Source organism: Lutjanus erythropterus, chromosome 14, assembly GCF_056507025.1.
Source record: "Lutjanus erythropterus isolate fLutEry1 chromosome 14, fLutEry1.hap2, whole genome shotgun sequence".
In the NCBI taxonomy this organism is placed as follows: domain Eukaryota; kingdom Metazoa; phylum Chordata; class Actinopteri; order Lutjaniformes; family Lutjanidae; genus Lutjanus; species Lutjanus erythropterus.
Window position 1 is genome coordinate 3062838 of NC_139330.1, and position 64354 is coordinate 3127191.

General features: G+C 39.4%; 1 protein-coding gene across 4 annotated transcripts; it reads left to right on the forward strand.

Moving 5' to 3' along the window:
• Positions 1 to 1546: 1546 nt before the first annotated feature.
• Positions 1547 to 31693, forward strand: pcgf5a (polycomb group ring finger 5a). Of its 4 annotated transcripts, none has more exons than XM_084735395.1 (10): positions 1547 to 2317; positions 7453 to 8269; positions 9807 to 9903; positions 10536 to 10591; positions 14889 to 14948; positions 15683 to 15858; positions 16565 to 16663; positions 19150 to 19239; positions 22527 to 22638; positions 30708 to 31693. In XM_084735395.1, the coding sequence occupies exons 2-10, from the start codon at positions 8155 to 8157 to the stop codon at positions 30893 to 30895; spliced, it is 993 nt and encodes a 330-aa protein (XP_084591521.1). In that variant the 5' UTR covers positions 1547 to 2317; positions 7453 to 8154; the 3' UTR covers positions 30896 to 31693. The 4 variants fall into 4 exon arrangements, with proteins under 4 accessions (XP_084591521.1, XP_084591519.1, XP_084591522.1 ...); XM_084735393.1 differs by having other exon boundaries at positions 1568 to 2317; positions 15680 to 15858; positions 30708 to 31691; XM_084735394.1 differs by lacking the exon at positions 1547 to 2317 and adding an exon at positions 2918 to 3025 and having other exon boundaries at positions 15680 to 15858; positions 30708 to 31691.
• The last annotated feature ends 32661 nt before the right edge of the window (positions 31694 to 64354 follow it).

Here is a 64354-nt window from a genome sequence, read left to right on the forward strand (position 1 = left end):
AAAAGATTTATTGGGAACAGCTCCGCATGTTCTGCCATTACGTTTTCATCAGGAATGTGGCACATGACTAACCAAATGTACGAATACTGCATCAATAAAATAGCTTCACTAGAGGATAACTGTGGTGACACAACGTCATGTCCTTATTAAATCCCTGTGGAGATACAGAATTTATGGTCTGAGACATAATGTCAAAACACTGTAGCTGTGGGCCGACTCAGTACATGTTTTTGGCATCAGAGATGGGCACAGATACATCAACTACTACCATATTATAAATTATAAATACCTGCATATCAAATATATCAAAATAGAATACAAAATATGGGTTTGAGACAATGCATTTGATTACAATAGAATGTTATATATAATTTTAAAATTCAAAATTACATTATATTCAAGCAAATGTTCAGTTTAAAGGGACGTCTGTCTCTCCAGATCTTTTTATTTTGTTTTCTGTTTTGTTCATATGTCGTGGTTTTGCCTGTTTGTGATCTACAACAGCTCAGGTTCGCCACCTTCAATGTGGAAAAATAAGGAACACCTTGCTAGTCCAGGCGTGGGGACACTGATCAAGCACGGGGTCTGGAGGTCCTCCCCCATGAGACGTGAGTGTCAGAAGTATTATTTCCTGCATTCTGGTGAATTTCAAAGCCCTCTGCTACTCCGAACATAAGAAACGTGTAAAGAACGTGTAAAGAAAATAAAGAGTTAGTAAGAATAAAGCACAGCTGCATCAGTTATATTAAGGATTTAAACTTGAGATCATTGACTTTGGGCAAAATGTTTGGTCTGCCAAAATAACTCCACTCTGGGTCTCGTGGTCCTTCACAGGAAACAGAAAATACTCTCTGACAAACTGCAATATTTGACTTGCACTCATTCATTTATAGGTGACACTTCAGCTAGAGGTATTTGTTAGCTAAACAACAAAAATAAAAAATGCATTTACATAACCAGAGCAACTTGCCTGTTATTCTGATTTAATACTTTTCCACTAAGGAAACTGTTTTGGTTTTATTATTTCTCATGTCAGTGGTGTTATGCATTAGTGCAGTGTGTCCATGTAAGTAAAGGAAAACTGCATCCTGCATTGATTCAATTAGTGACAGTGCATTTTATTTTTCAGTATGTAACAATCCTGTACTGTGCAGTTCATGTGGCAACCCTCACAGCAACATATCACTGCCACACAGAAAAAGAAAAACGGATCAATACCATGTTAACATGAAAAGAGTATCACAAGATACGTTATTATGACATACAAACATATCACATTTACGTTATAACTTATATTGTTATAACGTGACATTATTAAGATATAAATATAATACACTTAACAACAGTATATTGTTATAACAAGAAATATTTCTTCTTATTACATGAGTAAGTGCATAAGTACATTGTAATAACACAAAAATACATTTATAACATGAAAATATACTGTTTAAATGTGAGAAACATCTTGTTATATAACCCATAAACTTTTTATCTTATGATGTGACACTAATCTATTTTTGTTGGCACGGCTAAAATATGTTTCCATAATGATCTAACAAAAATGCAGACGAAAGGTTTGGATATTAATCCAAATTAAACTCTGTAACCAGTTCTGATTTCAAGAGTAACCAAGTAGATTTAATAATGCAGACTTAGGTACAAGTAACAGATTTGAAAAACTACCCAAAAGAATCCACTTAATTACAGTAATTTGAGTAGTTGTAATTAGTTACTTCTACTCCTGGTGATTATAAACAATTTATAAACATTTATATGGGTAGTCTTATTGTAAAGTGGTGCCCCATTCATAAAACCTGCAGAAACTGTTATGTCTGTTCATTATTATAATGTAAACTGTTGTTTAAGCCTATAATGTCTTAATGTTACTGGATGTAGTTGTATTTTATCTCAATTTTGTTTAATTTTATTTAATTTTTGTTTTTGTTGCCTTTGCTCCATCCCTGCTCATCAGCCGACACGGCGCTGTGTGTGTATGTATGTGTGTGTGTGTGCATGAGGGTGTGTGTGTGTGTTGTAGGCCAATAGTCACTCAGTTACACAACCGCTTTCAGTTTCCGAGCCCTGCCTGGCTGCCTGGTGGCTCCCCGCCCACCGCTGCTCTCTGCTGCCTGCCTGCCTGCTTGCCTGCCTGGCTGTTGGACGGACTGGGGCAGATCCGAGCCGACCAGTTCCGTGTTCTCCGCTCTCCCAGTACACGGACAGGACTGAACGGGAGGACCTGGCAGTGTCATGGTGGACATTCCTGTCCAGCCGCGGCACCCATAACTCCGCGCTCAGAGGCAAAGTGCGGACCGAGGTGAGGAATGTGTTTTTATTTCTCGTTATTTCTGCGCGGATGGATCCATCCGCCGACGTCGGTCGCGTTCGTTACGTTCAGCCAAACTTTGACGCTGCTGGCTGGACCTCCTCTCCCCCCTCCCTCCCTCCCCCACTCCCGCTCCCTCTCCTCAAACGCAAAGTGCGTACCGTGCACACTCGCATGCGGGATTACGGTATGTTCACGCACACGGCAAATAACCCCGCGTGCGGTGCGCTTCCCGTCCGTGTCGTTAAAAGGCCGTGACACGAGGCTCCGCAACTTTTACTGTCGATACGTGCTGCGTGCGTGTGTCTGCGTGCGTGCGTCTCTGTGCGTATATGTGTGTGTTTGTGCGTGTGCATGTGTAAATGGTATACAGTAACGAGCTGCGACACGCGCGTACGCTCGCGCGCGTTTGAACATGTTTCACTGTGTCACTGTAATGTGCGCGTGTCGTCCATTGATGTTGTTTTGACACAGGTGACGTAGCCCGTGACGCGCCTTAACGATGAGATAAGCGGATCTGAGCTCTCTCTCTCTCTCTCTCTCTCTCTCTCTGTGTGTGTGTGTGTGTGTGTGAATAAATGGCAGGCCTGTGTGTGTGCGTATGTGTGTGTGTGTCACTGACGGACACTGAGGGGGATTTTTCTGAACTGCGCACTTGAGATTTTTCTAGCAAAAAGCGCCCCACGCTGAGTGAAGCAGGTCTGGTCTCAAGTGTTTCCTCTGTGTGTAGTTTGTTTCTTGCTGCTCTGCATGTGTTCAACACTGTTTACACACCTGACCTGACGTCCACAACGTGCGCCTCATGTGACGTCATTCCAAAGAGCTGGACACTGCACAGGAGAATAGTGTCCCTCCTGAGTTTAAAGTAGTTCCAGCAGCGTCTTCTTATATTATATTTCTGTTGGGACCTGTTCAAGTTTGCAGATTAGCTACAGCAGGTGGATAAAACTCATAGCCAGAGGTGAAATGGTATGCACTGCAAAAACAGCTGTACAGGAAAGAAGCCAAATATGCTCAAATATAATCAAATTTTCTTGTTTTAAACAAAAAAATTCTGCCATTGGGGTAAGCAAATTTTATTTTGCCAGTTTTCTTAAAGTTAGCTAAGAAGTCTAGCCATTTAAAGACTGTAATGGTTGCTAAAACTTGAAAAAAAGCCATGTATATATATATATATATATATATGTGTATATATATATATATATATATATATATATATGTATTTATTTATTTAAGAAGTTTGGTCTCTTCATTGTGCTGACTTTTCTATCTTAATTTAAGATTTAGTTATCAAAAAAGCTTCAGACAGAGTTTCTTAAAACAGAAAATGTTGGTTTCTTGATCGAGCTGATTTGAAGAATTTACACCTTAAATTCAGATGAATAATTAGCAAAAAAAAAAAGCTTGTCCTTTTTTTTTAACTTAAAACAGGAAAAAAGCAGTTGCTTTAATTAAAAATATTGACAACATTGAGTCCAGTAACAGAGAGAACTAAACTCTGACTCAGACTGACACTTGGTGCCATAGTTTTCTGGAAGTAATAAGAGTCTTTCATATTCTAATATCTGATAATGATGATGCTGCAGGATCTGGTTGCATCACTTAACCGAATGCATCGCTGCACTGTGACTCATTAGTTTGTTAATTAGGCCTGAAAATGTTTCTCTTTTTTCTGATTAACAACCTGCTCTCAGTGCCGTCTGGAAGTCAGTCAGTCTGGAACATTGTCTGCTTTTGTTTTGCCAAATTTCGGACAGAACAATAAAGACTGAACTGAGCTGAGGTCTTGAAAGGGCACTTGGATCAGTTTTTTAATTACTTTGGTATTTTTGATAATATCGAATGTTATTATTTTTGCTTTTAAGCACGTGGTTTTAAATAAGTATTGATACTGAAATAGTTTCATTTTTATTTTCCTGCCTGAAATCTGGCTTGCAGCTCTGTGTGCATCATCACTGCAACATTTTCATAAAAAACATAAACAAAAACAATGTATAGACTCATAAATATAATCCCTTTCATTCATCACTTGTGATCCATGAGAAGTGTGCGGTGATGGATGTATGTTTGTCTTATTTCTTGTTCAGCTTTACCAAACCAGAACGTCAATATTTGACATCCTGCCAAAAACATGGCAACATTTGGCAGACAGTTTTATGAAGTGATGTACATATTAGCTGATCAGCACTCTCTTGTTAAAAGTTTTAAAAAGTAAAAAATAAATAAAATAACGTCATTAATATTTCATAAATATGACATTAAAGGGACAGTTCAGATTTTTGGTTGTATTAGGTACTCATCCATAGTTTGAAGAAGCAGCAGGAGTACTGGTGTAGGAAGCTAAACAATGACACATCTGGGGCACCTCAGTGGCTTCTAGCTTGCGGCCCTTTGCCTCAAGTCATCTTCTCTGTTTTCCTACTTTCCTGTCACATTATTTAGCTGTCTCTGTCATCAAGGGAAAATAAGATTTGTGTCATTTGCAAGAGAAAACTACTGTTGTATAAACCCCACTGCAGAAAACCTGAACTATCCTTCAATCAATTATATTGTCACTGCAGCCTAGTAGACATTAAATTTTGACGTGGGAGCTGTAGTGTCACAAACTTTGTTATTTACTTTTATTATATGAGTACATTATGGTCCTATATATTGATGTTGTGGCAGATAAACCCATCAAAACTCATGTGACTCATTTTGACCCTGACATGAATTGCATAACAGGTAACTTTATAGCAAACATCTCAGTAAGACGTGTCAAAGTCATGAGACGCTGGATGAGGTAAATAAACACAACCTGCTGCCAAGCAAACTGTTTATTCTGTAACTGTTATTATAGTCATTTGCATGATGATTAGTATTTGATGGTAGCCTGTTATCAAGTAATGGACAGACCGCTGTGTGTTTACAAAGAGAATGAATCAGACCTGAGAACAATGACTAAGCCCACATCCAGAAACATTCACTGGCTCACTCATTTCATTTACAGTAAGAGCAGCTCGGACACCAGCCCATGAAAATGACTGGTTTATAACAGGGCTCAGCAAAATCAATATGAAACTTCTGAGTGGGTTTTCCAGCCACTGCTGTGAAGCTTAATATTTAGCTCGGTATCTATATTTGAAGCAGGGAAACCAGAATTCATTCAGATCCGTCAAAGTGGGGATGGAATGGGGGCAAGTTGCATCGGAGAGTTTAGCTATCTATAGTAATGGTAATCTGGAGACGGATGCATGTAGGTCAGACCTGCAACGATCCTGCGGGCTTCACGTTCATGTGTCTGTTAGTTAATAATAATCATGGTAATTACAGAGCATGAGAATTTACTTCACAACAAAACAGGAAGGAGAGAGCAAAGCAAAAAAAAAAAAAATGTACAGACCTGAACCGGTATATGTCAACTTGATGACTGATGAATAACTATAGAAATTAATTTAATAATCGATTAATCTTTGCAGCTCTAAGAGTTTGTGTGCTTTCATCCTTAACTTGTCTAATTTGGTGGTCTTTTAGCCTGGTTAGCGCGGTTCGTTTGGGCTGGTGGGAAGCCTGTCAGTTGAACTGGTGCACACCAAACAACTAGACCGAGTCTGCTTGAAGAGGTGGGACTCTGGTGTGGTTCAATGTGGTGTGACAGCGGATGAATCAACAACAGGATTCAGTGACAGCAGGTATATGATTTTAGCATGATCATTAATAGGTAAAAATCTGCTAAAACTGCTGTGCTTGTATCTTACTGTGTGTACTTTGTCAGTTCATTAAGTCCATTAAAAAGTGTGACAGTGATTCCACAGTAATAAGCCCTGAATCATTAAGACGCCTCCGTTTTGTCTTTTTGTTTATTCATAGGATGTGGTCGATTTGCTAAATAATTGGTTATTTCTTTGTGAACTCTTTGTGACAGGAAAGAACATAAATATACGTAATATAAAATGCTAACAGTGTAGATTTTTTTCGTTTTGTCTGGACCAAATGAACTGAACTACAGGTGTGAAAGCACCTTTAGAGGATTTTCCCTTTTGTCTGGTTTCTTTTCAGAGAGACAAATGCATCATTACAAATGAAACTAAATACAGGAATAAGGTCCTGTTTATTTATTTGCTATGCAATTTAGCATGGAGCAACAGCAGAGCTGGTATTTGTTCATAACCGTGGTAATTATCTGGGCAATATACCAAGCAAAACTTTACCAGCAGAATGCAAAATGTACTTTGAGGAAAAGTCTTGAAAATACTAAACTGCTTCACACTTTGCAAACGAGACTTATTGTCGCAGACGAGGAGCTGTTTAGCTCAGACTTGCGGAGTACAACTGGTAGTTGGGTTGGATCGAGATCAGATCACATTCCCACCACAAATGAACCACTCCAGAGTTTGTTTGGGACCGAACCAAGACCACCTTCTCTCAAGGGTCTCAGTGCGGTTGTTTTGGTCTGCACTGGCTCTGTGTTCACATCTGATCAAATGAATCTATCAAAGGGGAAAAACAACCAATTCACAGGAGACCATTGAAAGTAGATCTGGTTTGAAACGAATTCTGGAGCGGTTTGTTTGTGGTGGGATCCTGATCTGATTTAACCAGACTAAAGGGTTAAGGTGTGAAACCCCCCTGAAATTTCGACAATTTCTGTCTTGAAAACTGTCAAGATAATCTTAAAACCCTGGAATCATAAAACATCTGTATGTGTTCAGCGGTCAGAATGATTAAAAACAAGAAATGACTCTCCGTTACAGTAAAAATGGCAACGCTGGTCAAAGACCTAAAATAAAAGTCTGACTGACTGACTTGTGGTTATGCAACAATGACTGTTGTCTCTCAGAGGCAAAGACAAAAGTAACAACTTAATGCCACAAAGCCAATTCAGGGTGGTAAAACATCCGGCTTTGACACTGAGATCACAGTTCACGTCACATCTTCTACAAGCAGTCAGAACTGTTTTTTCATGCCCTTCCAGCTTTTACAAAGAAGTTTTAGTTGAGTAAAAACATAACCAACCTTTAGTAAATTGGCGACAGATCAGAAAATGGTCTTGTATATCATTTTTCTCACAGTCTTATGTGTTTAAGAAGGAACTGTATTCTGCACATATCACAATCATGTTCAGTCCTGTGTTTTATTCCCTTCAGGAAACTTCAGTTTGAGGTCAGAAGGTCCTCAGACTGTCCCATGTCACCGTGTGCCCCCAGAGGAATGAGACGTCAACAGCAGCAGCACCGTAGAAATGAATGAACAGACTGGAATGAGGCTGACTACACAAAAGTATTTGGCCTCGCTGTCAGCAGCTGACATTTGACCCCTTGTGGATTAAAAATGGCAGTTTGGCTGAGGCAGGGAGGGAAGCGAAACATCTTACTCTCCAGGAATTCTGGGAATCCGACAAACGTGTTTGTTTGAAACGGGATTGCAGAAACTGGACAAGCCTGTTGTCTTCTTTTTCTTTTACTCCAATGGGACTAACATGGCACAGTGATCTGAGTGGGAGATGTTCCTGAAGAAAAACTGACTGCAAAATAGAATTTGAGTCAAGGATGGAGCAGGATTTTACACAGTAGGATCTTTTCTCTCTCATAAACTGTGGATAGCGAACACTAGCCTGGACTAACATGAGCCGATGCTGGTGAAGATTCCAACCCTTTACACCCAGTTCAACTTAAAGCAAAAACTAAACTCTAGCAGGCAGTACTAGCCTGTAACTGTGGTCTTTTCCATTCCTCATTTTTGTGAATGGACGTCTGACTCCTCTAAAGCTAGAAGGTGGCGTTTCCCTTCAGCTTCAAACTGTAACTTTGGGTCACTATCTTGCTGCAGCGTGACTAAAAACTCCAAACATGGCTGCTACGGGACGGAAGCACTTGGTGAGAGACTTTAACCATTTCATCACCTGTTACCTGTGTCGAGGGTACCTGATTAAACCGACCACGGTCACCGAGTGCCTGCACACCTGTGAGTGAAACATGCACGCAAACACACATGCAAATTTCAAGATAGTTTGACATCATTTAGTTTGGTTGGAGTGTTCCATAGTGCATTATGTGAATGCATCATTGTCCACTCTTGTCATTTAGGTTGGTGGGTAAGAAGCTAATGCTACGTTCATATAATACTGCTCAGAATGTTACTGTGAACGCTCTAGGGAGAACGTGTTAACAAAAGGCCTGCACGAAATAAGAAAAATCTGCAATGTATGATAACATTGCTCAGTATTGTAATGATGAAATGACTTGCAATAAACAAATGCTGAAATGTCAGGAAGTGTATTGCTAATATGCACACTTCAACGTTTATAGTTTTGTGGTTTGGCTTGTTTCGAGTTAGCTCTTTGTGGTTCTGTTTCAGATAATGATGGAAGTTGTTTGCATTTCCTCTTGAAGTTGCTACAACTGTGCCACAGATTTATTGCAGAATTTTTGCAGAAATGATCTTCTTTTTCAACAAAATGTCTTTGTCAGCCACATTTTCCTCGCTCTCTCTCCTGCCACAGCCATCATGCTAGCTAGAATTGCAGTTGGCATCCAATTGATACCAGTTTGTCTGAAGGTAGCTGACTGGTATGTGGTCTGGGCCCATGTATCTAGGGCTCCATCTGATAGGTCAAATTTAATGTGAACGCATGATGCATGTAAATATTTATATATTTTTTTGCTATGTGTTGATTGTGCATGTTCATATTGTGATAATGCTGAAAATAAGATTTTAGGATCTTCGAGTCAACAAACTGCTATGAATATGGAATACAAGTAGCTAATTCAGTTATTTTTCATGTAGACTCACTTAAAGGCTAAAATAGAAATAACCATTAGGAAAACAAAAACTCTTTCCTGTTTTGTAGACATTCCACAGATGCAGTGAGATGAATGACAGGTTGCTAACTAATTCCTAAAGTAATGTAGTGGACGCTATAGATATTAGGCTGGCTAGCTAACCCCCAAGCTAATTACCTAAGTGAGGAAATTGCAAATGGCAACCAACAGGGCTGAAAAACGAGGCTGGTCCCAAATGCAAGTCAATGTCCAGTTTCAGTCTCTATAGCTGACAACTGTACAGGGCTGAATTTTTCAGCCATTTAAATTATATTAAGGTTTAAAGTTCTGCATAATTAAGGGTGTGTCTGCTTTGAGTGCCAGGTAGTAAGCCGCTTGGTATTTGCTGCAATCATCTGCCACCACTCCATTTTTGGATTAGCTGGGAGTTAGGGGAAGTCAGACATTGCCACCAGCCAGAGCCACAACACTGCACCACTACTCCATGTTTTATACGGTCCATAACTAATTGTAACCTACCAGCATGTGAGTTAAGACGATTGTGAGTGAGCAAGTGAGCTAATCTGCTAACTAGCTTATGATTCTCAAGTGGGCAGGTCTCTTTCTTTTACTTCGGAGAACTTAAACAAGATGATGTTAAACTGTCTTGATACAGAGTTGCCATTGGAGATACTAGAATTTAACTGCAATAAAATCTGTTGATGTCGTTCCTCCTGCAGTCTGTAAGAGCTGTATCGTGCAGCACTTTGAGGAGAGTAATGACTGTCCTAAATGTGGCATTCAGGTCCATGAGACCAACCCACTGGAGATGCTCAGGTATGAAGACGTACTTTCTCTTTTCTGTCTCCGTCCTCTTTTCTTATCTCTTTTATTTGACTGAGCTTCTTTCTTCTTTTTCATTGGTATTTTGTCACCTTGAAGCTCTCCTCATATTTCTTTTTTATGGCTCTGTGTCTTTCTTTTCATCTTATAAAGAGTTTTAAAAATTACATTTTTCAAAGCTTTGACTACCACAACTTTAATTCTATTCACCTCTATTATAGTGCCGCCCTCAAACCACCTGTTATTTTTTTCATTTTTCTATTATTTGATCATCTCAACCCTGTTTTTTTAACATATCTGTCTCCTTATCCTTCTACTTCTCACTTATCTTATGTACCACATCCTATTCTTCATCATTTTTATCTTTGTCAACTGCTTCTTTTACCATTTTTTTGTACCTTGTATCCCACATTTTTTTCACAGTTTTTATTTCTGCCTGTGTTCTTTCTTTTTGCTTTTTCTTTTTTACCACCTGATCCCACTACTGCCCCCCTCTGAACTGCTGTCACCTACTTGTAAAACCTTCTTTCCCCTACCACATGGGTTTCCCAACTTCTTCTTCCCCTCCTCCTCATCCGTCTCTCCCTTCACCTCCTTCTCACACTCTCCTCTCTCCTCATTCTCAGGTTGGACAACACCCTGGAGGAGATCATTTTCAAGCTGGTGCCCGGACTCAGAGAAAGTGAGTTATCCAGATGGTTTCATCAATCTGTCTCCTCAGTTTGCCGTCCGCGTTTAATTATGTGACTATTCATGGGAGGTAGGAAAAATAATTTGGTAAAGGACAGCACTCCAATCACGTAATTTATTACAAGACAAGCAAGGAATTTATTACAACACACAAATGGCCTTCAGCATGCACACTTGCTATGTTGAAACCACACACAGGTTTATATATCCAGTTTAACTCTGCTTTGGTAAGACACACTTTCAGTGTTTTGCATACTTCTTATTCTTCTTCTTTCTGGGTGTTTTTGTCCAGTTCTCCTCCCACTGTGGAGGAGATGTGAGTTGTTGTCTCTGGCAGAAATCTGTTGTGTAATATTTATTTAAAAAACTGTAGCAACAACATAGCAGTCACCAAGAACATCTTAGTATCCAGTGACCAACACCATGACCATGAATCACTGAGCCATCATTTAGCAAGACCTAAGAAACCAACCAAGATATCCATTTAATATCGAAATTATCCCAGCTTCCATCTGAGCAATCTCTGAACCCACTGGCAACTGTCTGAAGACGATAACCTCGCGGGGCAACAGCCAGTGTTTCGGGGGTTCTGATGTAGCCAGCAGATTTACCAAGATAAGAAATATCCAGGCCCAGACTTCCTCATCTGAATGGCTGTCATTGTTTATAGTTTTATTATGAACTTGAGACTGGAGTTGGAAGATAATCTGCATATGAATGCTGATAAATTAGAAGAAGGAGAAGACGAATGTCCTTTATTGGTCCCCTACTGGGGAAATTCATTTTTTTTTTTATCTCCGTTGTCAATTATTCTACAGAAACAGGCTTGCACACACATGCAGTTTTGTGGGAGAATTGGTAGAGTGATGGATGCCACTCAGAAACAGGCACCACAAGCAATTAGGGGTTCAGTGCCTTGCACTCAAGGGCATCTTGACAGTGCCCAAAAGGTGAACTGGCACCTCTCCAGTTACCAGTCTACTTTTTAGTCCAAGCTGGACTTAAACCGGCTACCCTCTGGTCTCCAAGCCAAGTCCTTACAGACTGAGCTACTGAAGCTAATTCATCATCAGCTGGTTCTAAAATTGCATTTCGGCCAATGAGTCCTGCCTCTTTTTCTCACCATACGGACTGTTTACCTGTATGGAACCAAAGCCTGGTTAAACATGATTGGTTAATACTACTCAGACAGAACACTTTCAGTACCAAAATCACTTCCCTGAAAACCAACTAAAACCAGGGCTAGACAAGTGCCACTGTGAAACGGGGCTAAAAGAGTGGAGTAGTCACAGAACAGTATAAAATGTTCACATCAGTTGGTGCACCGACAGACATGTAAGTCAGGGCTAGTAGAAGTGCAGTGTGACTCGTATTGCCCTGTGCTTAGCGTAACCCTGTCTTAACAATATGTGTGTGAAAAGGGGCTAAATTATCCCGGGGTAACCTCTTAGCCCAGGGTTAAGGATAGTCTAGGGCTAAGAAAAGTCAGTGTGAAAAGCCCTCATGTGAGCTGTGTTGACTGAGAAAGCTGAGTCGTTCTGTTCATGGAGCCGTGTGGTTAGTGCCTACAAGTACCAGGATGCATTGCACATGAGCTTCTCAAGCCCACATTTTTTTTTTGTCGTAGTATTTTGTTAATTTGTCTGTTTTGACACTGTAAAATATTCATCCAGTTTTTTGAGTCCTTGCACCTTCCATAGGACCCACACTGGACCACACTACAGTCTACTGTACTTACATACTCTGCTAAACAACATTCAGACAGTAACACACATTCAGGCCAGCAGTTTTACAGTCAGTTTTACCATTTGCTATGTCTATAATGAGTACAATAATATAATGATCTGATTAATTACTAAAATTAGCAATTAATCAGATCCAGTGGCTTTCAAATGTCAGACCTGGGTTCAAATCCCCACCAGCTTTTGGGTGCTGTGCTGCAGCTCTGGTTCCCCTGTAAGACAGTGAAGTATTCATATGTCAGTGTCACATTATTTTTAGAGACTTGGAAGCTGAAGAGTTTTAAAACAAGATGAAGATGTACAACCTTCTGTCTGCAGCGGGGCCAACGAGAAGCCACGTCAACATGTCTAACTAAGGTTGTGATGGTACTATAATTTTACGACTCCATAACTTCACCTCCGCTGACAGAGCGCTCTGGCAGCCGAAAGATGGAACAAACATCATATATTTTAGTGCGGCTCGTGCCGCTCGGCCAAGTGGAGTAAAAATCAGGCTTGTATGAATTCTGTTTTATAGTATTTGAAAAGCAGACTGTTACTTTGTTTTTTTGTCGCATGACACGTCCTTGTAGAGGATTTCTTTGCCCTCTACATTAAAGTCAAGCTGTAGCTTCAACTTCAACTGTGGAATAAAACATTTTATTGCAAGCCAATGTGATGGACTGACAAAAAAAACAACAACAGTATGTGTCTTATCAAAAGGCTTTTTGGTATTTAGGCCTCCTGCAATGCAGAGTTGTTTTTTTTTTAAAGAAAGAAATAACAACAAAAGAAATGCTGAGCTAGGTTGCACTTAAAGCTCCAAACAGAGGCTGTTGGTTGGTGAGCAGATATTAAACATATGCTGCCAGGTACCTCTACAGTGTTTCATTTTTTGTAGACATGGTTAAATTCAGCCCGTTCTCACTCCCAAAGCATCAAATACAGCAGCTCGGTCAGTGCTCTGATGCTTTAAGTCCTGTAGGTACCCCTCTAGTGACATTTCTGGAGTCGTCCCTCTAACGTTATCACTGGGGTTTGGGTCCTGTGTGAAACCAAGAGTCAGCCATTACTTCTTTTGAAGACTACTAGATGTACTGATTTGAACCCAAATCATCCATCCATCTTCAACGGCTTATCCGGAGTCCAGTCACAGAGGTAGCAGGTCCAGCAGCAGACCCCAGGCTTACCTTTCCCCAGCAACTGTAACCAGCTTTGACTGGTGGATCCTGAGGTGTTCACATCCCGAGGGTGGAGATATAATCCCTCCACTCAGTCCTCAGTCTACGCCGTGACCTCCTTCCAGCTGGACACACCTGGAAAACCTCTTAAAAGGTTTTGCTCTCCTACCCAGAGGCTGCATATTTATTATTGCCAGGGATGGAAGTAACTAATTATAGCTACTCAGATTACTATAATTAATCTGTCATTTTTTGTGCACTTTTAAAATTATAATTAAGCATTGAGTATCCTACAATTTTAATCGACTTAAATTAAACTAAACTTTAAATTAAATCTTTCATCTGTGTATTTGTAGCCAATAATGCTAACTGATCACAAACGGGCCAATGAAAACCATGACCTATGGATCTGCAGGAGGCACAGGTTTGGCGAGGTGACCGTGACCACTGAGTGTAACAGGAGTTGAGAATAATTTAGGTTGATGATTTGGAAACAGAAACCTGCTGCTACTGACAATGCATTAAACATCAGAATTAAAACGTACCTTGAACCCCAAAAAAAACACTAAAATCTGGCTTTTGCCTTCACTGGCAAAGGATATAATTAGAACAATTTATTCCTGTGTCAAATGACTATAAGCAGAGGCAATGAAGGCTTGTTGCCTCCGTTGATAACTTCTGCAAGTCTTTTGCTCCAGTTTGCAGCTGCCTGAAGGTGTGCATTTAACTGATATGTGCTTGAGGCAAGCAGCTGTGTAATGGTGAATAAACATTTTATTTCCAAAAAAGTTCTTCATAATGAAAGTCACAGTTAAACTAAAAACTAAACTTAAAACCACAGAGATTCGGTTAGAAGGGTTACCACTGAGGGCTGAACACAGACTTTTAAAAATATCTTTCTCTGCTCTCCTGCATGAGTTGAGTCTCGGCTTTACAACTCAAATCAGAAAGAAGAAAAAGAAAAGCAAATTTGTTCTACTGGCAGTGGGAAAAGGGTCAGTCACCTATTTTTAATTGGTTTAGTCACATTTAAAATGTCAGTGTTACACAATACAGCCCCCAGCATATAATTCAGTTATGGAAAACCAGCCTGTTGCCAGGATAGCCCATTTGATTAGCTTTGGTCTAGTCTTCATAATGGTTGTCTTTCTTAAAACCTTATGCAGAGGAGCTTTTATGCATCAGTTCAGAATAAACTTGAATGAAAGAACTGAATTCTTCCATTACACCCCACAGGATTTTAATTGCTCTCTAAATTCACTTGTGTTTTTCAAGCACAAACAGGATTTCAATCAGTGGAACACAGAAATGATTTCTGTCTAAATGCGTCTTTGTGCTGCTTGTTAACACTTTCTTCCTCTTTTCATTTTTTGTTCATGTGAACCAGAGGAGGAACAGCAAGAGCTCGAATTCTGGAAGAAGAACCAGCCCAAAGCAAACGGCCAAGGTAAGCTGTTTGTCATTCAGACCGTGAACGTGACTGAGCACTTTTATCTGTAGTTTGAAATATGTATCTCGCTTTGTTAGCAGCCTATAAATACAGTTACTGTCCCTGGCTGTTACTACCAGGAGAAATCCTGTGATTTGTAGTAACTGTGGACATTGTGTGTGTAAATCAGCCATGTTTTAAACTTCTGTGCAATTCACACACACACACACACACACACACACACACACACACACACACACCCCATCTTTTGGGAGGAATAAATTTCCCCAGTTACAATACTCTTTGTAAATTTTAACTTTTAATTGCTGGTTTGTGGTTTTTATGCTTCTTATTCACACTTTCTCTCTTCCTCCTCTCTTATTGGTGGAGGCAGATGTAAAATAGATAAATAGATTAGGGGAGTTTTTGACAAAGTCCTTATTCATCATCATGTGAATAAATTGTCACATTTTAAGCTTGTTCATGTGAAACTGGGGCAGTGTCGCTTTCAGGGAATTTCCTGCTCGAACACCATACAAATGCATCATGCAAATTTCTTTACATAAAGTTCTCCTGCTGTAAAGAGGGCATGTACTGTTCTCTATAGCTGGCAGTAATTCAATATATTTAAATCACAACATGATGATGTCATTTTGATATATCAGCATGCAGTTTGTCTACATTCTGTGTCATGCTGACTGTAAAGCCACAGTGTCTCTTTGTGTGTGTGAATTTGTCTCAAACTACAGCAGAAAACTTGAAGTGTCAGAAGCTCGGGCAGCCTGATGGTGGAGGTGATGATGGTGACGGTGGTGGTGATGATGGTGAAGATGGCGGTGATGAAGACTACCACAGGAGTGACCCTCAGATAGCCATCTGTCTGGACTGCCTGCGCAACACGGGCCAGTCAGGGGAGAGCACTGTCACGGTGTGTGTGTGTGTGTGTTTTAATAATCATTTTTGTAAAAGTTTTCAACAGGAAGTGTCAAGTGCTCCCTTAAACAAAAGATTTTTTATTAAATGTTTCTCTATATGACCTATACTGGGAACATGAAAAAAAGGTCCTGTGTTCCCAAGATCTTATGCTCCTCAGGTCTTAAAGATTCTGGGAACAACAGACCATGAGAAAACAGGAGCCTGCAAACATAAGACCTTGGGAACATTGGACTGTGGGAACTTAACATCTAAGAACACAGGTCTTTGGGAACATAGGACTCTGGGAACATAGGACCTCTGGAAAATTCTGGATATATAGGACCATGGGAACATAGAATTGTGGGAACTTAAGACACTGGGAACATAGGACCCCGGGGACATTGTAGTCTGAACATAGGACTCTGGGAATATAGGCCACTGGGACTATATGACTGTTGGAACATAGGACCCTGGGAACGTAGGTCTCTGGGAATATAGAACCTTGGGAACATAGGACTCTAGGAATGTAAGACACTGGGAACATAGATAAGCTCCACTGCTGTGTTGGCAAATGTTTCCAAGCTTCTTATTTGATCAGTATCTGAAGGCCTGTAAAGATTTGAATGTTATGAGGTCTTTTCCTGGAAGAACCCGCATTCATCTTTTTGCTGCCTCTCATTAAATAAGGGTGTAATAGAATTTGTCTCCTGTCCAATTAGGATTTGATGAAGAGGTTCATCCGCTGCTCCAGTAGAGTCACCGTGGGAACAATTAAGAAGTTTCTCAGTCTTAAACTAAAGCTGCCGAGCTCTTATGAGGTAAGGAACAGATTCAATCCACCAGTTCACAAACTAATTACTTAAAGGAAAACATATATTTTGACTAAACTGTCAAAGCATTTTCTCACAACTTTCAGTGACACTTTACATTTTTTTTCATTCTCAGACAAATTCATGTGTCTGCACATTATTTATTAGTATGTTGATCAGTAAGAACAGAAATATATCAATTAGATCAAATACTAACTCTCCTCAAAAGCTTTGAAATAATACTCAAACCTCTACAAAGATGGATCCACCTGAATCTACCGTTTTTACCTTTTATCGTCACTTTTATCTAAATTTCTTATTGGTGTTTCTTTGTGTCTAGGAGCTTTTATTTATTTTTCACTAGGCTACATTTTAAATGAGCTCTCCACCTTGATGTATTTACAAGTTAAAATAAAGTTTGAATGAATGAATGTTGTTTTGCATGATGACTGCAGTCTACTGATAGAGCCACATGGCTAATGCAAATTTCTTCTCTTAAATATAGACTGTGACCATTAATGTTACTGAGCTGCAGCTTCTGTTTAGTGGTCTCATCATGCAGCGTATAATTACTTATTGTCATATAAGGTGATGCTGACTTGACTACCAGCAACATTATCCAAACACAGTATGTGCAAAATGCCAGTCAGTTTAATGCAAGATAAGGAATGTTTCCTAAAAACTCTTCTCAAATGTTTTGTTATTAGCTTCTGCATCAATCTGCCTCAGTGATCAACGAGACACGAAATCCAATCACAGTAAATGTGCCAAATAAAAATACGCAGAGGTGGCAAAAGTACAGATACTTGTGTAAAAAAAAGATTCTGGTAAATGTAGAAGTACTGATTCAACTTCCTTACTCAAATAAAAGTGAAAATGTACTTAAGTATAAAAGTAAAAAGTCGCCCTCTGAGGGACATTTCTAGAGGCTGTTTCTGTGCAAAGCTAACTGAAACGAGCAGGATTCATCCACAGGGAAAAGGTGAAGACATTGTCTTTAACCTAAAAACATGACAACAATTCAAATGCTTCACCTTTTCAGACCGAAAAGGATCACAGTGTTTGCGGGTAATGGTACGACCCCCAAGTTGGGCTAGAGGATGAGGGGTGTAACATTAAATAAATTTAACCAGGAGAAAAAGGAAGAATGGAGAACTGAGACAAAGGTGTAAACTAAGGTTCTTTTATTAACAAATTATGTCAAATTAAGTTAACAAATTAAATTAAACAAAAGGGTTAACTTAACCTACTAAATCAAACAACAGATACATACAAGACAACAAGTGTCATTGCAAACCAGGATGGCTGACAAAGACACATGGACAAAGACAACAAAATGCAGACTCCTATCTACCAAATGGCCCACTGGCTCCGACTGGCTGCACTCTCCAGGTTTTTAAGCACCAGGTCCTGATTGCAGAGCAGCTGCACCTGATGCCAATCAACCTGCAAGGGTGGGGGGGGGGCAGAACCTGGACACAGGAGAGCACAGCACCACACAGACACTGTGGCACGTAACAGTAAGCAACATTGTTCACCTGGAGCTGACGTTAGCAGCCAGCCCGCCACACTGTGTGGCTAACACTAACGTAACATTGTTAGCAGCAGCAGCTGCTCTGCTTGCGGGTTAATGTCCGCGTCAGTGCTCAGTGTGGTTACTGCTCCAGTTGAGTGGTTATATACCAGTTTATTCTGACACAGCTTACATACAACCTCATTTTTATATTCTATATCAAACACCACGCTGGATTTACGAGCTGTCATCATCTGGGGTTGGGTGGGCCATCCGGGCATAGGCAGTGGGTGAGACAGGCAAAAAAGTGGCAGGTGGCTGCATAACACCTTAGAGGCAACAGTTAAATGGCATTATGCATGAATAAAATACTGATGAATAGTTTAACCGACTAGTATTTATGGTGCTGACTAATGTCATTGTAGTCGACTAATCACACACATCCCTAATTGATAATGTACAGCTGATTTAACTGTCAAACAAACAGAACTTTAAATTTAAGACGGTGCACACGCTACAGCAAATGAGTAAAGGCCTCATGAGTAAAGACAAAGTCAACTCTGACTCTCAAAACAGTCTGTTTATGAAGATACTCATTAATATTCATCCCAATCATCATTATCGTCTGTTTATCAAATGATTAAAAAGTGTTAGCTTCTAATGACTGAGCTAAAACTGGTGTATCACTCTCACAGTCTTTCTCTCACACACACACACACACACACACACACACACACACAGTGTAGCCTCCCACTCATTACCACAGTGAACTTCCCCTTTCTCTCACTGTGTGCATCAGGACTGAGATCATTTTTATTTTCACTTGCGTTGTTGTCATCTCTATCTAGTCATCCTCTTACTGTGCTTTGCACCACAGTCACTTTCGAATTTACTAGCTTCTTTAATTGTTTTCGTTTATTTTGCCTTGCCTTTAAAATATTGAAGTAATGTTTGATCCTGAGTTTTTCTGCTGTGTCTCCAGCTGGACGTTCTGTGTAACGGGGAGATCATGGGCAGAGATCACACCCTGGAGTTCATCTACATGACCCGATGGAGGCTACATGGAGAGAATGTAAGGCTGTCGCCCTCACTTCCTGTTTGTGTGTGCGTGTTTGCATGCTCATGTGTAGATGCATTTATGCAGGACAGCATTTATTGGCTTGTGTGTGTGAGGGTGCGCCTCCCCAAAGAGGAACTAAAAGCTCCTCTCCATAAGGTTTTTATGGTGAAGACTTTGTATTAAGTCTGGAATTTAAAGGTTTGTGGTTAGTCAGGCAGAAGTTCCAGTATAATTTAGGTTTGGGTAAGAATGAAAGTAAATAAAAAGAACAGCAGCACAACTAATGTGTGTGTGTGTTTGTGTGTGAATGCATGCGTGAAAGCTATTCACACACACACACACACACACACACACACACACACTGGTTGAATGACTTCTCTATGTAGAGGTAAATAGTTTTTGCAAGAAGAAAGTTTTTAGAATCTCTCGTCATGACTCAGATCCTCTAAAAGGGAGAATTCTGATTTCAAGCTGGCTGAAAGGAAACTTTTCTCAACCTTTTTGTTGTTGTTGTTGTGAGTATAAAATGCTGCATTTTAAGAGCCACTCACATTATGGTGTCAAATCATGTTGCGTTGATTTGCATTTCCAGTTATTGCCAGTAATAATATACCGAGTTGTGCCGTGTCTGGTCAAACTGCACCTGACTCATCTCTAAGGGGGTTGCAGTGACGCCTTGTCCACCGCGGCCAATCCGTGACGACCCCCCTTCTCATGTGTTACGAGACTTAACTCGTGTCTCTGCAGGAGATCAGAGACCACAAGGTTTTTAAAAGTGTCTGTGTGTTCAGCTCTACGGTTTACTGTTTCATGTTCGCTTTCAGCTGATAGGAGTCCTGTTAAGTTACTGCTGATAAAAACAGAACATTTACTGATTTTGCTGCTTCATAATAAAAGCTTTTAATATAACAAAATATCAGACTTTTATTTTGAAGAATTTATAGGAATGTATCGGGCCAAAAAATCGGCCTGATATGGACCTTTCACAGATATATTGATATCAGCATATATATTTACCGATATACACCAATATTAAAGTTTTTTACAGATGATATCCTGTAGAAAATGATGAGAAGCTGTGTCTTATTTTTCAACCAGCACCTAAAAATATTCAACAATTGACTGACACTGAAAAGTACTGATGTTTAATTAGCTGTTTATTTCATTTTATTCATTCTTTACTCTCCTAGTGTTCCTCTCTGAAATTTCTTAAATGTTAAATAAATATATAATATTCTTTGATTAAGTTATTTTTTTAAGAAACCAGCATTCTGAGTGCCTTTGCATCGTCATATTGGTGCAAAAACACAGTCCACACTGAAAAGGTCTGTCATTAATCCAGCTCAAAAATTCATCATTATACGGGCCTCCATCGGCAAGTGGTGAATTTTTCACTTCTAAGGTAGGTATTGGTATCAGTATTGGTCTCAAAGATCCAATATCAGTCAGGCTCTAGTGTTTATCCACCGTTTTAAAGCTGCTTGAATCAAGACAAGCGCATCATCAGTTGAAGACACGTCTTTGAGAGGGTCATAGGGGAGATGCAAATCCCTGCCGTCCTGGCCTTACACACCGAGTCAAACCGAGTCAAGCTAAGCCGGCACGTGTGTAAAAGGAAAAAAGGGGGGAACAGACACACTCCCAACACAAAAACGTGACCCTCAACCTCTGCTTAACCAAATGAGGACTGGATAAAATGTCCTCATGTCCTGGTTTCATCTGAAACGTGACGGCACACAGCCGGACGCTGCTGGGTCATCAGTCCACTCTGTGGTTCAGTGGGCCAGTGTGTGTGTGTGTGTGTGTGTGTGTGTGTGTGTTCATGACCTTGATTCTGTGCGCCTGCTTGTAAGTAAGTACATTTATTCTTGTACATGAAGGCTTGTGTATCTGTTTATCTGCACGTGTGTGTGTGTGTGTGTGTGTGTGTGTGTGTGTGTGTATTGACATGAATGATTAGCTAATGAAAGATCCCGTCCACTTGTGGATGGCGACTGAGGAGCGCAGACAGCTGGCACCGCAGGAGGCGTCAGATACCAGGTCAAGAGGAGGAGAGGAGGATGATGGGAGGAGGTGAAGCAGGGGAAAGGAAGTCCGTATGAAATAAGAGACTGATACTGTCTGCAGTATCTCAGCACCGACTCCGCTCACGTGTCCACTTACAGAGATAATAAAAGTGAGACAGAGGCGTTTTCTTCCACATAATTTCTCACAAACAGGAATCTTTCATATATAGATTGGTAAACATCTTCTTTTCCTGAGCTGGGATCTGTTTCATCATGCAGTGAGAGGATGCAAAAGAAGAAAAATTAACTCTACATGTAGTTGTTATTCATTGTCATTATATACTCAAACTGAATAATAACCAGAAAACCACAGAACCCAAACCTGGTGCAAAATTCAACATTACTTTAAATTATTGCTTAATACAGTAGATTACTGATGTAAAACATTGCTTATAGGCATAAAAACACTGTTTTCCAACAACACAGACATTGTTTGACTTTATTAATCCAGCTTGAACTGACGTCCTTCTTATGTAATAATGAGACACAGATTGTGTGTTTAGTGTGCGCAGATTGTCAGAGTTGTAGGTCATGTCAGTCTCCATCTGGGCCTTCATGGAAAGCTGTGGACACACATTGTGTAAACATTATGTTACAGGATTTAGGACAATAAAACAAATCATCAACATAGGGGGCTGCAAGTAATCCCTGAAAGTAGCACACCGGTGACTTTTGTTAAATATAGCTACAGCATCCAACCCACAGATCAGAGCAAAGTTATATGATCTGTTCAGTCCTGTTCTGCACTTTGAACTGGAGAACTAAAGATTTTCCTTGTCAACTCTTAGTTCAGGCCAGTAATTGACTCATTGTTGCATGTTTGTGCCTGTAAACCTTGCTAAAATAGAGAGAAGCCACATGTTGCTGAGCCTGGCCACTAATGCACGCAGCAGAGTAGGACATTTTCAATGGGAAAAAACTGCAGTAATCAGCTGTTTGCTCACTCGTTCGCATCATTTCCAGTGAGGAAGCAGTGACAGAGGCTTCCACAGCCCTTGGATGGGGGTAGGCAATCTGAAGATTTTAGATATCTACATTAGGACGAGCAACATCTGATGATTTAGTACAAAATGGCATAACATGTTGTTGGTTTGTACTTCACTTCCCCAAAGCGCACGGCAAAGTCACATTCACTGCAGGTGAATGTTCTGAATCTCAATATGTTTGAAGATGACTCGTTCAAGGTAAAACAAGTTGAATTTCTTTTTTATTAACTCGCTCCATTATGAGCAGAATCTTCTCTGCAGTGTCTCCGTGTTTCGTCCACCTCCGCTCTGCCCACTGCTCTCATGTTCCCAAACAACAGACAGAAGTCGGACGGTCAGAATTATTTATGTCCTGCCTGGTGAGTCACAAGGATAAACACCAAGAAATTATTTTTGAATTCTGTTTGAACCCCGTCTGCTTAAGGACAAGGTAAGGAGAGCAGCGACGGAGAGGGTGAGAGAGACGAGGTACAAAGAGTCAGGAATGGAGACAGACGAGGGAGAGAAAGAAGACACGAGTCATTCATCAGTCTCATCCTTCTGACAACTCCGCAGCCCGGCTTTATTTTCTCCATGTGAGAGGAAACTGCCTTCTGATTGCCAACGTGGTGATTTAAAAAAAAACATGAGACTCAAAATGTATCTGAGAAATGCTGATCTCTGTCCTGACTGGATAACAAACACACTCGGAGGTCTTATTGCTGACTGGCAGTTAATTATATCCTTCAGCAGTTAAGAAGTTTGCTCAGGTTGGTTGATTTCGGTTTAAATTAAATGTCAACAGTTTGTTCTGAGAGTATGCTGCATTTTCTTTAGATTAGATTCAATATATTGTCAGTCTTTCACTAATTTACATAGAATCACAAAGACCTCAAAGACTTCTAATGAATCATTTGTCCCAGCAGACCTGTCTCTATCAAAAGTAAATATTTTTCAGGAGAACCTCGGTTGCTACCTGGACTGCATCTGCAATTTTTTCTTTTTGTTCCGAGAAGTTCGACTGCCGAGACAGGAGAGCGGGTTGATGCGAGTCCCATGTGTGGTTAGGTTGAAGTTAAAGATTTAATATTAAAAACGTCTTGTCTCGGGGACCATCTGTGCCTCACATTAAAGGGATAGTTCAGATTATTTGATGTCAGTGTGTTACGTAAAGTAGATGGTGTTCAACACGTCCCCAGTCTAGAGAGGTAGAGAGGGGCTCCAGCGTGGAAACTAAGTAATGAACGGCCACTTAAAAAGGTCAACCTAACAAAAAATCAGATAGTGTTTTCTGACAGGAAACTGTTATTATATAAGCCTAATATTGCTCTCTCCAAACCAACAAAACATCACAGATAAAATCAGTAATTCCACCTCACAGAAGGGGGGAGTTGCTGCCACAGTCTGTTAGTTAGTTTGTGTTATTGAAATGTGTTTTTATCAGCAGTAACTAAACATGACTCCTATACAGCTAAAAGCAAATATGAAAGAGTAAAATAAAGCAGGTACATGAAAGCATAAAGAACAACACAGGAGAGAAACTAAACTTCAAACCACAGAGATTCAGTTAGAAGCTACAAAAGTACAAAGATCTGAACACACAAAATCTCTGCTGTCCTGCACACAAGGGTTCAGTTTTGACTTTCCAACACACTGTAAAAAAATCTTCTACTGTCTACTGGCAATGTGAAAGGAGTCAATCGCCTATTTTAAGTAGGTTTACCCACGTTTAAAAACCTCCATGTATGCATTTATTTTGGTAACAGTGTAAGAGACTGATGCAGCAGTAAACCAGAAAGAAAAAAGAAAGTAAGAAAGAAAAAATAAACTATGTACATTATAGAAACAATGGAACCAGAATTAATTTTACAATCGATTATTTGATTTTTTGTTGCAGCTCTAAAAATATTTATATACAAAAAGTAGTAGAATGAAGGTAGTGAATGTTAAAGGGATTGCATGCACTGTAACATATTAATCTATTTAACCAGCTGAACACTTAGATTCAGAATCAAACAACACAAAAACTGTCCAGGTGTTCAAGATGGTCATCTGCAGACCATCTGGACAATATGACCCAAAAAGGCCTGAAGTTAATATGTTTAGTTGTAGGACCAAAGTCTTAACAGAAGCAGTAGATACTGAGGAAGCAGGTGGTGATAAAGAAGACAGAGACTTATGACCTGAACTTGACTGTTCTCCAGATAAAGAGTCAAAACAACATAGTTGCAGTCTAAGTGCCAGATGGTTGCTGACAGTCCTGTCCAGATAGGCAGAGCCTCTTAGACAAAGGTCTGAGATTAGATTAAAAAGAGTCATCATATTGTTTTAAATAACAAAATGCATGAGATCGAGTCATGAATTTCTGCTGTGACAGAGTTGTTGCCTCCCTCCTGTAATTGAGAAGCGGTGGATTCACCTCGTTAGCACAAATCAGTTTCAGGTGTTGGCACCGTTCGCAGGAAAGAAGCAGGAAAGTTTTTGGCCTGAATAGTGGAACAAAACTTAAGAGTGAAACCCAAAACTTTTTCCTAAACACCTTGAAGCAAGTGTTCCATCCAGAGAACGCTGGACCTCTTCACTCCTCAGTTTCTTTCTCTAAGATAAGTCTAAACAACAAAAAAAATCTCGGGGGAGAGCACTTCCTTGACACAGCATTTTAAGAGAAAGATGTGGGTTGGGGAAATGGCTATGAATACGTTCAAAACTTAGAACAGCTCTTGGAATTTATTTGTAGACATTACATCAAATTTTCCTGAGAAAGAAGTGACTGTACAGGCCTGCTATATTTTTATGGTTTATATATACTTTCCAACTTTTGGGATTATAGAAATTATACATTTAAAAGTTTGTGTCAGTGGTGAAAAAACAGTGGTGGCCTTTTAAGAGAAATTGGTTTAGTTTAGAAAAACCTGGAAAATCATATCAATATTTTAAAAAGCAGTAAATTCCTAACATCACCAGATATCCTAATCTACAATAAAAATCTGTAAAATGTTTTTACAGATAAATACCAGATTATAACGTGCTTTTGCCAAAAAGTCTTCTAAATTAAACAACAACAATAAAAATTCATGCATGTCCATGCTCTTCAAAAAGACCATTACAAGTATTTTCTTATCTGATGCCTCAATTTTTCATGATTCTTAATCAAACTGCAACTTAGTTTGATCCAGCCACAAAAACAACAAAACCCATTAACCGGGTTAGTAGAAATCAGCGTAGACCAGAGGTTTTCAAAGTTGGTCGTGTCCCTGTCAGTTAAACAGAAAATTTAATTGAGACTAGTCAATTAAATAAATAGATAACTAGATAGATAACACTGAATTAATGTATTAAGAGCTATTTGAAGCCATTAATCACATTCTTCAAAATCTAAATCATATTATAAATGCTGCTGAAATGTGTAGTACTTTGTGCCATGCATTATGAACATTGCACATCATCCTCACTAAATGAGTTAACATTAGCGGTGCTACCAACAGCAGCCTGCTCTCCCTGCAGGTTAACGTCCTCATGCCTGTGCAGAGTATGGTTACGCTTTGCTTCGGTTGAATGGTTATATGCCACTTTATTGTGACACAGCTTACACACAAATCTATTTTCATATTTTAGATCAAAATACTGACAAGCAGTGCTGGTTTTACAAGATGTTATCTGTCCTGCTTTGCTGATTACAGAACGTCCAGGCCTTTCTGGACAAACAGAAACCAGAAAGCTTCAGATTGTCCTTTGCCTACAGATTCTGCATTTTTGAGCAGATATCTGTTTATAGATATTTAGAGAAGGAAATTAAAACAAAATTTTGTGAGACCATCAGTCCACTCTGGATGCTGGATGCTTCTGCAGACACTTTGTAGACTGCTAAAAAAAAGCAAATATTATCACTTGTGTCCAGGGCAGACAGCATTTTACTGGGTCTAAATCTAGTGTCTCATCCACTTATTGATTTAATATATTTCATATCCTTTATTGAATCTCTTGTTGTGCCACTGCTATGTCCTAACTCCTTTTCTCAGGCTGTGAGGGAAAAATACATCATGTTGTTGAAGGATGGAGGCTAAAAGACAGTTATCAATACATAGTAAAATGTTCCAAATGTTCACTGAGCATTCCTATAGAAAGAGGTGACATCATTCTCTATTTCTGACCTGACACACTTTTAAGCTGCCTTTAATTCCTGCTGTCACCCAAGCAAAGGGCACGTTCTCAGCAGCATGACCCGGCCTCATACTTACATTGTGTCTGCTCAGGTTGAACTACAGCAGCTGCCCCCACTAGCCCAACAGGCAGCTTGATCTGAATACCAAGGCCTGCTCAGTAGTTCAGACCACCATTATTGTATAACTGGTATGAGAACTTTTTCATGAATCATACTGAAGAGTAGAAGTTGTTGTAGAAATAACTTCAGTTCTACTTTGTTCACTAGTAAACATCAACCAGGTCAGTCACTGCTTTATCTTACAGTTCTTCTTTGCATGACAGATTTATTGGGCATGACTAGACTCCACTGATGCTGACTTTAGCTAGCTACCAACATAAACACTGTTTGTGTGTGTGCGTTTGCATGACAGCTCAGACTGACTGATCTTAGTGCTTTAAAGGACCACCAGTTTGTTCATCCACTCTCTCTTCATTTTCCCCTTGACTTTGCACCTTAACAACGTGGATTCATGAAGATTTGGGATAAACATCATTTTTTAAAACTCCAGTGGACAATTTCAACTCATGGACACATCTTCTTTGTATGCTTTCCATGCCTTCCTTTGTCTCTTAAGATTTTCTTTGCATTCAGTCTGGACACACCTTTTCCATCAGTAAATGTCAGATGTCTTCCAAACAAAATGCTGTGCGCTGCATCTTTGATGTAAGAACGTTACACCTGTCCAACATCGATTCTACAGTCAGTATACTCTGATCAGACACAGTTAAAAACTATTGACCCAAATTGGAAGCATACACAGACAGCTGTGGATGCCTTTTACTTCTGTTTATTCTACTTTCTTGGAGAATGCGCTTCACACATGCACAGCAGATCAGCATCTGTAGTGGCTGCATGGAAAGGTCAATGGACAAATCAGCGCGGTAAGAACAAATTGAGGTACACAGATGTCCACACAGAGCGCACTCATACACCTACGAAAGACTGACTGACTTTGACACGGGACGAATTGTGATTGCTAGACAATTGAGTCAGAGCATCCCAAAACAGCAGGTGGGGTGTTTCCAGTATGGAGTGGTTAGTACCTACCAAAAGTAGTCCAAGGAAGGACAGCCAGTGAACTGGCGACTGGGTCACAGGTGCCCAAAGCTTATTAATGCTTGTAGGAAGCAAAGGCTAGCCCATCCAGCCCAATCAGATAGAAGAGTTACTATAGCACAAATTGCAGAAAAAGAAAGATCCATCTGCTGCTAACATCTTGGTGCCAGTTACCACAGGACACAATTAGGACTTGTGGAGTCCATGCCTCGACTGGCCAGACCTGTTTAGGCGGCACAAGGGGGCCTACACAGACAGACAGGTGGTTTTAATGTGGTGGCTGCATGGTGGCTCACTACTGGCTAAATTGCCATGAAATCTGGTTTTGAAATCCATGGTCCCCAGATCCTTCGAGACACAACAAGAGATCACTAAGACAGGTGTCCAGGATTCGTTGTAAATATTCAGGCTCACTAGTAGAGGAACCTTTTACATTTTGGACATTTCATGCACGTAAACAACCTTACACACCATACAGGACCAGTTGTTTTACCTTTTTGGCTGCTCCAAACACCATTTGACAAATCTTAGTTTTCAGTTTTTTCACCTTGAGGAGTTTTGCTGGTGTTGCACGTTGGATGATTCTACATTTCAGTCATTTGACACCAGAACAAAATCCCTTGAACCTCACTGACAGCTGAACAGAATATGCGTGAGTGCAGTATAATTAAAGTGTTTGGGGAAAGAAATGCTGAGTGAAAGAGTGTCACAGATGCAGACACACAGGCTCAGTGACAGTGTGGTTAGTGTGGATTCAGTGTTGTTCTTTTTTTCTGAGACATGATGCAGCAAAATGCAGAAAGCCGGAGGAGATGACAGCAGCTGTACTCTGCTGCACCAGCAGCCTCAAGCTGCCAGAAATAGGAGACAGACTCCAAAAGCAGGAGACACACTCTTCACTTTGCAGCTGCTCTGACACAAACACTCGCCTTTTTATCTTTCTGAATCTTATATGAAAAGGGCAGCTCACATCTTATGACTGTTTTGCATGTGCTTTACTGCCAAAGGAGGCAGGATGCATAAGAAGTCAGTATTGACATTTCCATTGTTCAGCCACAATGATGGATGGATTTCTGAAAGGGCCCACAGGCCACAAGCCCACGCAGGGACCTCAAAGGTCAGGGGTCTCATGGGCCAAAGCATCTATATGAAGTGATTGTTAAACTCTGAAAAACTGAAGGTACATCCAAAACATTCAACATGAGGATGACAGATGATCATCACAGGACTACTGTAACTGTGAGTGTTTGACATGTTGTCCTCTCTAGTGATGCCATGCATTAGAGGTTTGCTCGCACACAAAAGCTGTGTTCAGTATGCAGAATGTGCATGGAAGCAACAACTTCCACCTTCATTTGACATTTTAAGTCACACAAGGAACTGTATGTTATATTTGGTAAGAGCACATTATGACTTCTTTAGGACTAATAACTCAAAGTTTAGGACTTATGACTTCTGGCTTGCAAAACAGGCCGTAAAATGAGTAGTGGATGGAGCCTCACCTATACATTTCTGGAGAGCTGTTTTGAAGCTCTTAGTGTGGTCAACTCCCGGCTAAACCAGAAATGGGAAAGTGTTGAAGTGTGGGTGGAGCTGACGCAGCTGAATGAAGTGGCTACCTAGCAACTAGCCACTTATGATGGCATCCACCTTTTCCTCAAAGCAGCCATACCCTTAATTATGCAGAACTTCAAGCCTTAATATTATTTAAACAGGTCAGTCATACAAAAATGCAACCCCCTGTACAGTTGTCATGAACAGGGAGATTAGCAGCAAATTCTGTTGATCCAGCACTAATGTCTTTTCTCATTTACATTTTGATGATAGGGGTCAGCAATATGATGGTACCATAAATGTGTCCACCGGCAGAGATTTGGCAATACCATAACCACTATGTATGCTGAATTTGTGATTCCAGATCCCTCACAAAGTGACGTGAGAGCGACAGTTGTTGGCAGTAAAACAGACAGGAAACATCTCAACTAACTCAAGATTAGGGACAAGAACTTGTCTCTAAAAGGAGAGACACAACATTTGCAGTCTTAAAGCTGTCATTTTGAAATAGTTTTACTGTTTTGGGTCTTTCGATTTTCACTCAAGTCTTGTTACAAATAAAAAAGTAAAAGCTGAACCCAAATACATTTTTGAAAAGCAAGCTTGCTTCTGGATTCATATTTGATGAAAAAGACTGGCTTGTTATACATGAAACACTTAATTCTCTGTATTTAATAGACATCAAATGATACATTTCAGACCATCTGTGTTTTTCAACAAACAGATTTATAGCTTTTTGGAAATGAACCTTTTGATTGAGCTTCTTCTGCAGACTGAGCAGCAGCCAGGCCTTTATTACTTCTTTTATATATTTCTTCTGCATCAGACACTTGGCTTCCGTCCCTGTAGGGTAGAGTGATGTGGATCCTGGACAGTTTAATGGAAACAGGTTTACATTCTTCTTTAACTCTGAATTCAGGAAACCTGCAGTAGTTTAAAGTCAGATGAAATAAGAGTCGCTCGGTCTGTCTTTCTGTCTCTGTCATAAAAACCAGGGACACCTGAGCAGCAAACAGAGGTTAAAAAGTGAAAAATATGTCTGGTTTGCAACGGCTGCAAATCTAAGTGTAGATTTATCCTGCACAGACACTTTCACAGCCTCAGAAGTGAATATGATACTTGATAAATGAAGCTCCCTCCATGTTTCCTCAATCTTTCCAAATACATTTGACAACCTTTTGGCCTGAATGACTCTGAGGAAATGAGAAGGCAGAAAAATAGAATATTCATCTCTTCTTTGAAAGCTTCATCTCTCTCAGTTACTCATGCAGACTGTTTACAGTGTGATTCAGTAAGTAGAATATTTGTGCCATTTAGAGGGACTCTGGACATTATATGACTGAATATTAGATTAGACTGTGTAGCAATTTTGAGGCTGAACAAACGGTGTTATTGAGTCCCAGAATAGTTCTGAGTTTGATTTATTTTTTTCTTTATCACCAGTAGCAGCATGTGAGTGTGAGAGTTTGTGTTTGAGCACTTATTGGTGTATTGAAAACTTGAAAAACTCTGAAAGTCTCAGGATTTAGTGATTCAGTATTTATCAAATTATTCTTCTCAGTATTGTAGCAGCAGCAGTGTGTTTGTCCTCTCTCTCTGAAACAGCTTCTGTTTTTCTTTTTCTGTCTCCTTCAGACGTATCCCATGGTTCTGGAGTACCGGCCACGCATCGACTTTGGCTGAACTACAGCTGCAAGAAGAGGACCAGACGCACACACACACACACACACACACACACACACACACACACATGCCAACATGTTCTCATTCCCGACTTGTCAAATACGGCAGTACACTCAGTTTTCCTACGCATCAAACTCTGACGCTCTATGAACCCCTCTAGAATCAGTTTTGCACAAGCAGGGCTACGTGATCAAGTTTGCAATACTAAATATGCAACGTCCAGTTATGCTTTCAAAATAAAGCTGGCTGAGACTCATAATAAATATTAATATTATGTTGTGAAATGGTCCAACGTCAGGCAAAACTACTTGGTTAGATTTAGGAAAAGATTATGATTTGGATTAAAATAAGTTACGTAATATTAGTTACGCAATTGAAGACCACCAGTATGTAAGATTTAGTGGCATCTAGCGTTGCGCTTGCAGATTGCAAACACCTCATCTCACTCTCCTCTGTTAATTGAGTAGGAGGTCTTACAGGAGCCACAAAAGACCCTCTCTAGACAGTCCCTCCAGGGTTGCATGGGTATTTTAGGGATTTTTTGCAGCCTAAAATGCCAGATTTCATGACAGCTTTCCTAAGAAAATGTGATGAATGTTGCAATGTTTTTAAGGTGTTTTTGCTATGAAATTGCAGGAGCATGTGAAAAATGCCGGGTTTGTTTGCTCGTTCAAGGGAGAATAAAACCAAAGTCTGTTCTGAGAAGTCTAAGCATGCTTATAAAGGCTCAGTATTATAATTACAATCCTGAAATCCTGAAGAAGCACACTTTGGGGGTTATTCCACAAAGAAGGAAAATCTTTTTAGGGCTCAAAAATAAAAAATACAAAAATATAAAAAAATAATAAATAACAAAACAGCAAGTTGGAGGAGTTGTTGGTGCAGAATACATAGGGATTGGTTGTTGGATCACAGCTTCCTGGAGGAACTGTTGGAGTGTTCGGTTTGACCGCTTTTATTTTGCGAGGCAGCTGGATTTGGGAGATCATGAAATCACGAGATCACATGAGAAAGTGCAGCCAGTCAGCATCCTAGGAGGGCTAACTGGGGTGACGACGGCGAGACGCGTCCATGGAAGCAACTCGTCTCGAACAAACAATGGCGGCTCCTGAAAAGATTAGGATAGATACTGTGATAGAAACAGTTATATCAGACGTGGAGAGTTTTTCATCACTGAAACAAGAGCAAAGAACAACACTGAAGGCATGGAAAAGATGTTTTTCCTCTTTTCTCGACTGACTTCGGCAACACTTTGATCTGATGGGTTGAAGTTAGCACATGTTAGATGTGACAGACAAATGGCTCGTCCAATCACCTGCCAAGTGTTTTTTGAAAGTGCTTGCCCTTTTCCAAACAGTTTCTAAGGATGACATCCCAGATGGTTCTGTGTCCCAAACATCTGGAGTGTCAGGTTACGTCCACTCTGGCAGTCTCTCATTTCCAGGTGATAATACACTTGTGAAAACATACTTGTGAATATTATACTCCATTTCTGCCATGTTCTGCCAGTAGATCCCTGTAAATCTGACACACTGGACCTTCAAGTTACCTGACTTACATTTTAGTTCTGTATTTTATGTAAGTTAAAAGGAAGTCTACTTGACTTTTTTGTTTAACACAGGGAACCCCACCACCTCCATATGTGGAGTGTAATACTTTTTATTCAACGTCACCTGAGTTTGACAGCATATCGAAGCATAACGTTCGACATATGCCTCCACAAAATTACACCAGAGGAGTATCTACAGCATCGTCACTTGAAGCTTAGGGGCACTGATCCAAGCTGCCGTATTTGACAGGAGCTAGAACAGGCTGCACACACACACACACACACACACACACACACAAACACAAACACACACCAAGTATGGAGAACATTGGCACGTCGGCAAACAAATAATCATAAAACAGCAACATACACATGCCCACCATGTGCAGAGAAAGAGAAAAGATTTAAATGTATTTTTGTACAGCCGATGATGAAGTGCATACGTTGTTATGGTAAAGAGGTTTTATGCTACATAGAATAATATATGCTATAATATATGATATTTTTAAATGTATGTCCCTGTGCCTAAAAACCTGTCGAGATCAGAAATGAAGTACGACCATATCTTCACTTTGCCTGTCTAACTCTGTAGATTAAATGTTGATTTTCTACTGTTGATGCTTGTTTTTGTGTTTGATTTCATCAGATTCATTCTCATCATCTGAAGGTGTGTCGAACAGAACAGTCATGCTGTATGTGTTTGTCTCAACGTCGATAGTTATCAGTCAGGTATCTTCAATTTAAGTTCAAATGAAAGGTGCACAAAGTTTTCTTCAGTTTTCATCCTCTAGACGGATGAAGTAATTCTGGTCATGAATTGCACTAAGCCCTAATAAATACATGAAGTCATTTATTTATTTAGTTGCCTGCATGAAAATCTGCTGCATCAAAAGTTATATTTTTCATTTCTTTGGTTTTGATAAATAAGACTTCTGAGAGTCCGGTGTGGAGGGAAATATGGTATTTTTTACATTATCTGACAACTGACACAAAACATGAAGAGTTTATAAAATATGATGTTTTGTTATAAATTAAACTCCCAACATTTAATACAAGAACAGATCAGATCATTAATCAGTTCTTCAATTAGTCAACTGACAGAAAATTAATTGCCAACTGTTTTGATGGTTGAAAATAATGTTCACTTACTTCTAGCAAACACTACTGTTAGCTTCTGTTAGCGAACAGTACAGTGTGGTACTGAAAGTTAAAATTACCGTTAGCTACTCATAGCATCCTAGGTCCTGTTAGCTAGTTAGCAAGTTAGCTACTAGGTGGAAAAGTTTAAGTGATGACAGCTGAAGTTATCCAAGAGTTTTTCAAGATGTTGGGAGGGTGATGTGTCCTATCTTCATTTATGTTAGGAATATTGACTATCCTAGCTTTTTTCTAAATCAGGTCCTTACCAGAATGACTGTGGCTACCAGTTAAGAAAGGATCTGCAAGTTAGAAAGTTTCTGTATTACGGCCTCGTACTGCTGGTAAGAGTAATAAAAGCCGTGCTGTTTTGCCACACAGCAGACAAATGACAGATTTGACAGCAGCAGTTACAAAGACAAGCAGCCACTTATTAATTATGGCCATTTTATTTAAAGAGAGACAGTAAAATATTACTGTTTTTAAGACTGAAATGAATGATATAAGTCATCCAAAAATACACCCACAGAGACACAATCTGTGTTTCTGTGTTGTGGTCAGGGTCAGACGGTTTGTCTGCTCACCAGGTGAAATATGCTGCCGTCTGAATTTATGAACGAAGAGAACAGACAGAATGATAAACAGCACAAATACAAAGTGAAGCTGAGCAGGTGCATCAGACGCATGTTAGCATCATTCCACACTGACGCCTGCATGTCTGTGTACACACACACCGACGGGACAAACACCCTCTCTGACAGTTTTACACACTCACACACTTGCCCCTTCACATGCTCATATCTAAACTGAAACATTCCCGCACACACACACACACACACACACACAAACACACGCACACACACACACACACACACACACACACACACACACACACACACACACACACACACACACACACATTTGTCCCTCCAGCTCTCGGTTTTGCCCTTGAAATTGTTTTTTTCAGGTCAGAGTTATGTGGGTCAGAGGATCCTGTGGTTCTTTATGTGACACACAGTGATGCTGCTGCTGACCCTTCAACACTGCAACAACCTCTGGATTTATGAGAAAAAAATGAATGAGAGACAACAGAAGACACATCTCAGGTTCTTGAATTAAACAGTTAAAACCCTCTCAGTACAGACTGGGCAGACAAATGTAATTCAGAGCTTTATTTTAAATTTGAGTGGAGTTCCTCCAAAAAAAATAAAAAATAAAAAAAATATATCAGCTTGATTTTTTGTTAAATGTGTATAAAATAAAAGCACAAGGTATCTAGAATCTTCACATTCAAAGCAACCATGAAAAACATGAAGTCAGGTTTTAATATTTCACTAATGAAGAGCTGAAAGACGGTGGTGCAGAATATATATGATACCAACAGCTTGGAATTAATCATATTTCCAACCTTAAAGCTACACATGAAGGAAACAAAAGAGGAAAACCTTCTTTTCTTACTTAAATTATTTTACTATATATACTTTTAAGAGTGTCAGATAAGATAAATAAAGATGAATATATGATCTGATCAATTAAGATAAAAGGGAAATCCAGAGACTGTTGAAAATTTACAGTAACATGAGAATAAAAAAAACAACAGAATAATAAATATAAAGTGTGTAAGGAGTAAATTCTGAACCAGTGCCTGATAAAATAACAATAAGGGGAATATAAATTTAGTAAAATAAGTCAACTGAAATTAAAAAAAAGTAAAAAATAAAGAATAAATATTGCAAACAACAACAATAATATTAAACTTTATTTATATAGTACTTTTCAGCAGCAACAGCAGTTACAAAATGCTTCAAAGTTAATAAAGCAAGTAAAAAACAATCCAAGCAATATAACAAGCAAATAATACAAGAACACAGAATATACAGAGATACTAGACAGTAAAAACAAGGTAACAAAACAATTCAAATGAACTTATAAAAAGGCTGGTTTACACAAGCGGGTTTTTAAAAGTTTTTTAAAATGTGGCTCAGACTCAGCTGACCTGACAGTTAAGGGGAGGCCGTCCCATCATGTCGGAGGTAAAAATCCAAAATCCAAAGTGTGATCTTGGTGCAGAGTACTGTGTTATAAGATCAGACGTGTAGGAGGTGCCCACATCATGAAGGACTTTCAGTGTAGTCAGGAGGACTTTGAACGAGGCAATGTGCAGATTCACTTCATAAAAATAATGATATTGAAGAGTAATAGAGCACATTATTTTTATGATTTATTGTTGTCAGTGTTGAATGTTTCCGCTGTCCCTCTGCTGTATATGAGGAGGAGTTCTACAGTAGAAAAGACCACCTGTGGCGTTCAGTAGTGGAGGGGGTTTCCAAACTTTGTCATATCAGAGACACCAGAATCAAACAGAAAATCTGAGAGGATTTTGTCTGAAGGAATACTTTTCTTTTCTTTTTAGGTTTGAAGATAATGAAGTAATAGAAATTTGTGTTAAGTAAATCAAGAATTGACAGTAAAAAATATTTATACGTAATCAATGACTGGAAGCTCCTTCAAACTGCTCTACTTTTCTCTCTTAATATGTCATTTATTTTGCTTTGCTGACAGAAATACACTCTGCAATTTGAAAAGGAAGTGTGGGGTTAAAGTGCAGTAGCTGAGAGGAGAAACTTTTCCAGGTGAAAGAATTTTTTTATTCATAAAGTCACTGAGCAACCTTTATTAAAATTTATTTATTTTACTTTTTTTTCACAATACAAAAACGAATAAATAAAAGATGTATTACAGTCTTTAAATCTTGACACACAGGTTTAAAAACCCAAACAAAGCCAAAAAAATGTTTCTGTGGGTATTTGTCTTCAAAATTCATATGCAGTGTTTTACATTTTAATCTGACTTTTATCACTTCAATTTAACCATTTAATTTTGTCACTACCTTCACTGGGTTTCATGTTGAAAGACAAAACAAAAATTGGCACGAGAGCTGACATCTTAAAATGAATATTGAATCCATCTAAAAATTTTCTGTCTGTTTTGTATAATCTAGGTCCTGCGTTTCCCAAGATTCAATTTAACAAATGTCTCCGGGGTGTGTGTGAACGTGTCTCTTTCCTCTGTGGGTTTGTTATCTGTGTGGGTGGAGACGGAGCGATAATGAGTGTTATCAATACTGAAAGTAACAACATGAGAGCCAAAGGTTTTTTTTTCCAGCTGAGACAAAAAGTGAGAATTTCTTGGTGAAACTCAGAACACAACTTGCAGCTTGGTTCAATGAAGCAGCTGTGGGAAGACAAACGACTTCACTTCTTCTGGTTTGATTCATTACAGCCTGTTGAACAGAGAACAAAACAAAAAAAACTCCAACAGACACTTTGCATCAATGACAGAAGCTCATATGTGGGCCATTTTGTGACATACTGTTATATATTTACATTATATTGAATATAAAAAAAAAAAAAACTTCCATCCTGCACTAACAAGACAGTCAGGAAAAGGGCAAGTAAGTTAATAAAAATTAAAAAAACATAACCACAACTTATTATGTCATAATTTACAACTGTGCAACATCAAAGCAAAATAAATTACAGTCATAAATAAATTGAATATTCAGTCAGTTATTCATAAATAAATACATATGTTTGAGAATTCACCACACATTTTAAAAAGAGCAGAAAAACTACAGGGTAACCCAAATGAAATTAAGGTTCATTTACCAGCTTTTTCTAGAGTTTTCAACCAGATCTTATGGACATGATCAGCAGATGGAGTTTGCTCGATTGTCACATGGTGCTTTTCATTATGTTAACGTGTCTCCTCCTCACTTCCTCCCAGCAGGGAAATGAGAAATCTTTGGTTGCATATCGTCAGTCTGAAGCAACAGCTGTATCACCTGTCAAACTGAGCGGGACCAAAACTCTGCAACATCTTTCATAGATAGATGGTTTATTTAACAGCTTATTGTTATTGATTTAAATATAATGTAATACAACTTTTAATATTCCCTTTAAATCTTCCAATTTATTTATGGATCTGAGTTTTTTTTTTATTGGGTCAGAGTTCTTCAAAGCAGGAAGAGGTTGGCATCTGCAGGGAGCTTCAGAGGAGGGCAGTGAATGGAAATATTGGATTTAAACAAATTTTATTCACGCTTTAAGGCCTCAGAGCTGCAGTGTTGCTGTTGACATTGAGGACACCTCTGGCACCGCTGGCCTGGATTCACTGCTCACTATCTGCCACAGAGCTGGATGTGACAAAAAAAAAAAGAAAACTCTGAGGAGGGTGAGCATCACAGAAGCTGCAGGCCTGGATGTCACTCCAGTGCCGAGTGCTGAAGAATTACGCAGACCAGCTCACACCAATCTTCACTTCTATATTCAACCTGTCCCTGGACAGCTCCTCTATCCAAAATGCTATTGACTGTCTTTACTTGACTTCTAATTTTTGTTTTCTCCTATCACGGCCTTGTGGGCCACATGAAACCTTTCAGTGGACCACATCCAACCCCTGGGCTGCATTTTTCCCACACCTATAGTGATGAAGTGCTTTGAAAAACTCATTAAAGACCTAATTTGCTCATTACTACCAAGCTCCCTTGCAGTTTTCCTACTGTTCAATCAGGAGTGACAACAGCATCTCTCCACACCAGTCTCCCACACTGACATCGGTAAGTATCAGAACTACGTGCGCCTGCAGTTTATTGATTACAGCTCGGCTTTTAGCACCATAGTCCCCCACAGACTGGACATCAAGCTCAGGAGCTGGAGACCGAGGCCTCCTCTCTGCTCCTGGATACAAAGCTTATTGACGGACAGACCACAGGTAGTGAAGGCTGGCATCCAGCACATGGCCCTCGGCATCAGTGCCCCCCAAGGTTGTGTGCGTAGCCCTTTGCTTTTCACAGCCATGCACAGCTCCATGACCACAGTGAAATTCACTGATAACACAGCGGTGGTGGTGGGGCTGATTAAAGATAACGAGGCAACCTATCAGAGCGAGGTGGAGGAGCTGACAGTGTGGTGTAAGAGTGACAACCTGGACCTGAACGTCTCCAAAACAAAGGAGATGTTGGTGGACTTCAGACCACCCTGATCACGGTCTGTTCCAGAACTGAGAGGTTGAGAGGGAGTTTCTTTACTGAAGCCACTCAGGCTGTGAACTCATTACAGTCTGCCCACTGCTGTCAGCTGCATGGTTGACCAGTTCACACTTTCTGGCTTCAGAAAGGATTTGTTTTTTTAGCTTAATTTACACACTTAAACTATTAAGAGAATTTTTCTATTGTGCATTGAATATTTTATTGTGTATTTATTAAAATGTAAACCGTTTCAATCAGCAGTCGGGGCTCTTCATTTTAACTGTGAAGTGTGCTGCATGTGACAATAAAGTTTCCTTGATCCTTGACATTAGTTATCTAAAGGACATCGCTTACTGTAGAATAGTCTAAATGTGTGTGATTTGGTTAAAGAGAAACTCAAAGATACAGTTCTGGGTATTTTTTCCCAGAGTCAGAATAATAAATGCTTTTGGACAGACCTTAGAGAAATTTGTTGTAGTCTGAAGCGATGTCAAACAGCAATATTTGGCTATCTTGACTGAATCCCCCTCGTCGAAACCCCGTCTCTGGACAGCCACAACCTCAGAAAAACTAAAACTTCAGTTTGAATTGAATCTAGTTTCTAAAGACATCCTTTGTCACATTAAATTGGATCCTCTGAGTCCTTCAGCCCTGGACTCCTGCCAGTCTGCCGGACAGAAAGACACTGTGCAGCGACATCAGTGATATTGAAGGCAAACAGCGTCTGGCACGGGACACGAATGTGTCTCATCCCTGCAGTTTAGTATCCACATCTGAGCTTCACCTTGGATCAAACTGTGTCTGTTTATTATAAATAAATTGTCCTGTAAGGACACGCTTCAGTGTGATTGTAGGCTGTAAGGCTAAACACGTGTTTTGAATTTGTCAGTGAGACTGAAAGTTTTTTTGACCTTGGACACTGGATCATCAGCAAGAGCAACGTGTTAAATATTTCTTTTGCTGATATGTGTACACAGGATAATGAGTTCTTTGTGAGACTTGGTTAATATATGTTTATAGTTTTTAAAGCAGAAGTCTTTGCCCACTTTGGTTCATCATGACATATCACAAAAACTGTTCACTGTCCCCAAGGATGCCCTGAACTTTCCTCTGGTCTTATTCGGTCATGTTTTTACCCATGCATTAGAAATCGAATTTTCAGGAATGTTACCAAGCTCATTCATTCTCCAACGAGGATAAACTCCTTCAGTTTCTGACACTTGATAACCGTGTTTCCATCCAAATGTTTTGCAAATCCTAAGCAAACTGGGAACCAGACGAAACTGCCAAGCTCATGTTTTCATTGCATCTGGCCCTCCTTCCATTCAGACAGAATTTCACCAGCCTTGGATCCTTTCCAGAATTGAAATGTTTTGTTTCTGTGATTGGTTGTAGGTCTATCCGATTGCGTCCAGTCAGTAGGTTCTTCCATTACAATGCAGGCTCCCAAAGCTCAGGTAGAACTGTCAAACTAGGCAGTATTGATCAGTAGTCTGTACAATACAAGACAAATTGTGAGCAGGTGGACACCATTTCACGTCTTTCTTGAAAATGGACCACTACAACACGCAGCTTGTTCTATCCAGTTTTCATTGTGTTTGTTGGTTACATCCTGTGGGTCCAGACTTATTCACATTTGCAAACTAGCCTGGTAATGCCAGGTTGAGTTCTGAGTACAGAAAATGCAAATTAATGCTCGTTTCCATCCACTACCGTTATGCAGTTATAAACAGATGGTCAATTGAGATAAACAACAGATGACGCCGATTCTTTAGACGGAAAACCATTACACCATGACAGAGGAAGAGGAGGCAACCAGAAAATTACAATTAAGCTGCTAATAAAATTATTAAAAGTATTAAAAAGAAAAATGAAAAATATAAGCAAGCTAAAAAAGGATGTAAAGATGATACTTTAAAAAGTAAAATCAAAAGTAAATAGATACAAATAAATAAATAAACTATATAAAGATGAATAAATAAAAATGATGACAATGATCATAATAATAAACTAAATAAAAATGGATGATTAACCAAGAAATATGTAATAATAATAACAATAACAACAACAATAATAATAATAATAATAATAATAATAATAATAATAATAACAATAAGAAGAAGAAGAAGAAGAAGAAATATACATACATACATATATATATATGATAAGAAAAGACAGAAAAAGTAGACAAGTATTTAAGTTTACAATTAAACAACCATTTTTCCTCCTTGTGTGTGTCCATAGTTGCAATAACCCGAAATTCCATGCAAACACACATTTCAGACCATGCAATTAATCATTAATCCTTATTCATTTAAAGGCAATTTATAAAAGTCAGGTATGAGTCAATACATTCTGTGCTTATAACTGTATTGTAATTGTAATTGTATGTTAAGCACTATAAAAAGCAACCATGCAATGAAAAGTAGGCGACTTTGTTCATATAAGGTCCTTTAAAATGGTGATGGAAAATTACAAAAGAATCAGGGTCCAGACTCGTACATGTGGACCTGAAATAGTCACAGACCTTGATGCAGCTGTATTTCCTGCATATATAGCTGTTCTGCAGACCTGCTCTATATGAAAAGCACCCCGAGATAACTTCTGTTATGATTTGGTGCTATATAAATAAAACTGACTTAATTTGACCTGACTTCACTTGGATCCACTTTGTACACAAGATATTGTCTCTATCAAAAAGGCAGATTACCGTGAAATTTGCTGTGTGCATCTGGTGATGTTTGTGTCAAATTTATAGCTATAAAAAGACGTTATTTATCAGCCTGTCACCAGCTCAGCACAAACATGGCCTTGTCAGTGAGGAAATCATGAGATAATGTTTGTATTTATTTGTAGCCACTGCAGTCGTTTGGCTGAAAGCACTTTGATATTTAGTTCAGGGGATTTAAATTGATGGTTTTTTTTAACACATACAGGCAGTTTGTTTGGTGGAAATACAAACCAGAAGATGATTTACTGACTGGGTTGACATTAGCAGTTCTGAGTTTATTTCTCTCAGCTCATCAAACATCTAAGTGTAAACAGAACATTTTTCCACCTGTTTTAAAGTCAATTTTCCATTTGTGCACAAAAATCCCAAGTTCAATATCCAGAAAAGTTGGCACGTTCCGATCAGTAGAAGTATGTGTCGTGGTTGGGGCTTCATGACACTACCTCACCCTGATGCCATCTCACCGCTCAGTATCAACACGCCACACATATCAGCGTGTCAAAGGTTGGGCCGAGTTAAACGGCAGATGGCACGGGACGTCCCGCAGCCAGAGGGGAGCCGACAGTGAGTCTGCTTAGACAAACGGCAGCCGACAGGTTCCTGCTGAGAGGGTCAGCATGTGTGACACCGAGGCATCACGAGTGTGTGTTCACACTGTGTCCTGAATCACTAAAAAATACAGTATATTAAAGACAGTGAAATAAAAAGTACATTTTTGCTGTGTCCTGTCTCGGTCGAGGACTCGGGATTTTATTTCAAGACTTCACACTTCATCCAAAAAGATTCAGGAAATATTAGCGTGACAGCCCAAGAGCCTTGGTTCTTCTGTGGTGTGAATAAAAGTTTTCTCCACACTTCTTTCAGCAAAATGTCGCTGAAATCAGTTGCTTCTCAGCTTGAGAAACTCAAGGGCACAGAAAGGGCTGGAGCACGACTGATCGGCTTTTTGTCTTCCAGGCTCCTGGCTGGGTGGAGCTGAGGCGCCATCAAGTAAGTGGGAACACCTGGCCAGTTTTCCCAGACTACTTAATCCCACCTGCCCAGACACCAGAGCTGCTGCTGCTGCTGCTGCTGGTCTCTGAACCAAGCCATGCTGCCTTTTTGTTTTGTGTTCCTTTTCTTTTGTTTCACACTGACAACATGGACCTCACTTTATCCAACACATCTAAACACCCTGACACACCACTGAGGTTGACCTCATTTATTGTTGTGTAACTCTTGAGTCGTTCATAACGGTTATCTATGTGTGTATATTGTATGTTTCAGGGTGTATGTTTTAGACCAGATATGCAAAAACAAATCAGAAATTCAGCTCTTATCACCTTTAAGAGGCAGTTGCATCCAGAGCACAAGTGTGGGCAGCATGATGGTGAAATAACTGGAGGAAATAAAATATATGGAGACGGCAGGGCGTCTCTGAAGCCGGTTTTGTGTGTAAATAGTTTATTTAACATTAACATCTGCAAAAAGTAATAAAACACATGAATCATAAATGTCATGCATGTATGTAACTGTTATGTTTTACATTGGAGCACCTTAAAACTATGTTGTATTTCATCATCATCATCATCATCATCATCATCATCATCATCATCATCATCATCATCACTCACTGGCTGAAGATCTTGAAGAACGAGCTGGGAGAGAGGAGAAGCGAGCTGACCGACCCAGACAGGCTGTGAAGCTGCACCTCAGTCCGCCATCCATTGCTCTCATGACGTCCCGGTACGGAAACACACAGGCATCATATCTTCAGTGGCTAATGTCGACTTTTGGAAGAAGAAAGCCAAGTCACCCACTGCATTAAGGAAGCTAAAGATGCAAGTAAATTGAGGAAAAGACGAGCAAATGAATGCTCGTTTCCATCCGCTACTGTTATGTGATCATTAGGAGCTGGTTCAGCAAAATGAGCAGCAGCAGTTCTCCGCTCAGAAAACCATTATACCAGTGCTACAGTCATGTAGAAATGTCAAAAACCCAATGCAAGAATGATGTTTCTGTTTATTTCATGTAATGCAGTGATGTGAGGAAGTTTCCATCTGATCTGTGTGGAGAAATCATGGATGTATTAGAGGCCACAGCAGCCATGAGGAGACTGTTGGAGCGGAAACAGCTGATCGGTCATGTGAGTTAAATGTTCACTATGACAGAAATTATGTGGAAAATATGTTTCTATCTCCCATTTAGCACATAAACTCCTTCAAAAAAAAATAAAAATAAATAATAATATATGGCAACAACCACCTCAAGCATGCCTAAACATTTTTAATGCAAAGTTGAGGAAGTGTTTTAGAATTTTACCGTTTCTAATGCAATATTCTGTATATTTCTTTACTGTAATAAACTGGCAGTAACAAGCGATAATGCAGCAGCAGTGTATATTTTTAGGTTGACTGTGGAGATCAGATATGATACAGTTATTAATATTTCCCTAAACTGTTCAGCTTTGACTGCAGAGACAAACAACTGAAGTTACCACAGATTTCATAAATATTTATCTTCTTTGATTTCACTACATTTCTATTTGATGTGATTTAAGTGGATTCTGATGGAGGTCAAGCAAAGAAAGGACATCTATATCATGGAGGGATGATGTACGGGTTATTTATAAGATGAACATGAAGTTATTTTTACAAGTGACATTACAGAGGTTGTGTGTGTGTGTGTGTGTGTGTGTGTGTGTGTGTGTGTGTGTGTGTGTGTGTGTGTGTGTGTGTTCATGGTCATGTATGATTCTGTGCCGCAGTAAGTATTTGATGAATGTGTGTTAGCAGACTCGTGTGTGACTGAGTTCATGTGACGGCGTCTGCATGAGTTGGTACCCCTTTAGTGTGAGAGTGACTATCTGTGAGACATGTTATTCATGTGATGCGTTTGCGTATGTGTGCGTATGTGTCAAGAAAGTGTGTATGTGTGGTAATATTTACAGCAGCGGCCCAGCCTGCAGATTTTGTCACCTTCTCTGGAGTCACGTGTTTCTCTCTGCTGCCTTGTGAAGGCAAACAGCAGCAACCACAGCAAGGCAGGACTGTGATTTAAAGGAGCTATAAATTCACCACCTGTTGAATTTGTACCCCAAATAAATTGGGGGCAATATGTCACCACAACGTTGGGGTGTTGCCAGTACATTCCCTAAAACCACTAAAATATGTCTTTATCTGACTTGCTCTCAGGGTAAATACTAAAAAATAAGTGTTCTAGTATCTCCAGGTGGACAGTAACGCCATGTTTCTGCATATATGATATCAGCAACTTCATGACTGTCAGTCTTGAAAGTGAAGCCAAAAAATGCAGAACAGGACCCTGAAGAGAATGAACAAAAATTAAACTTTAATGAACTTAATGGCACTAAATAATAAAAGAGAACTGGAGGTCCAGGTGAAAAAAAGTCCAACAGATATCCATGAAACAAGGTAATGAAGACGGAGATGGACTAGCCACTGAAGAGGAAACAGACACAAGGCTAAATACAGCAGGAAGGTGATCATAGACAAAAAACAAAAGTTTTTTAAATTATTAAATCAGCTTTATGGCTTTAAATTTTACTCAAATGTTTTGTTCAGCAAGATGATCCTCACATGTGCACTCAGAAGAGATTTACACCTCCAGTGAGTCAGGAGGCCAGTGGAAGAGCAGCTAACATGCAAAAAGCCATGCATGTGTCTGATAACAAGAAGGAACTTTGTCATACTGATAACTGTTTCTGATTTGACTGCTTAGTTGACACATCCTCCCACAGTTGGCTGTATTCTTGTCCCACTTCCTCTCCATCTAGGTTTCACCCGTTCACCTAAATTTGGGCTTTCTGGCAGTGTCTGATGCATCCTTGGTTGCCAAAATGGCTTAATACAAGACTGGTCTAAATAGGGCAACCCTAGTTGCCAGAAACATGTCAGACTTGTGATGGATGATGCACCAGAATCAGCTTGAGCATACTTGGGGCAGTTCCATGGGTGATCTCTTGTCCAAACCTGGCATCGGTGCTGTCAGCTGGTGCTGATTTATACACCAAAATCAGACTCGAATCACATTTTCTTCTCTGGTGCCACAACAGAGCTGAGGTGAAGAGTAACAAAGTACATTCCTCATGTCTCAGTTACTGTGTTTATATGTTGCTTAGTCATGTGATGTCTGTTTTATTTATATAGTGCCAACTCATAACAGAGGTTATCTCAGGGCGCTTTTCATATAGAGCATGTCCACATCTCACCCTTCGTATTATTTACAGAGACCCAAACATTCCCACAATGAACAAGCACTTGGCAACAGTTTAAAGGAAAAACTTCTTTTCAACAGGCAGAAATCTCTGTCAGTGCGTCTGCATTCTGAAATAGACGGTCTTTAGAGACTTAGTGGGGCAGCCTGATAAAAAAAGACATCTTCTGAACATTTTGTTGTTCATTGTCAAGACATTCCCTGGAAGTTTTGTTAGCCCTCATTTAGCATCTATAACTTCCTCTCTCATGCTCACTGTATCCCATAACAACAATAAATATGCTGGTAATAAATCATACACCGTATTTATTTGTTTTCTTGCGCCTGTCTTTCACTTCCACAGACGTCCAAAACTCACATAGCAAGACTTTCAAATGTTGAACTGTGTGTAAACGTCCGAGAAGATCACAGTCAGATGTCCAGATATTTGCACATCGTGCAGACATAGATGTGGTCGAAGCAGTCCTTCAAGTTTCAAACTTTCAGCGTTGAGTGTGACAGTAGAAAATTGCAGGTTGTCCAGGATATTGTGTCCTTAAAATGTCCTTGAAGTTTAGCCAACTGATTGGTTTTATTCTCTTTGATCGATAAATATAATTGGGTATCATCTGCATATCAATGAAAGTTTATGGAGTTTGCCTAAAGGAAGCACGTGAGGTAAACAGAAGTGGTCACAGCACAGAACTGTTGACACGCTGAATGTTCTCTCCCCGTAAACTGAAGCAGTAATACCAACATCCAGCTAGACTTTCAAAATAAAGGTTGCTCATAAACAATTTCAGGTGACAAAGGCCATTTCATTTGGTTATTGTTGGGTTTCATCTGGCTTGATCAATATATATATAATTGGGTATCATCTTCATAAGAATGAACATGCATGGAGTTTTTCCTAATAATATTACTTAGACAAAGCTTGTAAGTTGAATATAATTAGTCTGAGCACACGACTTTATGGAACTCTTTGACAGTGAACCTAAATTCATGCATGCCAAAGTTAGTCACCTTTTTCACCATCTCTCCTGACCTCTCTGGATTTTTTCACTGTTTATGCCACATTCGTCCTTTGCTCCTGTCATCATCGCCCCCTCCTGGTACTGCACCTTCAATCACGCATGTATCTGTTCACACCTTGAGCCAAAATGACTCTGACACGGTATCCTCTGGTGGATTGGCAGGTCTATTACATACTTTGGCATGAGACTGGGCTGGATGATGATTATGATGACATGCAGGGCCGTCGACTCAGCACACGGCTTGACAGCGGCGGCCATTTGTGGGAATGTCACGTCCGTGTACCCAGCTAACTACTTGTAGCTGGTGACACATGAGGATGCCAGAGGAGTGACTGCATGGCTGCAGATGGGCTGCAGGTCAGAGGTCAGAGATTTAACAGGGTGTGAGGGTCCAGCAGGTGGAGTATATACAGTATATCACTAAGCCTGCAATGTGTGTGATTTTTGATACTGTAAAGTGCTCGTGTGGCCGATGGAGTGTGTCCAGAAGAAGTTTAACTTAAAGGGTAGGTTCAGTTTTTCAAACTCTGCCCTCAAACTATAATTAGGTGCCCATGTAGACAATTAAAATGTTTCTCCTGTCTTTGTGGTATAATATTCCCTCTTTCTGAGTGTTTTTTAACTGAGCTGCAGTGAGAAAACAGTGACACAAATTGTGAACTTTGCACTAAAAAACTCAGATTAACTTCAGATAAACTCTGGACTGTACAGAATGAGGACTATGGATTTTGTCCTACAACCAAAGAATTAAAAAGAAGATCTGAGAAGATCCCAGCTAACACATAACATTTCTATTTCATAACCCTCCCATAAGAATGTTAAAAAAATCACACAGGTTCTGGTAACAGCATACAGTAAGGTAACTTTTTTGGAGGCAGTTTTTGTAAAGTTCCCCTGAGGTTCTCTGACAGTTTCACAATTATCATTAATTATTGACAATAAATGAGGAAGCAACTGATAAAAAAAGCTTTCAGGCTGAAAGAACTGAAACAGAAATTTGCATTTTGACTCCCAAAATGTTCACAGTTAGTGAGAGTTCTTACTGTAGAAAAGCATTACAAATTTAACAGTCAAATCACAGTTTCTATAGAGGCGATCATGGCTGGGAAGCCATCAGAGGTCATAAAGACATGCACCTGTTCATCATCACCACACACACACACACACACACACACACACACACGATCCATCAGTCTGAAAGATAAATGGCGTCAGGGTGTGTTGGTGACGGCTCGTTCCAGACGTCATGCTGGAGAATCTGTTGTACAGTAAGACGATCTGACTTCTTCCTCGCTCCTGTTGAGTCACTTCACACTAATGGATTACTGTCACTGCGTTCTGTTATAACATCACATCACACACAATTAACTAAGTGCAAATATATATGTTCTATTTGTTCACTTCTTAAATTTTCTTGTATTTATTTTCATAAACTTCAGGACTTAGAAACATCTTCTGTAAGTTGTGTGTGCTTTCTGAGTGTTTGTCCTTTTTTGCAGCTGTATTTTAAGAAAGTTGTTGGTGTTTACTGTCTCAGAGGAGCTGCTATCTGCTGAGAGTCTGAAATGATTTATGCAAAAGTGCCTCTCTATATTCTGCTTCAAGTCTCTCTCTCTGTGAGTTTAAACTGTGAATAAAGGACCTTGTGGCAGATTCAATAAGGAGCTGTCCTTGCAAAATGTAAATGAGGCTGGCCTGTGAACCAGCTGGACCGCTGCCCTCTAGAGGACCCCTGTGGAAAAATGTACTTGTTAACTCAACTTTGTCTTAAATATATGTCTATATATTTGTTATTCTACAAGGATTCACGGCTTATTTCATGCATCTCTCGGCTGGATTTTCACTGTTTACTTTTCTCTCATTAAGATTCTCTGAACATTTGTTTTTCCACTTTTTTGACAAAGAGATGAGTGTGTGTTATTTCTTCTTCAATATTTGGTTATTACAGTGAAATCACTATCACTTTTGTCCTCAGGGGGTCTCCAAAATCAACACAGTATGAAAGTTTCTTGTATTATCTTTAAAAAGAAACGAAAGCTTGTACCCAAGAGGTCGAACATAATCAGACCAGTCAAGAGCAACAGGCAGACAGTACAGTGACCAAATCAAAAGACTTAAAGCCTAAAATAGAACTTAAATGACTCAAGCGCTCTCCCAGAAAGACTGGTGGGCCGGCCAAAAGCACAGAAGAAGGGAAGCTACCTTAGTTTGACCCTCATAGGGCCGGCAATACAGGGTTCTCCCCTCTACCCAAACACAAAAAAAACTAAACCCTTAACAGAAATAAAAGCACGCAAACTGGACCACACCCACCAGAAAAGTGGAAATAAAAGAAACAACAAAAGCTACAACCAAAACTGAAAATTGAGCAAAATTCTAACAATAAAAAAGGAGCACATTAGAGTGAATAAGTAAAAAAAAACTTGAATACAGGATTCATAAAGACAGGAGCACATAAACAACAAAATAAACATAATTACTCATAATTGTCACTTGTATTACATTGCTCTTGGCCATGTAAGAGACTCTTGCTGCTGCTAATTTGTATTTTGCAATATCCACAAATGCAATAGTCAGTTATTCTGTTTCTGGTGGCTTCAATCCACACTGACAAATGTGATGATCATATAATTGTAATCTGGAAAAACACTAAGTGATAAGAGAAACTTATGAAACATTGACACCACTAAAGCTACAGTCTCCTAATTAAACAGGCACATAACATGTATACAACTAATTAAATTAAGAATAGATTAGGATGATACATAAAATAAAACAATATATACAGTTATTTATATACATATACACATATGTGCACAGTAAATAATTCTCTGTTGTATTTTTTTGTATCTGTGTCTGAGGGGATGTAAACAGCAGCAACAAGACAGTGATGATAATATGTTGAATATTTACACAGAAATAGTTTGACATCTGGAAAACTGTCCATGTGTTTTTGCACAAAGCATCCATAACATTTTTGTCCTAGTTAATGACAAAAATATCCACAGCCAGAAGTAAAACTGTCTTCATGGCTCTAAAATGTGCGTAAATACATGTTGGATATCATATAGATTTAAAAATATATGTAACAGGCTGCAAGCTACAATATATTCACATCCCATCATCTCAGCCACCGGTATGTGGAGGAGTGTGTGTGTGTGTGTGTGTGTGTGTGTGTGTGTGTGTGTGTGTGTGTGTGTGTGTGTGTGTGTGTGTGTCACTGAGCCACAGGTGTTTTTCTGGAATAGAAAGATGACATAATGCTCTGACAGGCAGCCTGATGTCACAGAAGTGTGTGTGTGTGTGTGTGTGTGTGTGTGTGTGTGTGTGTGTGTGTGTGTGTGTGTGTGTGTGTGTGTGTGATGAAGAGAAATATTCTGTGACTGAATAAGGAGAGGGGGGTTGTGTGACAGTGTGAGAAAGAAGGCGAGTAATGAAGTGTCGGTTCTATATGGGAGATCTATAGGAAGCTTTGTGCGTGTGTGTGTGTGTGTGTGTGTGTGTGTTGTGCGTGTGTGCATGTGGGTGGGTGTAACTGTGTTTTATGGCAGCAGGTGTGTGACAGCATGTTGTATATATGTGAAATATGCTGTTCGATCAACGCCCATGTAATTTTGTCTGCGCAGGCCTGTGTGTGTGTGTGTGTGTGTGTGTGTGTGTGTGTGTGTGTGTGTGTGTGTGTGTGTGTGTGCGTGTGCGTGTGTGTGTGTGTGCGTGTGCATGCGTGCGTGCGTGTGTGTGTGTGTGCGCGTGTATGTGTGTGTGCGCGTGTGCATGTGTGTGTTTGTCTTGAGAAGATGTAAACACTCCTGTCTTCTGTTGTGGTTTGTTCTGCCCTTGAGGCTTGAAATAAGAGCCCATTAGACTTTATTTCACTTTGAATCACAGATATGACCTCACCACGCTGTCAGCTGAGCTCTGATTGGCTGTAACACACTTCAAGTGCATAGTTTTAAAGATCCGACGTTTGAGATGATCGTGGCAGCTCAAAGACACAGTAAAGCTTGTGTAAGCTTTGTGTAATAGCTGCAGCCAAATGAAAAGGGTCAGACTCTGAATGATCATTATTAGAAACTTTCTTAATCTTACATGATATCAACACATCAGGACTTTATGTTTTCATCAAATGATGAGGCGGTTTTAGTTATGTTAAATCACAACAAAATGCTGAGATTGCAAGAAAGAAAAATATAAATAAAGATACTACAAGGAACTTTCATATTTGTGGATTTTTGAGCACCTGTGGAAAAAGGCGTGAGTGGTTCCACCATAATACCCATAAAATATAATGTCAAAAATAAAATTATCTAAATAAAAATCTCCTCCTGCTTCCCTTTAACTGGCTAACATACTCCTCATTATAACTTTGTCTGGGAAAACAAACAGACTGATTTCAGAGATAATCCATCCCACTAGCAGAAATCAAGAACAAGTATAGAAACAGCCAATCATCTCGCAGATGATCTTGTTTGCTTATGTAGGTCATATAGAAGCAGCAGTATTTATAAGACTGTTTCATAATCAGTTATACCCTCCCCTCCCTCAGCATGGGGGTTTTATATGTAGCAACACCATCGTCATGCAAAAACATGCATGAGGTCACGTGGGAAAATTTTTATATGGGCGTGGGAAAACAGCATTCTGACAGTAAAACATACATACTTCAATAAATTATGTATATTCAGATTTTAATACATACAGAACACTACAGATACAGAATGATATAAATATCTAAAAAAAACAATCACATTCATTTAATAATTCATTTAATAATATTGCTATCAGATGTGTCTGAACCATAACATAGTCTTGATGTATAAAAATGTGTATTTTTATTTACATCGAGAACTCTCAGCAACTTTAAAAGAATAAAATGGCTATCCACTATGACTAAGCTGAAATCTAAAAAATATCATCATCTGTCCATCTGACGGACTCTACATTTAACAAAAGTTATAATCACAAGGGTTGACAGCCAAGAGTTTGATCTTTTAAAATACATTTTTCAGCATAATTGAAGAAAATTAAGTGGAATAAAGTGCAGAGCAGAACTTGTCCATTCTGGGCTACTGTAGAAACATGGTGGTTCAACATGGCAACCTCTGGAAGAGGACCTGCTCCCTCTGTAGAAGTAAAAGCTTCATTCTAAGTTCATTAAAAACACTTTTATTCTTATTTTCAGGTCATTGTACACTGAAAACATACTAGTAAATATTATATTAACTTTCTGTCATATTCTGCCAATAAACTCCCCTAAATCTGAGACACTGGACCTTAAAAAGAGTTTGTCATTTTCATTTGTGTGCTGACAGTGAGTGTGTAACATGTGTTGTGTGAATGAAGTACTGACTGAGTGTAAATGCTGTATCATTTACAGTCCTCTCCACACATCGAGCTGTTTGCTGTGACATGCGGCTGCTGCCGAGTGATCGGGTTTCAGCAGCAGAGATCCGTCTCCCGTCTGTAACCGGATCGCTTTATGAGATCTGAACATTTCGGCCGAACATACCTGAACACGCTGCGTCCCTCAGGTCACTGCAGCTGTAAATCCTCGTCATTGTGAACATCCACAGCTAAACAAATCGGTGACATCAACACTCGTAACCCAAGCGTGACTGTTTTCTATCCTCAGAATCCCAGTGGGAGAGGAAGAACGATTTCAACTTTCTGCTGAAGGAATACAGCAATTATCTACTTGTCTTTTATCTGGGCATGCAGATAGTTTGGGTTTTATCTCACAGATTTTGAGATATTTGTCTCTGTGAGGTTTCTGCAACAACCCCAACAGAATGGAGCTGAACAAAATTTTGATTTACCATCCAAAAGTACAGAAGCCCAGAACAGCCACACTTGCAGTTCTCAAGATCACAAGTTAGTTATTTCATTGTCTCAAGATAATGAGGGCCATTTTTTCGTGATAACTAAATAAATTTACCCATAATTACAAGAAAACAAGCTTTGTTAATCTAAAATTTAAACTTTTAACGTGAGAAAATGAGATTTGTCATCTCGAGATAACAAAAAAATTATCCTATTGTCATGAGAAAACAAGCTTATAATGAAATAACTCGCCAGTTATCACCAGAAAAGATAAGATTTGTTATCTTGAGATTGATGAAATAATTAACCAGCTATCACAAGATTATTATGTTATGTTATTATTATGTTATCTTGAGATAAAACTTTTAACATGTTATCACAAGAAAACTAGATTTGTTTTCTCGAGGTAAGGAAATAAGTTATTTGTGATTTTGAGATGATGGCATTAAAAAAAGAAATGCACTACATCAGTACACGTACAGCTGATCTTGGCTTCTGTACATAAGTAGCACAGTGACATAATGTATAACTGTATAACTGTTTTGGTCATGGGTTTATAAAGTTTCTGTAATAAAACATCTGCAAGCAAAAATCTTTTTAGATAGGGGATCCTAGGTGTCAGTGGTCTAATTTGTGTCGGTTAACGAGTCCTTGACGTGATAAAGTTTGAGAATCACTGAACTAAATCATGGTGTTCAAAAATTCTAAAATAAGAAGTGTTGACTTATATTTTGTCCACTATGGGGTTTTGAACAACGTGAGAAAAAAGCTGTAGGAATAAAAATAAGATAAGAAAAAAAAAAATGTTTAATTCCATCTGATTCTATTTAAATCCCACGTGCATTGGTGGGGTTTAACGATGTGAATTTTGAACCATTAACACTGTGAGACACGGTGTTGGGACATACAGTCTCACAGTACGTGCTGACAAGCTACAACTTCAGCTCAAGTATGGGGCGGGACACTCATTAAAAGTATACATATCACACTATAAATACCTTCAACCTGAGCTTGTTTTATGGTGTTTTTCTCACGTGAGTAACTTTAGGACTCCACACTGATGACATCTGAATTTACAGCTCAAAGTGATGTGAAAGAAGGTTCAATTAAATCAACCATGTACAAATGTTTGGCTTTGAACTGGTCGACTCAGGCCAAAGATCATGTTGAGACATTTTTTTTGGACATATGAAACATGTTGCGCAGAACAGAGGAGCAAAAGTAAGTCATCATCATCCTTTTGAAACATGTCCAGCTGTCTCTGGGGTCATATTGTGCTCGTCTCCTCTCTCAGTGTCTGACCTTCAGCGTTCATACAGTATTTGCATCTTATTTGTTAAAACCCACAATCATAAAATTCTTATTTTGACCTCCGCTGTATTTTGGACGGTGCACTTTGAAATGGGTCACCTCAGTCACCAGCTACTTGTGTTTGCATCTCCTTGACACTCCTGGTAACATCCTAAAGTGAATTTTTGATGTTGAATGTTTGATTCTTGAATGGTTAAAATGATTTTTTACAGTGATGTTCCAGTTCTCAAATATTCCCTTAACAAGGCATCAAATGGAAAAGGTCATTGACGTGGTACAACAAGACACCAAGTCATTGTTACAAGTCTCAAGTCTTTGCACTTAAGTCCCAAGTCCTACACTTTGATTTTCAATCAGCTCTTCATCAAAGGCGATGTCATTTTAACAACAGAGCCTCAACTTGCTGTTGTTTATCCAACTTCAAATGTTGAACAAAGTTGTTGCATCTGTAATTTTCGACCTGCGTGTTTTGCATCCTGCGATTAGTTTTTATTGACCGCCACATTGTTTTTATAAGCAAACAAAAATTATTTTTGGTATAACTTTTTTCCAACTGGAGCTCGACATTGTAATGCTAATTTGTCACAGTTTTCTCTTGCAGCTTGATTGAATGTTGTCAGATTGGTCAAAAGAAAAATGGATCTGGCGAATTAAGCATCAATTTGCGAGAATGAATATTTAACATTAGTTGACAGAGGAAATGAAGGGAAATCAAATGATTTGTGCATTCACACTTTTTAAATAAGACTTTAATCTTTGAGCCGGACTCCTCACCTCTGCCATTAAGGTCCTTAAAAATATAATGTGTATCATATCATGTGGGCCATTAGTTTCAGATATATCTGTGGTCTAGTTTTAGAGGAGAATGTGGATCTTACGAGCAAACAGGTCTTCACTCAGCTTCCTTCAGCCTCCATCACACAGCAGAATCTGAGTTTGGCTGTGAAGTAACCATCAGTAGTGACAGTACTGTTCAGGTCTGAGCAACTTTAACCTTAACAGTAATAAATGTACCAGAAACATACAGTTCACCTTCACTTTACACACTAACTCAGTATAAATGAAACAACAGCTCACATTTAATGCAGAGAGCATCACAGGTCAACATATGAAGAGCAAACAGTAAACATAGTAAACATACATATAAAGTCAGCAGTCTTACACGTCCATCCACTCCATCGTCTTTATGATCACATACTGAACATCATGTGAGAGTCTTTGAGACGGGAATGTCCCAGCCGTAAACATTTCATGCTCCATAAATGGACAGAACAAGTTTAAGACCGAGTTTGGACTTGGACTCTATGTCAAGTATGTTGGAGGAATTTAAATGAAGAACATGTAATGAAATGCAACTGACCTCAGTTTAGCTTAAACAATATCAATATCAGCCCAGTTCTGTCCAAAATCACTGGACCAGACATCAGGGAAAGAACATATATAATCTGATATGTCCCATTAGCCTAACCTATCCCATAAATGCTTAACTAAACTTTGAGGGCCATGCCGTAAAGAGAAGTGTATCACGAGCAGCACAGATGAGCTCGTGAACAGTAGCTGAGCCTGAGTGAGAACTGTCAGCGGCATCATGAGTTATTTTAAGCCCAAGGAAGCGAAACGAACGACAGCCAAGTGCAATTTATGCATTTATTTGAATGTTTGAATGATGCCAATAAAAAAAATGCTGCTTTAAGTTCTGAGTGTGAAAAAAGTTTAAATAAACATAACGTTCATAAGGACTCAGCATCCTTACAAATGTTACATTAGAGCTTAGTTGTTTAAGAGAGGGGAAAGGACAGTATTGGGTTGATACTGGCAGATACTCAAGGTTGCAGCATCTCACCAGCATGTCTGATGATGGTGCTGGTGATGAAAATGTGATGAAGATGAAAGTGGATGGTGTACCTGAACCACTTTATGTGATGTCAAAATCTACTTTGTACTGTGAAAATCATTTTTTATGACAACTTTCCAACTCACCGTCCTGACTCAATGGAATTTGCTTTGACATTGTGTCCAGGACAACTGAGAAAACCCCGAACACCTGAGGACGACTGTGAGATGTGGTTGCCGGTCTGAGATAACGCACTGGTCTTTTGGAGACATTTACAACTACAAAGTAAAAAATACAATAAAGGACAATGTAGTCTCTAATTTTAAGGCCCTTTCACACCAACGTGTGGTTACCACTCTGACAAATGCTCATCTGCTTATCTGCATTTCACTGAATTTTCGCATTTTCAGAAGCGTCTGCTGCAGCTGCAGTGATGAGCAGGTGCATTGGTGAGCATCATAGTGTTGGTACAACCCACCCAAAAGCCCACAATACGTATACTTGCTTGCAAATCTCTCTATATGAGCCTCTGTAAATAAATATAGGGGAAAAATTAATGTAATGTAAATAGTTTCCCAACTAAAAAGACTTGAGAGAATGTCGCCTATCGTTTCTTCTTTATGTTATGTTTAGTTGTTGCACAGCTCCAGTTATTCAGCTCCCCAATGATTGCTTCTTTCTGACCTGCGATGCCCGCTATTACCGCCCCCTGTCATTTGATTGGCCAACAACAAACTGTTACCACCAGAAGTTCAGCACGGTGAACCCTGAGCAGCAGAGCAAAAGATTGTGCGTATTTAGATGGGCAGCAACTGCTTCTTACCCCCAATACTGTTACTGAAATCACTTCCACTCTGCTGCCCTCCACTCATTGAAATGTCTGGAGGCGACACTTTGTGTGAAACTGATTCACTAAAGTTATGCATTTTCACTGAACACATCAAAACAAAATGATGCAACAACAAAGCAAAATCATGCGGGGAAAACTGCAAATAATACAGTTTACTTGTTAGATGTCACCTCATAGAGCTGTGTGCATCTATTCATGTTCATGTGATATTTTTAATTTTTTTTTTTTAAATCCAGTTTGTAAAAGAGTTTCTATTTCTGTGAGCCAATCCTCAGGTTAGCATCGCCCTGCTTTCCTCCACAAAAAGCCAATGGGACTTTTCCGGTAGACTATGGGTAATAATAACAATAATAATAATGATAATAACCTTTATTTAAACTCGAAAATCATTGTGGGCTGCCCTGAATAGACAAGGGTTTAAAAGATACAATATAAAAACAAAGAATAAAAATAATGAAAGATACAATGTGAAGGAAACAATTAAAACAACACATGAATATTGTTCATAAAAATACAGGATACAAATACTAAAACAAATCAAGTAAAATAGGTGCAAACAGAGGCAGTGCGGTTATTGATCATGGACTTGAATTCGTCTGGAGACACCAGAATATTGATTTTTTTTTTTCTCTTAAGCTTGTGTTAACCACATACCTTATTTCAGGTATCAAACAAAAAGAATACATTAAAAAAAACACTGACTTTGAGAGAAAATGTGCAAATATCCAACTTATTCTGGGTTTTAGGACTTATTTCTGCAGCACTCTTGTCATCACAAAGTGCACAAGTGTAGTTAAAAGTCCAGACTAACAAGTATTGATTTTAGTGTCTGAGGCAAAGACAAACTGTTCCAGTAATCAAGACTTTTGGTTTTATTTTTCGTCGCTTTGGCACGACTCTCAGTGCTACTGGGACTGATGAAGAGCAGCAGTCTACCCTTATTTCTGAGGGTACACCTGCAACACAACAGACTAATGAGGACACCAGCAGAAACGCTGACTCTCAGTCTCATTAGTTTACTTTAATTTATTAATATTAACCCATTTATTGTAGTAATGATTACAAATCATACCTACTGTTAGTCTGAATGAAATGTGGGTTGGTTTTTAAAGCACAGTCTCACAGATGGCCCAGCAGGTGCATCACACACACACACACAAATACACACATATACACACAGACCTCCAACATTAGAGCAGTTTGATGTGTGTGATTAATTATATCATATTTCCACAGCAGTAGGAGCAGGAGGCTGTAAATAGGTGGTAATGTGAGGCAGTAAATGTCTAAAGGGACAGACAGGGACACTGACGAGAACACACACACACACACACACACACACACACACACATACACATCTTGTTCTACTATACTTGGGAGGACTGTGTAATTGACGCACCATGTTCAGTCCCAGAGCCCCAAGGTTTAGACCGACCCAAACCTAATTCTGCTCTGCTCCCTGAAAAACTTATTAACCCTCAAAAAGAAGAAATGAGTCCAGATAAAATATCTTCAATTTCCAAAACATCCCAAGGTCAAAACTCAAACATATTCTCATACATGCACACACACACACACACACACACACACACACCTACACACACACACACACACACACACACACACACACACACACACACACACACACACACACACACACAGAGGGACCTCCTGTATTGAAGTCTGGGGGGAAATACTGTCAAAGTTGTACAGCAGAGTGTTACTGGGTCACCACACACACACACACACACACACACATGCACACACACACACGACAAATGCAGGCAAACATATCCAGTGAAAACCTTGTATCTCCATTATGTCACTGTGTGAACTATAGGTTGCAGGGTCATTAAAATGGTATTTACTCATAAAGCCCTCTGTCTTGTTTTTATCGTCAGAAGTTTTCCATAACTGGTTCCAACATTTAACTCTTTTCCTGCCAGCATTTTTCAAAGAAAGTTACTAGTCAATGCCAGCATTTTTGACAAAAGTTTTCAACACCCACAGAATATACCTCCTATATCTCCTGCCTCCCGCCCAAATCACTCCGTCTGAGATGCCTGGGTGCTGGAGCGCTCTACGCCCCGGCTGCAACATGAGTCCCAGGGGTTACAGTGTGAGAGGCCTCGCTGTGTCCTGGGTTCTGTGGCTGCAGTGCATCAATATATTTCATGCTACATAACATCTTCTTCCTCCGCTGCTCTTCTTCAAGTGACAAATTTTTGTCAGATGACCCGTCAAAGTGTCCCCTACCACCTGGCAGTGAAAACAGTATTTGACTGAATGTCTTGTCATTAACAGGGAAACAGTTGATGATGTTTCTTCACAGTATGCCTGTATGAATTTGCCTCAACACGGGTTTGTGTGATTAGGAGTTATTGTGTGCGGGCTGTCTGGCATCACAGTGCTGAACATGAACACTGAACTCTTCACCTCATCATCATCGCAATGAAAGACAGAATAATTGTCACCATAACAACTTTCCAGAGTTGTTTACAGCAGTACAAACATCTGTGCAGAGTTCTGGCATCTGCTAAGACTTCCCACCAACACAACTCTTTGCATTTTTAAAAAGCAGCTTCAGTGTTTTTCCATCTTGTGTCTAAGTGATTGAGGGAAACAACAAATTTTTGAAATTGGTGTAGCGCTGAGCGAGGCTGCTGCAGCTGTCAGCAATGAAACAGGCTGCAGTGTAGTCCTTATGAACATCTGCGAAACATCAAAGTACATCCACTCCGCTAGTGCTCGTTTTAGCCACCAACAGGCTCAGACTGTTATTCTAAGTGTCTGACAACATCATGAGAGGATCCCTGCAGAGACAGACCGTTTTTTTAAAGACTAAAATCCTTTCTGTTTAACCAGAAACACACAAGTTATTACTTTGATTTTATCAGCATGAAACAAAACTCAACATCTTTCTGTTTCAACAATCACCAACTCTTTACAACTCTATTTGTATTTATGCTGCCTTTATTTGTCCAGGGCAGTCATTAAGAACAAACTGTTTATATAATAAAATGGCAATAAACACACAAAACACACAAAAATGCATAAGATAAACAACATTCATCATGCAGTGATGCAATGAGAACACCTGTATGACAACCACTGTTATAACCATGTGACTCATTGGTAAACAGCACCCTCTTGTGTTAAGAGAGGACATTACAAGTGATTTGTGTTGGCGTTTAATTACTGTCCAAGATGAATGTTCAGCTGACAGGACAAAGGGGAAAAAATGGGACACTGATGAGTGTTTTATTTTATTTGTTCATTTTGCTTTTTTCTGTCTTTGGGAGTGTGAGATTAGTACAGCAGAAAAATTTTCATTAACACCCAATACAGAGGCTTCAGTCATGACCAATAAAAGTTGCTCTTTCGCTACAAAGCTCAGTTGGTATTGTTTATAAAAAATATCAGTTTTTCATTGTGTTCTGTACTTTCAGCAGTGAGTGGCAGAGAAACACACAGAGGGCAACCTTTTTCTGCATACTGCTGTTAGAAACTGAGTTCAATTAGCTGATAATTTGTCTTATCATCCACCATCGATACATGAATTATTATAATCAAACACATAATTAACAGCAGGCAATGTCAGACAACCTTATCATGCTTTATGAGTTACCTAGTGTTTCTGTAGCCGTGACAAAATGTTTAATATATATATATATATATTATCAGTTTGAATCAAACTAATCGTTCCTGTACTCTCCAGGGGAAACATGACACCAAACTCCCTTTAAAAAAATCTAAAATATTAATAATTTCTTATGTTTCTGGAAAAACGCATGACTCTAGAAACACAAAATAAAAGGCATCGTATGTCCACAGCAGTCATGTCAATTCGGCATCATTATAGTCCATAAAGATAAACTGAATTTTCATACAAACTTTACAGTTTGGACTTTGCGACTTCAATATGTCACCAGCCCCCATTTGTCAGCTGCGCTCTTTTAGTGTTTAAAAAATTAAGATTTCTAACTAGAATATTTGCTGGTTGGTGGATCAGATACATGCCAAATTAAATTTTTAACACTATTAATTCACCTTCCGTTGTGTGTGTAACAATGAGTAATTGGCGGCAAAGACTTTGCCATGTTGTAGCTAACATCTTCAAAATAAAGAACAGTTGTATGCTCAAAAAGTGGGGATCCAAAAGCACTCATTTGCTCTCCTTTTTTTCTTTTTCCTTCTGTCTTTTCCGTCTTTGATTCTTTCAGCGCTGCTCAGACACACTCTTGTGTACCGAAATGTTCAGACCGGATCCAGAAACACACCCTCATGTGCAGGAAATGTGTGCACCATTCACCCTCCTCCTCCTCTCTTTCTCTGCCTCCCTCACACACTCTTTTCTTTCAGTTGAACTAGAGTAACCTCTCTCCCTCTCCGCTCCGGTTTTTGAGGAAAGGCGTGTGTGTGTGTTTCTGCCAAAAGGTCTGAAAAGAGGATTCTGCTCCTCTCTCTCTCTCCCAGATGTTCGTTCTGCTCGGTTTTGAGGCGTTGCTATGAATCAAACCAAATATTCCTCCTGACAACAGACGCCTCTCCTCCCTCTCAGCTCCTCTGTGTTCTCGCATCAGTACAAAAACTGAGAGTGATCACAGTGCATGAACAGACACACTTATCATACTTTCATCCTTTCTCTCTCTCTCTCTCTCTCTCTCTCTCTCTCTCTCACACACACACACACACACACACACACACACACACACCCCATGAGAGTAAAGGTGTTGCTCAATTTATTTGTTTTACACCTTTTTTTCTCTCATGTTTTGTCAGACTGGTGGAGGTGTTTCATTCATTTTCTCGTGTGTTCAGAAGATTATTGTTACTGTCTTAGCAACAAGAAGCTGTTCAGCTTATTTTCTCACTGATTTGGCAATTTGTAGGTCAAAATATGTCTCCATATCTTGATTAAACAATCTGACCATACATGTGCCAATAAGTACCATTTCCTCATGAAACTGTCTAAAAACAACTTGGCACGGGTCAACATTAATGTTTTCTTTTTGTTGTTGTTTTAATTGCCCAGTCAGAAGAGTCAGTCAGAAATCTACTTGACCAAACAAACTTTTTACTTGCCCCTGTGCAATTTGCTATAACAACAAAGAGTAAAATTAAGTTGTCATGTTTGAGCTGCAACATCTATAAAATGTCAGAAAATAGTGAAAAATGTCCATCCCAGTTTGAAGTGAGTCTTTAAATGTCAGTTTGTTAGTCGAAAACCCAAAGATATTCAGTTTAATATAATAATAAACAGAGAAAACAGAAAAACTCCATATTTAAGAGGCATTGTCTGACTTTTTTGCATGAAAAATTCCTTTAACCATTTTTTTTACATGCTAGATTTATTAGCCCAAGGTCACAGTTGGTGGCACCAGGCCTCACCGTCCTGACAGTGCTTGACTCACGTTAGTCACAGCTAATCCAAAAACTTGGCAAAAACGTAGAGTGTTTGTGGAGCTGAGGCGGCAGCTTGGTATCTGTGACAGTACCCACTTGTCAATCAAAGTGACTTAACTATGCATAAATGTAAAGGTAGAATCTGCGTCAGTCAAAGTTGGCCCCTCCTCCCCGGCACAACGAACCAGAGAGAGAGCGAGGGACATAGACTGTTTGTTAGCAGAGAGAGTGCCGGTAGTGAGAACAAACTCGTGAATCAGAGAAATAAAACACTTTTTATTGGTTGTTTCACAGTGGTTACATTCTTAAGCACAAATAAACACACACGCCACACAGTGCTGGATTTTATTTAAATGCAGTGGAAGGGATCCTCAGTCTGCTCTGCCTGTGTGTGTGTGTGTGTGTGTGTGTAAAACTCTTTCTGAAGCTCTCAGCAGAAGAAAGAGAAGAACTTTTATAGAGTTCTCACCTCAATACCTCGCTGTATTGCTGGAGCCACACACCACTGCCAAACAGGCTGAAGCCGAGAAACGTAACGCAAAACCTGAGAAAATAAGGAAACAGAGGCAGAAGGTCTCTGCAGATAGAGACACTGTTATGACCCCAAGTTGGGCGAGGGGATGAGGGGTGCAACATTAAATAAATTTACCCAGGAGAAAAAGGAAGGAAGGAGAACTGAGACAAAGATGTAAACAAAAGTTCTTTTATTAATAAAGTGTGTCAAATTAAGTTAACAAATTAAACTAACAAAAGGGTTAACTTTACCAATTAAATTAAACAACACAACACACAAAAGACAACAAGTGTCCATGCTAGCCAGGGAGGCTAACAACAACACAAGCACAAAACACGACGAGTGCCTTTGCTAGCTGGCGGGACTAGCAAAGCACATGGGGGCACCCAAACGAGTGCCCTTGCCAACCATGGAGGTAACAAGGCACAGGAAACACAAAAACAAGTGACTTCACTAGCAGAGCGCTCTAGCAAAGCACTTGTCGACCGCCACAAGTAGTCTAACCTGCTGCTGCTGCAGGATTAGACTACAGACTTGCAGACTGTAGTCTGCCGAATGGCCCTCTGGGCCTGATCGGCTGCACTCTGCAGGGTTTTGAGCACCAGGTCCTGATTGCAGAGCAGCTGCACCTGATGCCAATCACTGCAATCTGCAAGGGGGGAGGGGCAGAACCTGGGCACAGGAGAGCACAGCACCACACAGACACTGTGGCACGTAACAGACACCATCACACACATCGAATGGGTATAATAATGATGATCAGATGGATTACGCTTATATGACACATTTTATATTTATTCTGAAAATATCAGAATTATGCCTTTGAACCTTAATTTGATTTAAATGGCTGAGTTTTTATGAAAAATTAATCCCCGTACAGTTGTCATAAATGGGGAAATTAACTACAGAGACCAAAACAGTTTTTGTCCCAGGGTGTGATGTTTATTTCTGCTGTAAAGTTGGACATTTTAATATGGAGGTCAGTGGAGACTGACTCAAGCCTCACGTGACTTTCATTTTCAGCCCCTGAGGTTGCTGCTTTGTTGCAGAAGATCTACCCAGTTAGCAACAAGAGGTAACTCAGCTCATTTTCTGTCTGACTGGACAATTTGTGGGTCAAAAGACATCGAGAAACTGTCTACAACTTTTCTTTTTCTGTCAATGTGCATTACAGCAAAAGATCAGACAGGAGATTGCAAAACATACAGAGAGGACATTTCAATGAGAAATTATGAATAAGAGGTATATAATATAATGAATAGTAATGAGTATTGAGTCATTGAGTTTTATGTGGCATTGCAGAACCAAACGATAGGAACAAATTGTGGAATCTTCGTATTGAACAGTCAAATCTGATTAGATTTAAATTCTGAGTCAGGTACAGCCCTAGTTAAAACATGGACATTACAAATGTATAGCAAAACATCTGGATCTCCTCCTGGTGGCTGGCTGCAGTATAGGTTGTAAACACATCAAAGTACACATAAGTTAAATATTTTCTGTCATTTTATCATGCCAATGTTTGTTTAAGTGTTCCTTTTTCTTATCAGTTTGGTTTTAATTACTTATTTGATGCTATAAAAAAGTGGTTTCATGTCATGGCTGACAGCTGAGCCCTGCATGTTGGCCAGATGTGTGGGTGGGAACTCCAGATCACTGCTGGACTGGACTTTGGCGTCACCAGAACAAAAACGGCAGAAATGAGGATGCATCATCCATCTTCATATAATTGACCTTTTCCATTGAAAATAATCATTTCAACTTAAATTATATGTAACATGGATAGTTTTTCTTTCACCTTTCATCCAACTTTAGGTCAGAAGACTTTTTCAATTCTGTCCTTTCCACCTTGGACCACAGGTGAAATACAGCAACTTGTGATGTTAACAATTGTCAAATAAACCTGTGTTTAATCTACAGAGAGTAAGGAGGCAGTGGCTCAGTGTCTGGACAATTACAAAGATCAAATCATTAACTTTTCTTGTCCAAGACCTTCTGTAGGATTACGGTGGAAAACCTGAGGGCAGGGTTCTGTTTTTCTTCAGTTTTTTTTTTTTTTTTGGTAATTTTCTCCAGGAGTGCCCAGACTTTAAAAAGTTGTGTAGGTCAGCAGCTTTGATGCTTATGTGGGTTAAAAATACTGCAGTTTCCTCTCTGCCAACCCGGTCCCAGTCTGCTGCTCGACTTCTC

Coding starts and splice junctions, on each gene's coding strand:
- pcgf5a (XM_084735393.1), top strand. CDS start 8,155: ATGGCTGCTACGGGACGGAAGCACTTGGTGAGAGACTTTAACCATTTC. Junction 10,592..14,888: donor GGTGCCCGGACTCAGAGAAA/GTGAGTTATCCA, acceptor CATGTGAACCAG/AGGAGGAACAGCAAGAGCTC. Junction 22,639..30,707: donor AATTATTTATGTCCTGCCTG/GTGAGTCACAAG, acceptor TGTCTCCTTCAG/ACGTATCCCATGGTTCTGGA.